This window comes from Diadema antillarum, unplaced genomic scaffold (assembly GCF_040938485.1).
Source record: "Diadema antillarum isolate AM-2024a unplaced genomic scaffold, OU_Dant_1.0 scf00000156, whole genome shotgun sequence".
Classification (NCBI taxonomy): domain Eukaryota; kingdom Metazoa; phylum Echinodermata; class Echinoidea; order Diadematoida; family Diadematidae; genus Diadema; species Diadema antillarum.
The window spans coordinates 721,027-782,073 of record NW_027271045.1 but is presented as its reverse complement, the minus strand read 5'-3'; the positions used below and the strand labels follow the sequence as shown (position 1 = coordinate 782,073).

The following is a 61,047-nucleotide window of genomic DNA, read 5'->3' as shown; positions in this document are numbered from 1 at the left end:
ATAAAATGAATGAATGAATGAATGAATGAATGAATGAATAAATGAATGAATACACTCTTTACATAAACAACAGAGAGTGCGAAGCGCCTTGCTGAGAATGTTGTAGGTACTTATACTCGGCAAGTTTCACCCTGTAGCCTTACAAGACACGAGGAGCAGGAGAATAACACGTCCAGCTTGTGGAACGCATTTCGGAAGAGTTGCTGTATTCAAATTTGACATGCATTCGGATCAGCATTGACGGCATCACAAACGAAAGAAAATAGAAAAGCACATAAAAAGAGAAAAACAAAACAACTACAACAATGACGACGACAACAATAGCATGAATAGCAACATATTCTGCAGCTCAAGAAACTCGAATTACCAGAATATAACATAACTTTGTATTTTTGCCAGTGTGCATTCTTACGTTTATCTGTATCATTTTATCCTTTGCAAAGTTTGAATGTATGTTTATGATATAACTCCTGATCTATTCTTTGTTATGTTTTGTTGGAAAAAGAAGAATGAAAATAAATGAATTGATTTGAATTGAATTGAATTGAAATAATTGTAAAGTACAGAATGTATAACAACAATTTCAATTGGAAGTCTCCTCTGTGCTCCAGAAGGGGGCTTACTTTGTTTTGAATATGGGAAAAATACTACATATATTATTGTTATTGTTGGTAAAAGAGGTGTTTCGATTTTTGTAAACATGTTTTTTTTTATAGAATCAAATACATCTGTAAAGTTAGATCTGTACGTCATAATGCTTATCATTTTTTACTCCAGACGAAGATCTAATTCCGAAATATATATATTTTTAATGAATTTCAACGAACAATGCTGAAGACACATTTCCAATGTACAAGAGATGGTATAACATTATGAGTCATGACTCCCCAGCATGAATCACTCTTTCGATGTACGTGCTCAAGAACAAAGGCGTGCACTTACATTTTGAACAGGAACAGTGACAAAACCAACAACACATTTCGACACATGCTCCATAGTAAATTACCAGTAAGCACCTGTTTCCTGTGATTCTTACTGATTCTCACTGGCTTTTGATCGCAACAGGTTCATGTTTTTAACCAGCACATTGAAGATTCTGTCTGTTACGAGGTAATCCTCCGGTGCATTCCCTATGATACGTTGAGATTCAGTGTTGCTCACATAATTTCTTATTAAAGAAGTTCAATAAGCCGATGGACATTTTGCTTCCAAATCACCTCCATTGCTTATACCTTCATCGAGCCACTCTAAATTGCTTAGTAATGAAAGAGGAACAATTCCTTTTGACCAAATCGGAAAAAATATGCTTGCCTGTTATTGTAAATGAACAGAACACGAGGTTTAGCTTGTAAAGTCATGACCGCTGTAAATGTTGCAAGGAAATCATTGATTGTGTAATTGACTACGCTTTCAAATCAAGGAGACTACTTTTTAAAGTTAAAGGGGCTGTAAAGTTCTGGTCGAGGTGAGGATTTAGCTTTTAACGTTTTGCGAGATATTCAGAAACCACTCTATGAGATGTCAAAGAGCATGTAATTCTAAGGGGTATCAAAAGTTTATTTGATGAAAATCGGTTTTGAAATGCCTGAGATATCCAAAAACAAGGTGAAACAAAGAGATCCTAATAAAAGGCGTGGCCTGTCTCCTTTTATTATAATCACTTTTTTGGATATCTCAGGCATTTGAAAACCAATTTTCATCAAATAAACGTTGAATCCTTCTAAAAATTGCATGCTCTTTCATATTTCATAAGAGGTTTCTCATTATCTCATTTAGGAATGTTATAAACCTGAATCCTCACCTCAACCAGTACTGTACAGCCCCTTTAAAGAACAAATGAACGGTAGATAGTTAAGATCATTCGTTCTATACTCAGTCTGGCCTACATCCAGTTTCCAACCAATTAGATAATAGATTTTTACAGCTGATGCGGTCTGCACTTCATCACGTGGATGGATAGTGCAAACGCAAGGTAGAGCGTGTAAGATCAAAGTCGAAAGTGAAGACTGATGAAGAGCGAAAGAAAGAAAACAAAATTGAATCAGGTATTGATCCTGGCGATAATGAATACTGATGAAGGGTTGGAACGCGTGACATTTTGGACGCAGAGAGGGATTAGCGTTTATCTCAAGTTTGCTCAATTTAGGTAAAAACTTCCGCTATCCTCGCTCTCTGTTACTAATTTTAGGCCATGATATGACATCCACCTATAGAAATCCCGATGGTCACTTGCCGGACCAAACAAACTCGCCACGCATGTCCATCTTTCCTGTACTAATTATCCAGAGAAGGTGCCATAAGCCCTGCTGATTGAGGCAACCTTTAATAGCTAGTTCTCCGTAGTCTCCTTTTAAGCAGACGTAGCGTCGCACCCAGCGGAAACCTCGCATGCCCTGGATAAGGAAACTTTGAAGTTAAGTGGAAATATCTTTGACCGTCTGAGAAAGCAGATAACGGTTGTTACAACGACATTGCAAGTTCTCATTAAGGGCGTACCATACCATTCTCACGTACTCGTGCTCCCTGACTTTTACCTTGTGCGGTAGTATGTTCTTCAGTGTCTGTCGTTATTGTTTAATACTTAAACGACCAAGGTAACAACAAAAACAACAACGACAACAACAACAACAACAACAGCAACAAAAGACAAATGAGAAATGAATAAGATGGATTCTTTGTTTGTTTGTTTGTTTATTTTTTAGTCACCTAATATAGTTTTCTTATCAAAATCGCTATCGAAGTGTTATGGCTACTGAGTGAAATTTAAGTGATTCGGGTTTTTTTTATTTACTCCTTTTTTCTTGTAGCAGGGTAGCCGTTTCAAGTCACTCGGAACTGCGCTGCGAATAGCGGCATTGCATGACATGGAAAATTAAATTTGAGTTTAAAACACATAACTTGTATACATGGTATTACAATACAAATGCAAATTCTTTGGTTACCCTGGTCGTTCTTGATGTCGTAGTACTTCAACGGTTTGCAGTGGGTGTGCTAGAGACTACGTATGCTAACAGATAGACAATTAACAACCAGTGGCGAAAAAGAATGAAGCGTTGTTTTAAAGTTAGTTGTCTGCCTTTCCCTCCATACAAGCAAACTTTCACACATTCACTATGCAAACAATACTAGGTGTGTCAATGCTAAAGACTGTACTGCTACATAAAATCAAAAGGAAATGATAAAAAGCCAGCATTTATTACATCAAAACAAATTTCAACAACGAAAAGACAATACGGTTTGTTTGTTTGAGTGAGTGTTTGTTTTGCCTTTTAATTTCGTTAAAACACTTTTTTTTCAATATCAAATGGGATAAATCATTATAAAGGTTTATTATAAAAGTTGAAAAAAACCCTTTGAATATTATAGCTTTCGTGACAACATTTTGATGATTGATGTTATCGTCCATCTACTATCAAGGGGTCATATGTTAATATCTTAAGTCCAATGTGTCACAATTTGTTTGTTTTTTATGAAATAATACAATAATATTTTACAATTGTTTACAGCGATAGCCTACATTTTCCTTGAATACAACATAACTTTAAAGGGAAATTATCGTCCATAGTATGCATATCAATGCTTTGTGATCGACATCTGGCAGCTGTTTGGCTCACTGTGGAATAAAAAGCGCTGTAATTCACTATTACTGTCCACAATGGTTTGATACCGGAAATGTATTTTTAGATAATTCAGCACAGTGATTGGAAAAAGATAATCTTCAAAGTGATTAAAGGATGTATCAAACGTCTCGCTTGTGCTCATGAGATAATACACTTAAAATGCAATTGAATTAAAAACTGCAGCTTGTAGTGATTCATAAGGTTTAAATTTAAAACGATGATAATTGTGGTACTATTTCTGTCATGTGCAGTAGGACCTATGCCGATTAAAACAGGTGTTTATCAGCATTCGTGTGGTTTCACGCCAAAAGAATCTGCCCAGAATAGGCATGTGTGAAAAAAAAATGGTATGCTGGTTTGCTTTGTTGAATATATTTGTTTTTAAAGGATTGAATTTTAATTCTGTTTCGTGTGAACCCTCCCGACTCTAATTATACTTTAAAACGGGGAAAAGATAGCCGTCATTATGACTGTACAATGAAAGCTGTTTCTCGAATTTGATTTTATAATTGTTCATCTTGCATGCTAATTTTGTTAGTACTTAAAGGGTTAAACTAAAATTTTGCTCCTCTCGTTTGAGAAGCTCACTTGAATCCTTGCTCCGATGTCCTTTGCACCGCTTGCTTGCCTTGCGACCCAATGAAAACATTTTCATTTGCAGCTACAAACTCAGAATGAGAGAGCAGAGTCAGTATACTTTTGTATAGAACTTGTCTCAGTCACGGTCAATGTGCAGCTGAAACCTTAAAACAGAACATTACATCCATCTATCGACATAGTTGATACTCATTGCAGCATTTTATGCCTGCTGTCAAATATATATATATATATATATATATATATATATATATATATATATCATATATTATAATTCACTTGATTTTTCCCCCATTTCATTAATCAAGCTTCCACACATTTGTAACATACATTTAGAGATCAATGAAGAGTAACACATATCTGAAAATTGAGTGTGTACAGACTTAAAGTAATATTTCAGGATACAATATGGATTCAAATTAGTCTACAGTACGTAACATTCATATTGACTGATTAAGATTATTAATTGTGCGGGGAACCTACAGAAAAGGAGATGCTTGTGGGGGTATTTGCAGAAAAGAAGTCAAGCACAATCACTTACACACATCGCATACATACGTACACTGCACGCACGCAAGTGAATTTATGTGTAGTATACCATGTAGTATGTCATCTAATACTTGCTATTTAGCAGTGTAGTTTGCACAAGCACATTAAATGAGGTCGAATGTGGGAAGGTTAATCAGATTATTGTTTTTTGCTGCTGTTAGAAGTAATGATTTAATGGTATGATATCAACAGATTCTTATGACCTCTGCTGAAAGTGGATGCAAGCGTCAACTTCATCATTGAAACATTTCTCAATTCAAATCATGAAAGGTGCTCTCCCTTCTCTGGTCCCTTCTTAAACTTCTCACCCTTCGAATCCCCTTCCATCCCGTCCCCCAGTTCTTGGCAACTTGTGCCAACCTCAAATCTTTGAACGTATATAAGATTCGAAATCCGTCTCCCGTCCGTCCGTGGTTCCTGCAGCCTTCCATGAATAGGAGAACGGGTCTCGGGGAGCTATACGGTCACGAATAAACGAGTGAGTCAGTATCCGGGTAATCTATTAATACAGCACCGTGTTGTCCCGGAATCCAGGCATTGGATACGGCTCGTCGGAGCTGAAGCAAGGGGATGTATGTTCAAGTCTCCTGGGGCAGCCCTGGAAAGCATGCAGGAAGAACCCTGGTGCATAATATCATACCCTTTCACAAAGAATCTCCAAATTTTACTCAAGTTTCCCCAGCTCATAGGACTCCATCTTTGAAAATGAAAATAGAATGCCATGATCAAAAAACGAGGAAAAAATGACGATTGCTATAAATGACATACTTAATCAAAATCGCGTTTACTGATGACTCTTTTTTTTGTCTTGAATCTTTCCTTAGAGTTGCATAAATATTCAATCTTTTCTTCTCTCGATATGTCACACACATATACATATAACACAAAAACGCACTCATTCATTAACGTGCACATTGCTATCTTTTAATGTGCACTTTATTTCCAAAAATAATTTCGTCATGGAGATTAAATAAACAGTTCGTTGACACGGAGATTGTGAAACGTTAATAATCTTTCTGTCCTTCAGGGAAACGAGAAAGAAATGTGTTCAGAGACTGACATTTTTGTGAAGTGGAAATCTTGAATCTGTCAGGTATTTTCGAACCAAAATTTCAATTCTGAACCTTTTATATTAAGGTCTGTTGATCGCACCTTAAACCGCAACATCTGCTAGGTGACTTCTTTGCACTCATTTGCAACAGGAGCCCTCCATTTTTGTCTGACTCTCGGCGAAGGTTGAGGCCTAAGTCACTTTCCCCTGCTAGCCATCTCTGCTCCACCCGTCCGTCCACGATAAGTGATTAATCCTACATAAGAGCTCTGCTGTTAGCGGAAGGCTCATACCGTTCAAACGGTGTCGGGGAGGAGGGGGTCCATTTGGCGAACGCACCAGAACGCGCAATGTGTCATGCCCCTGTAGGTCGACGATTTTGAACCGAGAGCAGGTGTAGGGTTATAAGTGGACTGCTCCCCACAAGAGATCGTGTCTTCGTCATTTGCTGTGTTGCAATGCTATGATCATCTTCGCTATCACCTTGAAAGGCCCGAGAACACTGACTCTTAAGCATGCGACATTACACTCCGCATCTTTAACGATTGATACATGTATTGAGAGCCACAAGTTGAATGCGTTGCTGCCTGATCTGAACGACCGAATTTCTCTGCAAATCATCTTGGTCTGAAAGGTGTAATCAGTTGTTTCAGATTTCCCAGAGTTCTTTTTTTTTCTGTAGACGGAAAATCCACAGACCTCTTTGTGTTAAAAGTGTGGAAAGAACACGACCACTATTTTGTGTTCTTGTGATCAACGAAAACTTAAAAAGAGATATAAACACTTTCACTTATTGCCCATCGACAAGGATATCTCCAACAAGTCGTCTACAATCAAAATTTATTTGCGATTATGGAATCACTCTTCAAGGTTTTTGCTGCCAAGAAGTTCCCCGTCAAGAAATCGTGGTTCGGCCTTAAGCACGAGTTTCCGAAGGTCTTCTACACTCCTCAGGTAACCATGGCAACCGTCATCTGTGTGTACATATCTGATTTCTTTTCAAATTCATTGCACATTTTTCTATAGCGTGGTGTTTGTAAATTTGTTATCACAAATATTCTTTTACTCTTTAACATTTTTTCCAAATTGCATTTTAACCATCCAAAGCAGAAAAGTTGTCCACTCAGCTGATAGTTGTTAGAAAGATGACAAGTATTGTTCTGTAAATCGTTACTCCTTTCTCACTGTTGTACATCCATTATGCCATTGTGCCTGACGTACATTGTAAAGTATCTTATCTCTATGTTATGTGGTACTCACGGGAATTTCCACAGGTACATGATTGCAGATGGTGTTTTAAATGTTTTACTCCACTGACGTTATTATCAGGTAGGAGTAATGTGGTGTAGTGGATAAGACTCTTGATTTTTAAACAGAAGGTCAGAGTTCCAGTCCTACCTATGTGCATTCATTTCTGGGCTAGATGTTTTGCCCACGATTTACGACGATGTTACCCTTAACCCATGCGTTTTGATGGGTTCCTGGAAATGACTTCGTAAAATAATCACCGCACCTTCTGGAAAGCAGTTTTAACACTCGAGACAATTATGCACACATTTCGTTGATCTTCAAGTTTCTAATGACAGCATATATCATTTGATTAACGTGGTCTTCAACCAAATTGGTAACTGATGAAGATGAGCGAGAGATTTATCTAATTGTTTTGATAGTTAAAAAACGAAATATATTCGTTTTCCTTTCGTTGTCATTCGCTCGAAATCAATCGTCGCACTTTACATGTGAAACCGGATCAATCTGCTCTGGATTCTCCACCAGTAAGACATCATGTAGGAGCATTTTTAAAGACAGGGCTTAGATTGGTGGGCAGAGAGCAAAACTACCTAATACCCTTTAATGTCAAGCGTGTGACAGCCGTTTCAAGCTTGCGTAAGAAGACTGTGGTCAAGTTGTGGTTGGAAAGGTGCATGGAAAGAACATAAAAGAAAAACATCGTCCGTCACTCTCTGAAGTACTCAAGACAAACCGTTACCTCATCAGTGTGATTGTAACTCTCGAATCTTTACTCTTTCGAATAAAAATTCAAAGCTCTTTCACATCATTGAACTGTTGGTATACGTATACGTCAAAATACCGTATACGGTATTTTGACATACGACATGTGGAAATAAGCATGATAGGTGATGACCAGAATTCGTCATTTCTTATGTATCATCATCTGATCCTAGATTATATGACAGTCTTCTCTTGTATCTCGTGTAAACCACAAAGGTCAAACCTCGCATGATTAACAATGTTCTTTGAAATGAATGCCCTTAGAAAAAAAATGAAACAGCTCATTATAATTTATGAAGTCCATAAGGGCTTTAATGTCAGCTTACTGAGATAGTGAGAAGAAATGGAATCCTGTCATTATTTCCTTATCGTGAAGGTAAGACAGTTACAAAGCGTCAAGCCTATGATTTATTAGGTTTATACCTCAAGTTCTAACATTTACTGATAATACTATCAGGTTTATCGCCTTCTTGTCTAAGCTCTCCTGATTTCGAAAGTTTGCCACGTTTTATAGAAACCTTTCTCATTTATGATTCTCACTTTTAGTAAAGATATGAGGAATTCAATCAATCCATCTATATCTAAATTATTTTTTAAACAATATTCAAAACATTTAGTATCATATCAATTTTAAGGTAGCAGTACAACATACAGGTAATCCTGCATCGTGTGGATTTTTTTTTTTCAAAAATCAGCCCACCTTCACAACCGAGGCTGGCTTAGTCATACACACTCACGGGTCGGTTAGTCAGAAGAAACCAAAGGTTCTTCTATTGTGAAATCTGACTTTTTGCTACAAGATGGTAAAGATGAGAGGGAACGTATCAACCTTTAACAAGGCCGAGTGTCTAGTGGTTAGAAACCAACAGGTGCCGGCTTTTTCTCTCTTTTTTCTCTTTGCAATCAAATCTTTAGGTAATTTTGATCAAAATGGCAACTTTGAATTTCGACCGTGGTTCTTTAAAGGAGTAAGAAATGTAAACATGCAGATAATCATGCACGAAAAAGAAAATCACAAATTTGCCAATTTGGGACAAAAACATTGACTCTTTTAAGACGTGTCGGTACCCTGCACACGGTCATCCAAATACTCAAGATAATATCTCTGCATGCTTTGTCTGTCGAGAATGAATGTTTCCTTTTGTAAATGTATCAGATATTATAGAATAATAAAAGGAAAATCCGTCACTTCATGGGAAGGGGGAATCTAAGAATATTTCTATCTTAACCTTTTCTTAACCTTTACTCTCAGTGGGAAAGACGTTGGACGTGCGAGGATATTGGCAAATCTCCGCAGATTCAAAGAGCACTTAATACAGCTACCTGCCTACGGCATGGCTGGTCGTATTCAGACTTCAAGGAATTAAGTAGGCCCTACAGTGTCACAAGAAGTCATGCCACCGAATAGAAAGGGGAAAGTTACCCCTATATAGTAGGGGAATCACCAAGTTATACAGAAAGAGAGAAGAGTTGAACGTACCTGACAATTTGGATCCCATTTTGCTTTTAAATATCAGCTTTTAAAAAAAAAAGTCTGTTAACAGGGTCTCACTCACTGATTAATACGTCGCTAAGCCAGTGTGTGCATGTGAAAATGTTTAACATACTCTACCTGGTATGACTCTTATTGATTTTCGTGAACCGTGAAATTATTAATGTTTATTTGATCATGGTAGTCGACATTTGTGATTTATATTGTATTGCAGGTTATACCTAGGTGAAAGAAAAGTTATTATACGAGAGAAAGAACACTGAGATATTGTTCATCAGAAAATCCCCCATCGTCACGATGACCGACTTTTTGGACAATCATCGATAAGGTTTCGTGAAAAGCTCTCAGCAGCTAAATATAGATGTAATGAGTCCACAATCTTAACCTTGCGACCTCGTTACGAAATCATAAGTTTATTCAAGAAATGCCAATTACGGCAAAAAATAACCCAATCAATCAGGCCCATGCCCTTTTACTTAAAGCACGTGGTGGATTTTAATCTGCCTTTAGAATCTCTTTCTTTTCAATGACGTCAAAGTCGAAACGTCCTTTAAAGAAGGCTTGCCCTCCTTATGTCCCATGCGTGCGTTGCTTCTTTGTTGAAGAGATATACCTTTGTCTCTTGAAACCATATGTTGTCTCCAGCATAATTCTTGAGAGCTTAAGTCACCAATTCAATATCTGGTTAATGCTGGTTAATTTGTTATATATTGTAATATTTAGAACTGCTTTTGTTTTTTATTTTTATCATTTGCCGCAAAATACGAGTGATGAATGACAAGTGGATACTATCTATGTATAATTTTCTTTTGATGCTTTGGAGGAGAAATAGAAAAAACAATATGCTATAATCATTTCGCGGAAAATACGTTTTAGGGAATGTAAACAAATACCACATGACCAAAATTATTATATTATTTCACAGTAACCATGATTCCATAATCATCTGAAAAATGGAAAAAAAAACAAGTAAACTTGCAACTTCTTCACTGGGAGTTTAATGCGAATATTGCAATCATTCACGACTAAAGATTCTAATCATAAATAATTCAATAACGTATGTTATATGTTTGAAATTGATTAATACTTAAAGAAACTATATGAGTGCATTCAAACTTTTTGTGCTTGTTTACATTTTGTAAATGTCAAAAGAACAAACACCATTTGAAATTTTCTCCTTTTTTTTGCACACATCTGTGTGGTTGAGCTACATTTCTCTTGTAAGAACACGTTTTGATATGTGGGCACTCGTCGTACATTATTCTCAGCAGAGAAGTTCTGTATTGTTTGCATATAGGCCTACCTATACAGTTATTTAAAAAAAAATCATCACACACACACGCACTAATATTTAGGATGTTATCATAGGTTTTCATTCCATTTCATCATTTCATTTCATTTCATTTCATTTCATTTCATTTCATTTCATTTCATTTCATTTCATTTCATTTCATTCATTTCATTTCATTTCAAGCATGGCACATGCAACGTACTTCAGCCCGGATACTGTTCTTCCGCAGGTCCGTCGTGGATAAAATACCACATAAATGTATCGGAAATGAAAACAAAACTCATACATATAAATGTATTATCATTGAGAGCATGACCGTGTGACTATTGCAGTTTTTAGATTTTGTTTGTGTCTAGATGTCCATTTTGATTGAAAACGTATCTCGCTGGTTTCGAATAAAAAGGCAAACATCTTTGGCTTCAAATGCTAAAGGAAGTGACCTATGCAAGCCTCAATAATGTAACGCACACGCAAACGCACAAAGCACACAAAACACATAAAAAAGCACAAGTACACTCCTTCCGAATGGTATATCTCTCTACGTAGAATGACATATACAATGTATATTATAGGCCATTGTCGTTAAAGTCCTGACACCAGTGTGGTGCCAAGTAGCCTTGAACTGCAAACGAGACGGGAAAACGAGGAATCTTTGTCCTAGATCCTGTAGAAAACTGCCCGGGGAATGGGCAAATCATCCTACTTTTCTCAGGTCGTGATACTCATCATGAACTGCAGAAGCCTGCCAAGTTTGGACTCGTATAACAAACTTCTCTTTCTCTTCATTCTACATTCGTCTCCTGTTTACTCCGATACTCCCCTCTTTTCCAGTATATCTGCATACCGTATGTTGTATTACAGCATGAAAGTACAAGTGGGTATCCATAGTGTGTCCCCTGGCAGATTCGTGGATATTCTCCCTCGTGTCGATATAGGAAGGAAAAAGACAGTGTTATTATGATACCATGGCGTTACTTCGATGTTATCTTCCCACGTTTGGTAAACTGACGACTTCGGTTTCACTAAGTTGTGACATGTTGCTGTATATTTCAACGCGAAAATAGCAAATCAGATGAATATCGGGATTCCGCATACACATTTTCCGTTTCTATCGCACTAGCAGAATATTCATCTTTGGCAGATATATTGTTGCCAGAAGAGCCATCTTCATTTAGAGTGATGAAATAACCTCTGACATATTGTAGCATGGCAGCCATCCAAGATGAAACATTGGAAATATTTGCAGCCATGTATTGCTTTGCAAACGTACGTGCAGACACACACACACACACACACACACACACACGCGCGCGCGCGCGCACACACACACACACACACACATACACTTCCTCCTGACTCCAAGTGGCAAACTCTTCCTCTAAGTTTGTTTTCTTTATAGTTTATTCATAAAAATCTATTTCAGGGTTATCAACTTCCCCCCCCCCCCCAAAAAAAAAAGTTGTGTGTCACGTTCTTGAACGGCAGGGCGCAGTGTGCACGTAGTTCTCTTTATTTGGTGATAACATCGTTGTTGCTTGGGTACCCTTATCGTTCGAGGTTTCAAAACTAGTGACTCCCAGTCAGATTTCTGTGCCTTTAAGGACCATTTTGAGACTTCGACATTATTTGGTTTCCATGAAAACGAGAAGCAGGAGCATTAATTTTGATTGCAGGTGACTTCGGCACCTGGACGAATTCCCATGGTGGCTTTTGGTAAGTATACTTTCGCTTTGTGTGCGTGTTCATGGCTGATATCAAGTATAGTACAGACCAGAACAAACAAAAGTTGTAACGAAGAATTACTTCCAAAGGCAGTTTGAATGAAATGTGATAATTGTCCTCTTGTATGTTGTTGTCACAACATACGTATTGGTTACATAAACTGCTGGACACTGAATTAAACATGATGCAGATCTGTATCGTCGAACCTCGACGGGTTTTAACTCGTGCAAACTGAGTCTGATATTTTTGCTATATTACCATCTCGATGTTCAACACATCGCAAAACTGTCCCTCTTTATGATACACAACGAAGGATCGTTACCGTTTAATGTGTGTCCTTGGAAAAAGTAAGCTAGGTATATCATCTTCATCTCTCTCCACTTTCAGCTTTCCCTCTCGATCTTTCCTCGCCAGAAATCGAATTTCCGATGCTTCCAAAAACCTTGCCAACATCCGTGTGCTAAAGATAGAGCGAACTGTCAGTCCAATGCTGATCTTGGTCCCTCGGAGTATAACAGCTAGGGTGGGCGTGACATGCAGTGAGACTACATCAACATGGTTTTTCTTGATAACATTAATGAAATTTGGCCCTTAAGACGCACATATTACAATGTGTACATGATCGGCACATTTCTATAGAGCGATCCCGAAATTCTTCTTTGTTGGATTATAGTCAGAATCAGCAGAGGCGTTTAAAAATATTGTGCATCCCAAGAAATAATGAAAAAAAAAGTAGCAAGACATAAGTGGGTAAGAGTGCCCATTGTAAAAATCTGAAGCTTCTAAACCTTCTTCTGTCTCTACTGTCACATTGCTGCTACCTTTAGTTATTGTGATCTTCATGGTCATATATCATTGAAAGATATTGTTTTAATGTTACACAATATGCAACATGAAGAAAAGAAGAGCTCGTTGTCTCAGGAATTTTTCCTTTTTAGTTTATCTAATGAAAGATGTTCATGCTTAATCTTGTAACGTCATTGTGAAAGAAAGCAGCGTGCAAGGTAAGTGTTTTTATTTTATGATATATAGGTTCGCCCCTTCCTACTTAATTATCAGTGATAGTGAGGAAAAGCAGACAGGTGGTTGTGAGAGTGTTAGGTACGGAAGGAAAGCAGCGTCTTCACGAGGCGCAGGTGAGAAGAAACTTTTCTCGTTTGCAGCTTGATTGGATCAGGAAGGTGGAAGAGATCCACATCCCTGACTGGATCACACCTCTTAACGACTTGTAAACAATGTAAACTATCGACACGCAAGCATTAGAGGAATTTACAGTTCGAGATTTAGGAGTGGGAAATCTTGAGCCCTCTACTTAATTACCGGGAACAAGCTGTGAAACTAATGCCTATACCTCGGGAAATGAGTGAAATAGATGTAATCTTATATCTGTTGGTGTCTCTGGAATTTATTGGCGTGCGTGCGCGATTATTTATATCTTCCTTTCTCTATCATTTATCATAATATTATCATACATACATAAATACTCTTGCCCTTTCAGATACTTCATTTTTAAAAATTCATGAGGACTGATAATTTTTTTAACACGAACAATCGTATTGACATCCGTTATATATCTGTACAAAGAGATGTGAAGATGGTTATCACCTTATATTGTACTTCAATATTTTACATATCACTCCTGTTTTAGCGAACTGTAATGAGCTTGAATTCAGAAGTTGTCATCGAGGAGTGGTATGTTCCACACGGATGACTAAGTACAGAGTGCTAACGAGACGGAAGGAAGTCTGGCTTTTCACGAGAGTCAATACCGGCAATAAATCGTTGAGTGATGGTGAGCCGCGTCGAGTAAGTGGCCGAGAGATTGAAGCTCGAGGAGAAGGGACCATATACATCCCCGGCGATAATCTCTCTTTCAGGATATGGGAGAGGAAATTTCTCGTCAAGACCCATCAAAGAAGCAATGATAACGCTGTCAAGGCTAATTCAATTGGGTATACTCTGATTGCAGGCCTAACGCGTGTACTTCGTCGGATCCGTGTCCGTGAAATGACGTTGTGGAAAAAAAATGAAAATATTGCCCTGTTTTGATCAATTTTTTTTTCTGCCTCTTCTTCTTACAATTTTCTGTTAAAAACGCTCTTGACATGCTTGAAGTGTGCTTGCAAAATCTGTGTTCTTTACATTCTTAGGTTGCCAATGAGTGTCTCTGATAATCTAAAGACGGTGAAAGAGTGATTAACTTTACAAACGAATGCCGTCGAAAGTCAGATTTGCATCATGCCTTCGTGAAATGAAGTGCTAAAGTTGGCGTAAAGCCCTCAGAAATGTCACTTGAAGGGCATTTTTTTTTCTTGTTTCATTAACATTACAGGAAGCCACCGGCACATTAACCTCATGTCCAGTCTGCAACTACACCACTGTCAGGTGCCACGCACACAGATACACACACACGCACTAAAAACGGTGTCTTAAGATCTGCTTTTTAAGTTTGAGTTCGAAATAGGGGAAATAAAGTCAAATGTAACAATAGTATCTTTACAGAAAACAAAAAAAAATATATAGAGAGAGATTATACATAAAACATTGCATGTTTATTACTTCGATGCTCCTCTACTACCACTTTCCTTCTAGTGGCGTCTACCAGTCTGGCTCTTCGTCACATACCGTGTCCTCTCCACTTGTTGCGTCTTTGCCTCCTTCATCTACGCCCTCGTGCGCGGGGTCGCCAAGGATGGCAGTCGCCACTTCATCTACCTGTCGACGTGGGAAAACTTCGCCTTTGATTGCTACTTTGCCGTGGCCACCGCCAACCTCATCGTGAGTCTTCGCAAGGACCACCTCGAGCGGTTGAAGCAGGAGAGGGAGCGACAGCGGCAGGGCGGGCTCCGCAAGCTCCTCAAGAAGTTCAAGAAGCAGCCGAAGGAGGAACCAGCAGTCAAGCAGGAGGACGAAGACGGTATGTTTTTGTATGGCTGTCTTTGCGTGTGTGTATGCCTGTGTATAATGTGTGCACATTGTGGGTGTACGTATAATGTGTGTGGGTGCCACCGGTGGTGTGTCTCTATGTGTGATGAACAGATTTGGAGGATACTACTAGTAACTAAGAGCATAGTGCTCACCAAATTCAAGTGAAAGGTATGGAGAAAATTTTCAACTATCCTTCAGTGAAGGGAGGCTATGTACGTGTTTTCAAAACTATGACAATTAAAACGGAAGCATTGTCTGCAGGAATCGTATCCTGATCAGAGCCATGAAGAAGATGTATGAAGTTATTTATGAAAATGTAACGTAAATGATCCTTTGTTAGTTATTTGCGGCTGGTTTTTGTTTTGAATATGTGCGCGTTCTATTTTCGCAAAGACCTAAAGTAATACCGGATGGCGTCATGTGGAATAGAAAGAACCAAGATATCGTGTAAGATTGGTCAAATGAAATTGTAAAATACCCAACCAGGGGTCCAATTTATAACAGCACACGTTTACCGTACAAACTGAGAGTGAATTTCCTTCAGTTTGATTCTTAACATGTCTGTTTATTCCACGACAGAGACCCCACTGAGTTACAAGATCCAGTGGTTCCTCTTCAACACCACGGTACCCATGTCGATCCTGGTCACCATCATCTACTGGACCACGCTCTACACCTCTCCCCAGAGTACGGACCTCTCCGAGCTCAATGTCCACATCCTCACCATGATCCTCAGCTTCGTCGAGCTCTTCATCACCGCAACGCCCGTGCGCTTCTGGCACTTCATCTACCCAATCGCCTTCGACCTCCTCTTCGACTTCTTTACCGTCATATACTGGGCGTGCGGCGGGACCAATTCCGAGGGCAAGCCGTATATCTGGCCCTTCTTAGACTACGGCAACGAACCGGGTACAGCCGGAGGAGTATCCCTTGGGATGATCCTCTCGCTCCTGGTGCTGCAAGCCATGATGTACGGGTTCTACAAACTGAGGATCTGGCTCGCAGGCAAATGCGGGATGCATCCCGACCTGAAGACGGGAGGCGACGAGAAGGAAGGCATGGTACAGGGACTGATGGCTGATTCACCATGTTGATATAGCACGCTATGGTCCAACGGATGAAACCTATGCGCGTGTGTATGCGTTTGTGTGACAGATACGAAGTACTCCTTCTTACATGATTTTTACGTCACATCTGCGATGTTCACTGGGCAGTGACGCGAGGATATGGTTACGTCAAACAAGCATCCATTTTGGGAACGCAAACGAGTGAACAACACAATCGACAGCCAAGTGCAGTATTACCATGGCTTTATATCTACAGAATATCAGCGGTGTTGTCATAAGTTGTCACTTTGGTTGTTCGTTCAGATCAAGTGATCAAAGAGATTCTCATTGCAGTCACGGAAGTAACGTATGGGTCACGTAGTTTCTTCTACAGCGGACACCGCTCTAAATGTCACTGAAATATCAGAGAGACTGGATGAAATCGCTGCACATTGATTGTGACGGGTCATTCTGAGAACAAAACTGCCTGAGGAAAGACATCGGTGGTTTATATACGAGACGTGTTTCGCAGGTCATGCGACAGGCAATGTGGCATTACTGGAAAAGCAAATGTGTGTGTGTGTGTGTGTGTGTGTGTGTGTGTGTGTGTTTGGTTCATCAAGTCGCAGCCTCTTTTCTTGTTACCACGTAAGTTGCAATGTAGCATTGTGAGAAATGTGTAGCCCGCCGTCGCTTATGGTCTGTTGCATGTCAGCTGTGCTGCATTGAGGCTTTATCGATTAATGTATAGTTTAAATGCTTACGCGGAATGAGTGAAAAATGAAGGCATTGATTAATCAACGTGCCAATTTGCAGAAAGGCAATCAACTCGTTTTAATTCTTGCATTAGACTATGAAAACTTTTTTTAAAAGGATTGCACTGTATATACAAAAACGGGGAAATAGGAAAAAAATGAAGAAATATATTTTAAAAAAAGAGAGAAAGCTGATGAAAAGTCGACAAGGATGAACAACTTCTTTCCAGAAATGTGGACCATTGCAACGTGCTCATTATTTTAATAGGTCGATTGCAGTTTCTACGTAGTTGTTAAGAAGACTGACGAGTTAATCTATCAACCCTAAAAGTTTATCAACTTTTTCGAGTTAAGCCTTCAACACTTTTTCCTAAAATGTGTCGATTGCAGAATTGCATATGCTTACTTTTTGAAGTATAAGATACGCCAAAATTATGGCATAATGGATTCAGTGCCGAAATGATGCAGAAGACTCAAATATCGAGTACCCGGTATCCAAAAAGGAAAACAATTAAAAACCTAGAGATGATAATACTGCATGATTTTTGACAAATGTTTATATTATTGACCTGAAATAAAGCGCAAGAATGTCGACAATTTTCGAAGTTGGTGTCTATTTTTGGAGAAAGACAATCATACGCAAAATGCATATGTATGTATTTACATTTAGACTAGATGTACACATAATGCATTTCGTTTTTGACGAGGTTTATTATGGTTTAGCAAATTGGTATCTTCTGGACGTAAAGTTACAGTAATGAAACGTTAACAAAAATATTATGCGCCAGTGCACCATAACGCCATGCAGGCCTCACACACACACATTTCACATACACTTGCTCGCGTTCGTATACGAAGAAGTTCGAAAATTAAACAACAGTGTATACAGCAACATAACTGACGCCATTTTTAGCAGTGTAGCACATATACGCATAATTTGTGTGCAATAAGGAAAATGGTGTTCATATAATGCATAAATGACGTGATTTATTATTTTTTTCTCAAAGGCAATAATAATGTGTTCAGTGGAAATATATCTAGTGAATAAACATACAAGTACTCCTTACGAGCAAATTTACAAATCAAGTGTTTAAATTACTGATATCATGGACAAAAAATAAAAACACAAATTTGAAAGACACCTTTCCGCACAGAATAACCATTCAGTATACAAAACCGAGTTGTGGAAACCTCAAATCAAGACAAATAATAAAAAACAGAAATTCGTCTTTACTAGTTAAAACAACCTTTGAATGATTTCAATTTTCTCTGGTCATATTATGGGAATGTGCACTATAAATCGAGACATCACTGAAATCAGAACTGCATTTGAAAAAGATGGCTCAGAAATTATTTCGTTATGATCATATCAATTGCGTTAAAAAAACACGAACTTTTGCAGCATGTTGTACGTATAACTGACAATAGTAAATTGACGGCGGCTCACTTTTACTCTCCGACATTACACAAATCGACTTATTTACCTAAACTTCACTAGGATTTCCTTTTTCGAAAGTTATCGACTGTACAACTAAAATCTTCAACTGAAATAAGAATTCATCAGCCTGTATCCATTAAAAATGCAGTTTCAGTCAGGTAGCAGTGGTTTAAAGGCGAGGTGATGAACTGGGCAGGAATAAGAATGACAAGCTAATGATGGCCGCGTTCAAACCATTTACCTTGACATTTTTTTTTTTCAAAATATTGTATCTCTACAGGACGAGTTTTAACTTCTACGGCATATTTTTTTTTTCCGGTGTGCAACAATTTTCAGCCTGCCACACCTCTTCCTATCTCTTAATCTAAACATTGATGCAAGTTTTGTATGTAACTACGCTCCTAGGTTCCACCTAGCTTACTTTTGTCGTATTTCATTTCGTACCACATAAGTCTGTTACTATTTCTTTTATATTGCTCGTAATCATCAGTGTTTTTAGTTTCAGATAGCAACCTGTTCTTCTTTTAGATTGATATCGTTCACTTTTTAAATCATGATGGCACATTAAACAAATAATAAGACTGTCCACAATGAGCCTATACCTTTTATGACCTTTATACTTGACCTCTTTCAAACAGTACATAATTACCTCTTTAACCCTTCCAGTCACACAGAACACATTTTTGTGGGTTGGTGCTATGCATTTCAATTTACTTTACTATCCATTGTTTGTCTTGTTTAAAGGCAGAGTACAAGGTTCTCTTTTGTGTCAACTATTTGTTATCATACTTGACTCTTATATCCCAGCATAGTTTTAGAAAACCCGAGTTCATATTTCCCTGTGAAAAATGACATTTCGACATTTTTCAGTGTTTGCATAGGCCCTATTTGACGAATTCAATTTGATAAGTTTTATGTACTGTTGGGTACAGAATGATGCCTTGTTCTAGAAAGACGGCAGTGATGTCGGTGAAGTAGGATTTGGACTTGACCGCAAAGGAGCGCAGGATTTCTTTTATGTGATGCTAAGTTCTATGAATTTGACCAGATTCTTTCTAAAGAGATGCCGACGATTTGTTGCAGAAAACAAAAATGATACAAGTCCAATGATACTGAACCTTCAACCTTGCGATAGCAACTTGGGGATCACAGACCGTTTGCAAGGAATCATCATTTGAGTTGTCACCTTTACGGCAGTCGGCCATCATAAGGGTTCCTAGTACTGTATTCGTACGCCACAAACTTTACATCTATACTCTTTCTCCAGTCAGCGACAGTTTCATGAGAATAAGATGATTATTTCTGCAGCAAATATTACCCTCATAAGTTGATGGGTTAAAGGATGTGCTGAAAACACTGTTTATCACTGACTCGATTGTCCTCAAACACTAAGTTCAAGAGTTCCAGCTCTATAGAAGGCAGTACTCCCGCCACTCATGGGAAATCAGTAAAAGTTTTGGTTGTATTTCCCTTTGCAGAGATCATATGCGATTTTTCACGTGAAATACTTTTCTTAAGGAGTATCTTGTTTTACAAGGCCTCATGAACTTGGTGTTTATCCCATAGGCATGTGACACGGAGATCCTTTGTTTGTTAGTCTGAAGCAAAGTTTAATGCGAGCAGAAACAGGTCTACTATGTCATGATCCCATGATTGTTGGCCACGCACTCTCAGGCTTACTCCTCACTCAGAGAATAGTCTCGTTCAAAGATGACAGACAGGCGGCGTTATCATCGTATAATAAGTTCCTAGAGAACGAATCCATCTTTACCGCATGCTGATGGGATCATCATTAATCTGAGAATCTCACTTCAAGGTTCTGCCATATCTGTCATTATTCTGTTGGAACATAGAAATTAAAATGAACTATAAATTTTGCATAAAATGCACGGCATCTTATTCTCTCCAATTGTCAGCTTACGATAAAAGGGGTATCCTAGTGCAGCTCTAAATTATCCTGCAATGGAGAACACAAATCTTTAGCACAACAATGACAATTGAATTGAATGTGAAAAAAGGGTACTAGTAGTTTTGTCATTTTGAAGTTTATCTAATTTTTCAGGAAATAGTTCTTGAACAGTCAATATGAATACGCAAATAGTAAAGAGATGATATCATCCCCTCACAACTTGCCATATGAATACATAAAATGTTAAAATGTTTATTTTTTCATTCACATGCAATTGCGCCCAGGGCTAAAATCCTTACACTGTATATATCTATAAACTAATTATCATTCTAAAGTTATTCAACAAGGAATAACATCATTTGTTACGTCGACGTAGGGCAATTTGTCAATTAGTTACAATAACATCATTGTATTACACTTTAACGACAGAAACAATAATTTCTCTTTTGATTTTTTCGTGTGATCAATGGAAAATTATCTTATTTCATTTATTGTTTTTGCATGGTACAAAAATCCATCAGCAAACCACTTTCAAAAACATTCACATTGAATCATCATAGATCATTAATCATTGTGAGGTGACGACATCAACAGCATATTTATGTCGACTGTACAAAAACTGTTCTATTTTTCTAACAATATTATGTTACATATAATGGGGCCTACTTTGCTCGCGATATAACGAAAAAAAAAACTGCCGGTAACAAAGATTTCGTTGTAAACAGAGTCGACTATATCACAACGCAGTTGCGACTGAGCTTGGGACTGAGATTGATTTTTATTTAAACGATGATAAATCAACAACGTGCGCACACGCACGCCCAGGGCCCCGTTTCATATTGTTATCAGTGACAACTGCTACATTTCTATGACAAATTTGCTTTCAGCCAATCAGATGCAAGGATTTCAGTAGCTTGTAACAACTATGACAAAACAATTGTCACTGATAACAAGTTTTATGAAATAGGGCCCTGCCCATACTTACCAAGGGGAAGATATTTGTTGGCTATCACCAGCTGGCCGACCGATATGAGAACTGCTCGTAACCTGTCCTTCTGCTCTTCCGGCTTAACATTTGCCCTCCAACTGAACAACATGTCTTTGGTGCCCTTGATCGTTACTCGAGCTCCCTGTAGGTTGCTCTCTGCGTACCTATTGGTTTCCGCATTGGTGAACCCTAAGGCTAGGCCAAGGCGCTCCACTTCTTGCAAGGGAATTTCGTTGGCAATGCTTGGAAGGACGCCCTCTAGGTTAACTTGAGATGAAACACGTCCTCTCTGTGTTGCAGTACTGACGAAGCAACCAGTAAAAAATAATAATAATAATAATAAACGAAACAGAAATCACTAAAGCAAAAACGTTCATGCCATATTTTTGTTTTGTTGCATTGATTTTGACTCATAAAACAAATCAGAAACGCCCTACACCATGCAGTGTAGAAAAAGTTTAGCTAATTATAATGACTTTAATGAACTTTATTTTCTCCACAGCAAACTTAGATTGAAGTGACAGCTCATTATTTTCAAAACATTCAAATGTATAGAGAGTGGATAAGACTCCTGACTTCCAATCGGAGGATCCGAGTTCGATTCCGCTCAGTGCTTACGTCCTTGGACAAAATGTTTTTAGCCACCATGTCCCTCTCGACCCAGGTGTATAAATGGGTATACCTGGCAACACTAGGGCCCTCTGGTAGAGCAGTGGCAACACTGAAGTGACTACCCTGGGTAAAGAAGACCTCATTATTATCATTATCAAAATTAATAATTCTATCAGCAAATCAAACATTGAGTTACCTGTGATATCCGTACCATTTATCTTCATCGTGAAAGCATCACTGCGTCTGATTATAGTAAATATATTTGGAGCATAGGCCGAGAAAATAATATCTTCTGAATGTGTCTATACCCATTTGCTCCTATGTAGTGCGATTTTTACATTCTGTGAAAAATAGAGAAACAAACAAACAACTGCTATTACCATAAAGCCAATGATAACATACAGGTCTATGATGTAAAATTTGCCTTTGTTATCCACGCATTAAAGGTAGGAAAATTTGACGTAATATCACCTTTAGACTCTTTTGTTTTTTTCTCAACCATTATCACAAAGACAGAAATAAGGTCTATTCAAACATTTCGTAAGTGATGTATACTCTTTCCACTCACGCATCATTACTCTCTGATTGAGGTAAAACTGCTTCATCTTCTCTGGCTGTTTGTATGACGTACTTTCCTAGACCGGAAGAAAAGTAAAGCAAAATCATTGACAATTATAACTCACTTTATACTTCAAAGGCACTGTGATACACTGAACAAATTAAATCAAAAGAAATTTATTTTTGTAGAACACGTGCACACACACACACACACACACACACACACTTATTCAACCAAATTATCAATACAACTGTATTTATACGCTCGTATGAATGATCACACAGGCACACACACACACACACACACACATATATATATATATATATATACACACACAGATACACACATAATTATTAGCACAATACAGCTGTATTATAGTTCATAAATCCGACATGTTCTGACAATCAGCAAATCTTTATTGGAACATTAACTTCTTCTATGCTTATAAATCATATCTTATAATCAACCCTATCCAGAATAATTAACAAATGGAAAGTTCAGCGGCAAGCAATATTTATGGCAAACGTTGTTACCCTCACTAACGTCTGCAAAACTTCATGCATACACTCACCATCTTCAACTCGTTTGGCAAGTCTCACAAGCTTGCTATCCCGCAGATGACCGCACAGCTGTTCTCTCGTACCGCCCTTTGAGAACCATTTGGTGAGCATATCCGCGGTCCCTTGGAAACCGCTTGGTCTGGTCATGTTTGCGTGTTCAAATCTTCGTATCGCTGCATCATTGTAGCCCAAACGAAAACCGACACGTCGTATGCTATCGATTTCAATGTCCTCTGCGATATTATACAGTTCTTCCTCTGTTAAAGATGGTATGCTCATTCTTAGTGAGTATAATGCAAATCAGCTGAATTGTAACGACACTCACTCTAGCCTATTGAAGTGTAATGAACTGGCGACAGTTAACGCTCTACTGCAGTAATAACGTCCTATTTAACCAGTAGCTGCATATTTAATACGCGGAAGTGAGTGTGTGAAACTCGCAACTCGCAAGCGGAAGGAGCGCGGATTCAAAATCTATGGCAAGCCATCCATGCACATAATGCAAATATGACAACATGAGAGCAGAGCATCTACTTCCATCCCATACACCTTGCAGAAGTCTTGACAACTATCAGAAGTTTTTGAGAGTATTATTTGAACACTTTTATGATTACAAACTGCTAAGTTTATATAGACTGAGGATCATGAAAATGGAATTTGGTGAGGTTCATGTGATAATAGGAGCAACTATTCCGAATACCAGTTAAGCGTACCATACATGAACTGCTGCTGGTAGAATTGCGGGGATTCCCCACACTTCCACGGAGCCACTCACATGGCAGTCTCTGCTTGCCACATTAATTTCCTGTTCGTAGGTTTGTGAGTGAAATATGTGTACATTTTAATCATTTGCACAGAGAGGGTTAAAGACCCCCTGTCGAGCATTTCCGGTCCTTGATGGCTTCTGCTGATGTGAACGATGTGTCTCCGCATGTCAAGTTCAGGGGTTGTGTGATTGTAGAATATTATGCATTGGATGTTTTGTAGCCTAATCGTTGACCCCCCCCCCCCCCCCCCCCCCTATAATTATTCTGACCCACCGTAAAGCTCCACCCATTAGAAATTTGCCTTGTCCTTTATGATGACGCTACCAATATGGTAAAATCAAGTAAACAAATAAGCATATCAATGCCTTATTATAAAGTTGATAATACCTGGCAATAACCAGGTGTACCAGCTCATAATAGCGAGCCAGCTTTTGTAATATACCGTACTCTCAGTCCTATATAAAAAAAAAAATCTTATCTTATCACTCGACCATCTTAATAGCTTACTATTGTGAGCTTGTGCGTTTGAGCTTGGGCATTGTGGTGCTTATTCTGACTGAACTTATTTTTCCATGACATCATGAAAGGCAAAATAATCTTTATGTTCCATGGATGCAGGAAAAAGATATGTTAAATGTTAAGATATGTTATGTGAATGATTAAAATTCCATGATTTATATTGTTATAGAAAAATACAGTGTTTGTGACTGGTACGTCTATTCCCATCAGTGCAATTCGACAAGTGACGGAACTGAATGAGGACAGGGGACTTTGAAGGCTACTAACTATATCACATGGTTAAGCGGCAGGGAATGCAAGGAGATTCGTATTCTTACTCTTTGTTTCTTTATTTTCTCTTTGAATAGCTCATTTTAGCTATATGTTCTATACAACTAGAGTATAATACCTTCACAAACATAGTTTTCATGGAAACATAAAGTTGATGGTTATTTGTTCTCCTATAGTTCTTGTTTGTTGCTCACTTTGTACATTTCTTCCAGTTCCTTCTAAGGAGTTATACTGGTAGTGATAATGATGATGATAGTTATCAATTACGATTATCATCAATATCGACGTTATCATTGTCATTCTTATTATTTTGGTTGTTATCGTCATCAGCATTTATCAATATTATTTGCTCATTGATAGAAACAAAGAGAATCTTAAAAGTTTAAATACATTTTTTCTGACATGGCGAAAGAATCCTTGACATTATATCTCCTTAAGAAGGTAGCGGAGTATTAAACTGCCCTCACATGAGTGCTGTGTCAGTAATGTCAACAACTTATAAAGGCACGTAGAAATTCTGTTTCCTGAAAATGTTGTAGACTTATTCAATCTTAATGACACGTAAAGCAATAAGAAAAAAAAAGAGAGGAAAAAAAAAGAAATCTGCATTGAGTAAATCCATTCTTATATTTTGGGGCAAGTATACACATCCCTTTAAATGACCCCAATTCTGGTCACGTGACTCTGACTCGACCTCTCTCGCGTTCCTGTCAGTCCCTGGCATTTTTCTTAAGCGAATTGCCATGCAGTGGTTGCAAATATTCTCCGAAGAACTCATTTCCTCGTGATTCGACTGATGACCTCATCTAGAGCAAAACAGTTTTCTCACCTCATGGAAGAGAGATGAACTCAATTTCCCAACACATATTCAGGAATTCAGGTTTTGTTTGTCCGTTTTGCTCGTCGTAAACAAAGGTATCCAGGAAAATTACACAGGAAACGTTGTAGTCACAGAACCATGTCACTAGTTCAACGTTTCCTTGTGGTGTTTGATATTAACACAGTACCCATATCAAGTTTGTTGCCGTTTTCTTTTTCCTCCCTATCTCCCTCTCCTACTGTCTGTCTCTTTCTCTGTCTGTCTATCTGTCTCTCTCTTTCTGATCATCATATTTGTGTTTATGTATGTGTGTGTGTGTCTGTGTGTGTGCCTGTGTCTGTGTGCCTGTGTGAATGTGTGTGGCAACACCTTCAATTAAAACAATTATGGCCGTTTGGGAGGAAAATTTTCTCCTCGGGTTTTTTATTCCATTTTCAGGGCACTTATTATACAATGCACGGAACAATTTCTTTCAGCATTAAGCTATGTTAAGCTTCTGACTTGTATGTCCTTCATTTTCTTGATGGTACGGGATCTACAATTGTACGATGGAGCAAATTCTCAACGGTGGCGTTACTAGATATTTTTGACTGGACATCGGCCATGTAGGGCCCTATTTCATAAAAGATGTTAAGGATAGCAACTTTTGCTGGAATGGCTAATTACTTCCCACAGCAACAGGAAGCTGGATGACAATCGCCATTCCAGCAAGAGTTGCTATCATATCAACTTTTTATGAAATGGGGTCCTGTTGTGACGTATATTCCTTCGTCACATTCTGTCCTCAATCGTTGTAATATACAAACTCCAACAACGAGACAAACACACACACACGAGCGCACATACAAAGATCTCCATTTTTTCACGTTTATTTTAGTTAACAGGAGTGACAATCTTGGCAATGCAGCATAGTTTTGAAATCTTGCCATATTGTTTGCACAGACTGCATTTGTGTATCATCTCAATCAATAACGCACAATTACCAGGGGCGGATCCAGGAATTCTGTAAGGGGGGGGGGGGCGCAACTAATATTTCTGATGCCCCTTCCGGGTTTCATTTCATTTTTTTCTTTTTATTTCTGTTGTTTTTATCGGAAAATAAAGGGGGATACGCCGGTTGTGCCCCCCTCTGGATCCACCACTGATTACTCTTACATCACACTTGTACATGAGTTTACAATTACAAGTGATTAGACAAACAACAAATTGAAAACAAAGAAACAAATGTAGAATTAGATAGACTATGCTGAACATACTTATATAGACGCACACGCATACACATGCGCACACATTCATTTTATAACGTTCACTTGTATGTCCATTATCAGTTATTCTCATTTAAGTGTATGTAAAGCTTGTAAAATGACAGAATATATTAAATGGATGAATTGACTATCCAATGAGATTATACATATTTTCTTTTAACATTTTCGACAATCAACCGTTGTCAGGACGTACTTCCGTGACTTGCAGTAAACTAACATATTAAATGCCCTTTTTTTTTGTTGCTGTAGTTTTATTTTGTCTTAGCATATTCCTGGTGCTGTTCCCGCGAGCAGTCACAGCTATTTTGTCTGCATTAGCTAATCCTTTTCCTCCAAATATTTCGCAGCTCGTGAGAGCAGGATTCAACCAAGGTAACTAAAAGTGTTGCCATCGATATCAGTCAATAATTCATATTGGCGGCAGAGCCGAAAAATTCATGTGTATACCAGGCCATCGTAAATGAAACACATACTGAAGTGCTATTCACCATCTACGTGACATACAGTTGTTCTTATAGGCTTATACTTCTTTCTAATGAGGTATACTTATTGTCATAGTCATCTTGATTACGATGGTGATAGCTCGGCTCCTGCAAGATTGATCTACTAATCAAATGGAGAGCATCTCTTAAGCATTGTTGGAGGAGTTGCTGGCAGCCATCTCTTGTCCGACGTCTGAATCTGCGCTAACATTTGGCGAGCACGATGGACACAGTTTAGAGACCAAAAGTAGCTTGAGCTTGTGGAATCCCCAGACCACCAATACGTGAATCAAAATTACCGCGAAGCAGGCTCCGACAGCTGCTCCTGAGGCCAGTGCTGCCCTGTCCGAGTAATCGAGTATCGGGTAGATGTATCGATTGCCCTCTTCATCCGTTCCCATCGCCGCCCAGTAGATACCCGAGAATGCGACGAAGGCGACGCCGAGACAGAATGGGTAGATGAAATGCAGCACACGCACAACCGTTGCCGTCAAAAAGATTTCGACCAACGCCACAAGTCCGTTCAAGAGGTGGAAGTTGATGTCGTAGTACAGACCGACAGCCCCGGGAACGTGGATGGCGCCCCAGTACAAGACAGAAATAAGGATGCTCGACGTAGCGTAAATGTTGAAGAGAAACCACTGTCCACGTTGGAAGAAATACCATGGGATATCTGCGAGAAGTTTCAAACATGATGTTCATTTCTTTTGTGCATCACGTTAGAAACAATTTTGTAAGAGTTGCTTGAGTTGGCAATCGCCATTGCCTTTAGGGTCTCCCATAAGCCTGCACACAATATTTACCAAGTTTCCTTCAGTGAAACATGATTTTAAAAAAATCCTTTAAATTTCTCGTATTCGAGTATTCTACATTAATTTGCAATATACCAGCAATGTTTACTTCTGAGTTGTTACTCTAATCGACTATAATCGTGATGACTACAGTTTATTCGTTTTGCATCATTAACCATATCAGACAGCTGAGCTTAGTATTTGTTTTTTTTTTTTCTTACATTTATTCTTTTTGCCGCACTTTGGCAAGCAAACAAAATTGCGGGCAGAAAATGTTATATTGCCTGCTGACGAAAGTCGGTGGGATTTTGCGTGTAATTTAGTGGGCAATAAATTGGAATTCTAGTACTTTGTCTCGTCCGTTGCACAGAACGCATGCTATGCTTGCTGCGCGAAACAGGGCAGGCAGGAAACGCGGGTATAAGTATAGTCTATTTTGTCTGTCCCCCCCCCCCTTTGAAATTCAATTTAAGATGTGATTACATTGACTCTCAATATTTACAAGTTTGTTCTGTATAGATGTCTGATTTTTAAATTCGAAATTATATAATGTGAACATTTTTTTTTGAGGATATGGCATTAATTGTCCTCGCTAGAATCGTATAGTACAATGATGATCCATTCTCCAGAAAAGAAAAGTAACTACAATAAAAGCGATTAATGTATACGAAGCAACCGCGTACAAACTGCAGGCATTAAACTGCAGTATAGCCTCACCTTCATCGATATTTCTGTCGTTTCTCTGGCACACCATAAAAACGATGAGATTCCAAAGGGCGCAGAAAAGGTATGCAAGCAAAATGATGAACCCCCAGTTGGTCAGGTAGATAAAATAGTAGCCTCCAAACGGCCCTCCGGGTCGCACCGACAGAATGAAGTTATAGAGGAAATAGCCGAACAGGTACAACGTCACCACCAGTCGGTAGACCAGGAATACGGCAGAGGGCATGGGACACTGCAGAGATAATGTCAAAAGAGAATTTTTAATTTTGAGGACAGAATAACGAAGTATAATAATTATAACGATAATGATAATAATAATAAGAAGAATAATAACAATGACTGCCCTTTTGATTACTCTTCAAAGAAATGATTATTTTATTCGGAACTGTACAGGCTCAGTTAAATTTACAAATATTACTAGAATAAGTTAAAAATTGAGAGACTGCAGATGTGTCACACGTCGGGTGCATAATGATATGAATATAAGTCAATATTGCTATCATATATATGTATGTATGTATATATATATATATATATATATATATGTTTATATATCTGACAAATGAAATATATTATTATTATTATTATCATTATCATTATTAATATCATGATCCATTATCAAGTACACATAACTAACTACTTGATAATCATTGAGATAAACAAACCGTGTATAGTATAAGCAAATGATATACAGCTGTAAATGTATAATGTTAATTGAGACATTGCTGCGAAGACGAACTCATTGATAGTGACAATTACCAGTAGACAAGGAGGTACCCCTTGTTTCGTCTCGCCAGTCCTCCCCGGTAGACTGTCTAACCAGGGAGGGGAGACGAAATTTGCTGTATAACCAAAGGGTACCGACAGTGTTCTTAAACCTAAACCCATAAGGCCAAGCAGTCACCTAGATGGAGGATATAAAATTCGATTTACATTGTAAGTCTGTTGTTGTTGTTTTCCTCGCTAATCAAAAGTTCAATTTGAGGATAGAGGGCGCTAGCAGATACGTCAAGACGTTTTTTTGCGTCCTCTCCGTTTGGGATTTAATATCTTGAAATATCGCCAACAAGGAAATCCATCCTATTGTCATCTTTGGACCATATAAGTGATTTGGAAAAGTGCTATAAACTATCCTGTTTTTGAGGACTAACAGACTGTGCTTCTTGACATCTTCTGTGGGAAGTTAACTGGCGAAGGTGCATGCAATATGTATGTCCAGAAAGCGACGCCACGCCCAGACATACATACGACAGGGCCCAAGCCGGTTTTCCTACGCACAGACGACATCAGGAACAATGACAAGAAACATTGTACAGGTGAGGAAATATATGTCGCCTTGGAAAGAACTGTCAGCACGGACAGCATCCTGGGAATCCAGCAAATTCGCCGTCTATGGCGGATCTATCTGAACTCCCATGAGGACCGCGTGAAACTGATATCCAATGGGCTTGTCATTCGGGGAGCAAACGCCGCTGTATACGACGTGAACCCATTCACGAGGTCAAAGGATGAGAACCTGACCAGAGTGACCATCAAAGACATCCCGTTGTCTGTCAGCGACGAAGTCATCCGTAGCAAGATAGAAAACCAAAAATGCCAGATCCAAGGGGACATCAATCGCCAAAAACTGAGAGTAAACGGTCAACTGACCAACTGTCTGAATGGTGATCGGGTACTCTACATCACCCCACCCTCACAGCCACTACCACGGAAATTGTTATTTGGAAACAACTTCATGGGACGTGTATACCATCCAGGACAACCCGAGCAATCTAGTGCAGCTGGTCCGGTAACATGCTCCAGATGCCTTGAATCGGGACACCATGTATCCAGCTGCCATAACGAGGTGAAATGCCAGCTTTGCAGAATCACCGGCCACAAAAGGAACGAGTGTCCACAGAACCCGGCACTACACAATCACATAGCAACGCCCGACGCCTCACCACCGCGACAACCTACGGCACGTGAGAACTCCGAAAGTACCGGTCCAACACACCCCATCGAGACTGCGAGTCAAAGCACCAAGACGCGACAAACTCGTCTCGCTGATTTCATCACGAAGCTTGTGCAACAACCATTGCAGACCAACGATCCCGAAAGATCTGAGGCCATCGATCTTCGATCACCGTCGAGAACGCGATCAGCCTCATGTAGTGCAGGAGCATCTGGTACGGCATGTGAAGCATCATATCGCACGCGATCACAGGCAAAGATCAGTGAAAGCACGCCGCGTGATGACGAGAAGAGAGAACAGCAAACGGATGGAGAATGTGATGATGAAACATGCAGTATCTACACGAACAGCGACAATGATGATTCCACGTTATCCCCGGAGACTCCTCCTCCGAAGGCTGCTGGGAAGACAAAGGAATCTAAAAAAAGGAAAATGAAACCAACGAAGAAGCAGAAGTGAGTAGATTATTTGATCGTGATTAATTAGAAAACAGGTAATCTCATTAAGAGCGATGGAGTGTTTCCATTTTGTCTCTTTAAATGTAAGAGGAATATGTGATACATTCAAACGGAAGAAAATATTCTTATGGTTGAAACGTCAAAAATGTGATATAGCTTTCTTACAAGAAACATTTTTATCAGGAGAATTAGAAAAAGTAATTTCAAATGAATGGAAAGGTTTCCGAATATACGATCATGGAACAAAACACTCAAAAGGTGTAGCTGTTTTAATCAGAAACGACCTTCCAATTGACGTCATAGAGACACATTCCAAAGGTGACGGTAGAGCCATTGCGTTGAGATTTGTAAGCTATGATTCTGTTTATTTCTGCCTAAATGTATACGCTCCGGCGAAAAACGCAGAAAAAGAGCCGTTTTACGCATCATTACATAACTGGGTGAAAAAGATCAAGAAACCAAGTGAAATTATGATTGCAGGAGGAGACTGGAACTGTGTACAAAATAAAAAGTTAGACACAAACGGAATGTCTTACATATATTTACCAAAAAAATATTTTGTTAAATTTCAGCAGTGTTACAATTTAATAGATGTGTGGAGAAAAAAATTCCCGGAGAGGAGGCAATTTACGTGGAGACACCTGTCACCCAGTATATGCTCACGCCTTGATTATTGGCTAGTCTCCAGGGCATACGCTCCGTATGTACATTCCTTAGATATCAAACCAGTGTTAAAATGTGATCACAATGCGGTGACAATGAAGCTTCGGGTGACAACAAAAAAGAGAGGAAGGGGTTTTTGGAAATTGAATAATTCATTACTTAAAGATGAAAAATATAAACAAGGTATAAAGAATATTGTTCAGAAGGTTAAAATGGAGTGTGATAAAATTGATGCTCAGTTAAGATGGGAAATATGTAAGATAAAAATAAAAGAATACAGTATTAGATATGCATCTGAGTTGTCACAAAAGAAGAAGAAATATATCAGGAGCATCGAAGAAGAATATAAAAGATTGAGTATGAGTGTTAATGAAGACCAAAATATTTATGATTTAGACAAGATTAATTGTTTAAAACATGAGATAGATAGATGGTATGAATATCAATGTAAAGGTGCATATGTTAGATCAAGGGCAAGGTGGCTTGAGTCAGGAGAGAAGTCATCTCGATATTTTTTTCAGCTTGAAAAAGCAAAGGGTAAAAAAAAAGAAATAAATAGTATTGAAATAGATGGTAAGATTTTCAGAGAAGATGAAGAGATTTTGAAAAAAATACATGATTTTTATAGCAGTCTTTACGGAAAAGATGATTCCAAGTCTGATATCAAAGACTACACTCGTAATTTAGACTTTAATGTATTAAGTGAGGAAGATGCAAACATCTGCGAGGGGAAGCTCACAGAAAATGAATGCTGGTTTGCACTCAAATCTATGCATTTGAATAAGTCACCTGGCAGTGACGGTCTTAGTGTAGAATTTTATAGATGTTTCTGGGAAGACCTGAAACAGATGGTAATAGACAGCTTGAATCAGGGACATGATAAAAAAGAATTGTCTGTTTCTCAAAGTCAAGCCATTTTAACACTCTTGTATAAGAAAGGTAATAAGAACATATTAGATAATTGGCGACCAATTTCGTTGCTTAATATAGATTATAAGTTGGCGGCTCGTGTTCTGACAATCCGATTGAAAAAAATAATTCATTGTATTATATCCGAGGACCAATATGGTTTTATGAAAAATCGTTCTGCATCAGAGTGTATACGGACAGTTCAGGATGTAATTGATTACTGTCAATGTACTGAAACACCCGCTATTATTATGTCATTGGATTTCAAGAAAGGTTTTGATACTATTAATCATGATTTTTTGTTTGGTTTGTTGAAGGAACTAAGATTCAAAGAATCTTTCATTAGATGGATCAAAACGTTGTATAGTAATGCTAATGGTAGAGTAATGAATTATGGTTGGATATCTGAAGAATTTTTTATTAAAAGAGGTGTGCGGCAAGGATGTCCGTTATCAGCTCTTTTGTTTATCATTGTTGCAGAAATTTTAGCAGCAAAGATAAAGCAGAATGTTCAAATAAAAGGTATTTTAGTACCTAATATTGAATCGGAAAATGAGTATAACGATATTCGAATTATTCAATTTGCTGACGATACCACAATTTTAGTTGATTGTGTTGATTCCTTCACAGAAGTAATGAAAGAAATAGAATTTTTTGGTGAAAATGCTGGCCCAAAAATTAATTGGTCAAAATCTCAGTTTATGATGAGACTGAACTTAGATATTGAAACTATTGGAGAATTAAATCTCACAGAAGACGCCATAAAATGTCTCGGTATATATGTTGGGAAATGCTATAAAGAAGTTGAAGACCTTAACTGGGAAGGCAAAATAGGGAAAATAAAAAATACACTAGATTTATGGAGAATGAGAAATTTGACATTGTATGGAAAGGTGACCATTATCAAACAATTAGTTACATCTCAGTTAGTATACACAGCTACAGCAGTACCTGTGCCCTTAAAGATCATTAGGTCAGTAAATAGATTACTGTATTCTTTTTTATGGAATTCCAAACGGGAAAAGGTAAAACGCACCGTATGCTGCAACCCAGAAACAGGAGGAGGACTTAAAATGGTCGATTTGCTTTCAAAATGTTTATCTCTCCGTTTATCATGGTTTAAGAAGTATTTTTCTGAGGAACAAATGTCATGGAAGATTTTATTTCAATATTGGACCCAGAAAATTGGCGGAATGCCTTTGTGTTGGAAATTTACACTGCAAAAACAGTGGTGTTAGATTTAACACCACTGGTGTTGAATCTAACACCGGCCGAACTTCAATAAAGGACCACACCATCTGGTGTTGAAGTAACACCGTCTCTGGTGTTAAAATATCCAACACCCATGGGTGTTAAAGGGTGTAAAAATATACCAACACCAGCCTCGGTGTTTTTTCAACACTTAAGAGAGTGTTAAGAAGTTGACACCATAATGGTGTTCATTTGACATCCCAACACCAGTTATGGTGTAAGTTCAACACCCGTGGTGTTAAAATATACCAACACCAGCTTTGGTGTTGCTTAGATTATTGATAAGTTGACACCACTTTGGTGTTCTTTTGACACCCTTTAACACCAATGACGGTGTAACTTCAACACTATCTGTTGTTAGAATCTATACCCCAACACCTGTCATGGTGTTATTCTAACACTTCAAAGTGTTATAAGTTTGCATTATTTGGTGTTTATTTGACACCACAGAAGTGTTGATTCAACGCTTCAGGGTGAGAAATAAATTCCAAGTGATGCCAACTTATTAACAATTTGAAGTGTCGATACCTCGACATCATTTCACACTCTCCACATTCAATCGCACAAAATAACACAGTAATGTAAGTAGGTGAAAGACAGTCACGTGCAACTAGGTTGATCAAAATATTTAATAAATTCTGTCTGTCACAACAAAACACAATAATTCTATTACATGTAATGAAAGCCTCATCTCTACAATATAAGTATCAAAATGGAATACCTTTGACCCTGTCAGTTGGTTCTTTGACTATCTATACAAATGAGATACATTATGGCTATTGTAGGCTAAAATATCAAATTTAAATACTCACTCTGAATACCTTTGGCCTTCTTGGCACTATCAAGTTGAATTTTCAAATGAAATTGATACTAGTATTATATCTTCTTGGCTCTATCATTCAAATGTTCAAATTGAATTGCCTACTCAGCTGTGTAATTCAAATATTCAACATAGATCATCCAGTCTGGTTGTAAAATGTTAACATAAAAAAAAAGATTATACTCTTTCTTTTGATCAATGCTATTGCAAGTGATGATACAAGCATGTGAAATTCGGATCATTTGAATATTCAAATGACACACATAAGGCCTTCTTGGGCCAATATTTTCAACTCGAACTGGATGTAATTGATACCCCCACCTAAAACTTAGAGAGTTAGCTCAATTCATGATATTCTTGTATGCCTTTTGTTGAAAAAAAAAGTACAATGTAACAAAAGTTGTTACCAAAGCAAGATTACTCAACAGTGAGATCAGTGTGCGACTCATTTTAAGATTACACTGGTTACATGAGCGAAACCTCAAGTCAAATGCTAGAAAACTGAGGGAGCTCACCCAATTCACAGTATTTTTTGTTTGATTTTCATTTTAAAAGATGGTTGCCATTACATTAGCACTCTGTTCAATATTTCAGGCCAGATGCTCAGAAACTGAGGGAGATTGCATAATCAACTGTTGTGTAAGTTTTTAATTTAAAAATGTCACTGCCATGATAACACTTTCTTTGACCGATACAAAAGATGACATTTGCACATTCAGCGCACTACAGTGGTCACGTGCCAAATTTCAAGTCAAATGCCTAAAACATGAGGGAGTTATGAGTCAATCACAATATCTTCGATTGCTTTGTATTAAAAAAAAAAATAAGTTAGCATGGCAAAACATTGACGAGAAAAGTGTTTTGCACATCTAGAATTTATCTTGTCACAATATATAGGTGTCATATCTCAAGGTTATTGCTAAAAATTGAGAGAGTAAGCTCAATCCACTTGTAGTTTATACGATTCTCATTACAAAATACCATTAACTTGACAACATACTATTTGACAATGACGAAAAATAAAATTTGCACAGGTACATAATACAGTGGTCACATGTGCCAAATTTAAAGTCAAATGCTCAAAATCTGAGGAAGTTAGCTGAATCCACATCGTACTTGTGGATGATTTGTATGAAGATGCTGTTGCCATGGAAACGGATTTATGACCCCCACAAAAAGTGTCTTGCACGATAACATATTATCATAGTGACCATATGTATCAAATTCAAATTTAAATGCTAAAAAAAAAGAAACTAAGAGAGCAGCGTGATCCACACAATTTTGTATGATTTGTTTAAAAACTGCAATTGCCATGGCAACAGATTTCTGGACAATCGAATTTCAACAGAATTGATTTAAAATTGAGTAGCTTGATCCACATTCTGTATTTGTAATCTTCATGAAAATTTGATGTTACCATGGTAATGCATTACTCCATACTGACACATGTAAACTAGGACATGTAAAAATTACAAGGTCGTTGTTCAATGTCCTCTTGACTAAAGGTAATCACCTCCTCATCAAAAACTGTCATCGACTAATGGAGAGTACTGCTTCATCAACTGTATACAATTTGTATCATCAGTCTCTATCTCGGTTCCTCCATAGAACTGGACTTGGAGTATCTTCACAGTTTCATTGTCACAATGATGATTCTTCAAGTATCTTCTAAAACCACTGAACGAATCAAATTATGTCCGTACACAGGCCCCCTGGGCGAAATTTATTGTTTGTCCATCACTCAGTCCATGTTCGTATGGCAAACAGTGAAAAAAAGCAGTTTCAGTGGGAACTCCTAAAGAATACATCACTTCATTATCTATTTGAAAGTTTAGATCTCGGTTCACGGACTCGGGGTAATTCCAAATGTCCAAAGGTTGATGAGAGGTTTTGCATACCGTAGACAAAACACATATTTAATGTGCTTTGAACAATGTGTCGAAGGCACTCTGAATGATATCACCAGGGCAGGGTAGTACCAAGTGGTCAACAATGAAGTAATATTGGTACACATGTATGTTATTCTTCTGACGTCCTCTGTCAAGCAAGCTGCATCTTCTGATCTTCAAGCAAGCAAGCTGCATCAAGAGCTGCATCTTCTTCTGCTTTCCCTCTTCAAGTGGTGATCAAAACTAGCATCAGGCTGAAAATGTAAGGAAACAATGAAAAACAGACAGACATTGTATGAATCTATTACAAAGAAAAACTAGACAAATTTGACTGTGACCTTTATTTCGATTCCATAATGCAATTTGATAGACTCAGTCATACATAGGCTTAACACATTTTATTCACATTTATGATTATTTTAACAGATTTCAAGCTATCACACACACGGAGGGATGGACTACTCAAAACCATAACAATTCAGGCACCACTTCTTGGCAGAGGATAATAAATGGATCTTATTCCATTTTACTTAAAGATCACTATAATTTCACAATTAAAACTCACTTATACCTAATTTTTTCTTAAAGAAGCTTTGAAATTTATCACTTTTCTCTTATTCGTGACTGATCAAAAAGCAACTTCAAAATTTCAGCCTACATATGGGGAAGACAATCTTTAAAGTTCAAGGATCGACTTTGAAGCATTCATGAGTAAAGTTCTCGTCGACATCAGGACATAACCCTGACAAAGGCAAGTGCGCAAAAATATTCACAACATCCAAAAAAAAAGTTAACCTGTGAAACATGGAAAAGCAAGTGATCTTAATAAATTACATAGTCCAACAACACAAAAAAAAAAACAGAAAATTTCCCTTGACCTCTAATTTCTTTTCTAATACAAAAACAGATCATAGAAAGTAGAAAATGCAAAATCAATTAAACTCGTAAAAATCAATTTCATTTTCAGAATACCAAAGTACTGTGAGTTCTAATTGCCTGTCCAAAATGACTCATAAAGGCTTGTTCAGATATGATGAGTCAAACTCCGGCAACATTTTAGTGCACAAATGAATGCGATATGAGATGGTAAAAAACAAATAAACAGATCAAAATGCAACAAAACAAAACAAAAACACTGAGGCAAGAGGAATATATTTTGCCACACAGTGGCAAGAAGTTATGGTGCAATCAAGCTCAAAAGTAAGTGAAGATACAATGTCATGAGTTTATCTTTATCTTATTTTTTTTTTTGAGTCGTGTGCATTCATAAACATAATGAAAGTGGCGTGGTTCGGCGCACCATATCTGAACACTAAAAATGTCAGGGGGTTTGTCGCATCATATTTGAACAAACCTTATAGTCATGTAGACTTACCTTTTGAAATCGGATAAGGTAGTCTATAGCCAAAGCCACAGCAATCTTGCACAATCCTTGCGCCCTGGTTCACAGGTGGAAGCAGATAGAGTACAAGAAGGATTTGCAGGTTACTTACATTCTATGCTGTGTTGTAAGACATGCATGTTATATACAATATATTCTACGACTCATTAACAAAGTATCCAGGTATCAACAGAAATTATCAGTGAATTGCACTGCATAATCAGGGAGCATTAAGTAAAACATATGATCCTTCATGTAGGATGAACCCATGGGTTGTTGTGTGACTTCTTTAAAAAAAAACAAGAAAAAAAAAACTCTTCTTTATTTCATCAGCATCTCCAAAATAACAAAATTACATTACATATTGATTTGTGACTGTGAACTTTTATATTACAATTGAGTTTGGTGAAATCCATTCATCTGCCTTTGAAAAATCAAAGTCACAAAATATTTCCTGAATTTTTTTTTTCATAATGAAGGGCTCCTGACCCTTGATTATTGACCTCATGACCCTTATCGACTCCAGGGAAACGTTTGATAAAATGTATTGTCAGATGCAAAGATTTCAGCTACTTATAACAGTTGTCACCAATGACAAGTTTTGTGGAACGCCCCCTGGATTTACATAGCCTTACCAAGTTTCATTCACAGATGATTGTTTTCAACTTGCGGCATGATACACAAGAAACGATATTGGATGGATAGACATCTAGAACATAAAAAAGGGGCTTTCAAAACCTATAGTATTGTGCATACCCTGACTGCTACCAGGTCTGGTGGTACACTATTTGATGATTGCTCCAAGTCTCATGAATCCACATCAGTTTTCCGCATGTGTTCTCCCAGCAACCTCAACAGCTTGACTGTGGTTTCTGAAGGCTTTCCTCTTGCTAGCTTGACAAGACCTTCCACCAAAAACTGGCCACTGCTCAAAAAAGCTTGGCATCGTTGCCTGGGAGAAGGAGTGAGAAGTACTGTTCAACCTGCAAGTGTAAGGACCATGAACATACATAATTATCAAGTGGCTACAAGTCCACAAACTGTCAAACTGGTGCGCAAGGTGTGATGCACTGGCTTAGGACTCAAAGTACTGAACATCCACATAACTGCACTAGTGTATTTACTGTATACAAGTGCATGAAACAGATTTATCTTGTGTGCATGAAAGATTTGATCAGAACTGCAGAAAACAAAGGGTTTTGTTCAGGTGGCTTCAGATTAATTCAGTCGGTGATTCTATTATATATTGTATACCTACTTGAGATATGCTCATAATTTCAAGTTCGTTTTAATTAGCCACCAGGGGGGGGGGGGGGGGCAATAATATCCTGCTTCCAGGTATTCATCATCTTTATGCAGTGTACATTTATGCAAATATTATTTGAGGAGAAATGGAAAAATCAAATGCCATTTTGCAATTGATCTACTCTCATTTTCAAGGTTTTTTAGATAGATAATAAAAGGTCTTTTTGCAATTCTGTCATTTGCAAGATTCTCAAGTGCACTATTGCCAATATCATTAAGTGTGGCAATAACATAAGTATGGGGAAGAGGCATATTCCAGAAGGGATTTTTTTTTTTCAAGAGATTATTTCAACAAATACTACCATCAAAGTAGACGTATATTCCCTCACCTGAATCATGAAAAAAGCGATGATACATGTATTCCATTTTGACTCATTTGTGAAATTTAGGATCAGTTCTCAGACAGAGAACTGCCAGAGATGGGCTGTGATTCTGTTTCTCGCTACCCTTGAACTCGCACCTTACAATTAGATCTAGAGTCTAGAGTCTTAACATGGACTCGGTGGAAATACCGGTTTTACATGCATGTGACGTCATCAACTTTATAAGAGCATATTCTTATATAATGTAAATTTGTAAGCGGTTAGCAAACTCATAAATAGTAGTACTCATATTAGAAACTAGTTAGTAAATTCTAACGTAAGATCCACACGCAAACACTAGCATCATATATAGGCCCCTACGTTCCTACGTGTACACTGTAGCTACTGAAAACATCACGTAACCTGTTGTGATAAACAAAAATCGGGTCGGGAGAACCCCCCACCCAGCCCCTTTAATCGGGTATTTACGCTCTTTTTAGAGCGATATTTGCTACTAGTACCTAGTACTAATTCACACCTAACAGTTTGGACCTAGAACAGTTACAGTAGGCCCTACAAAAAATATAGTAGGCCTATAGGGGCCTACCAGCCTACCAGTATACCTACGAACATGTACACACAAACATTGTTCGAACTTCGTCTTCGTGCACGTCAGTAGCGGGTAATGATTTGCGCGCTAACAAAGATCCGCACCAGAGCCTCAGAGGTAAGAAAACTACATCAATAACAATACAAAATGCCACGGAACCTTTTATATTTAAAATTTGATGATATTTTTAAAATGCAATTATTGGACAAAGGAACCCTCAGCGAAATTCGGACTCAATGCACCGCTGTGCACAGCGCGTTGGTGTTATGGCCTATTATGTATGGCAAACACTATAGGCTACATGTACTTAGTATGCTGCGCTACATAGTATACTATAGTATTACGTGCGTGCAAAGACAAAGTTGTCTATAATATGCGATGAAATCCGTGAAAATCATGCACATCGTTTATGATAGAAAATAACTGGTACAGGAAATAATTACCTTAAAAGATACTTATCCCCGTTGACAGACTTAGCAAAGTCACCATCATAGATTTAATGTCATTTTTAGCCCCAGGCGACATCGAAAACCTGACTATCGCGATGACAGACGTTGACGACTCCGCGCCACAGCAACAAATTTCAGGCATTGGCATGTGTAACCAATGAGATCATCGGACTGCGAACACGTGACTTTCTCTGGTGGACAACTAACACCGATACGGTGTTATTAGTGAAAACCCCCTTTTCATGACAAAACTATAACACCACTTGGGTGTCATTTTAACACCGAGAATCTAACACCCAATGAATGAGAGAATGTTGGTGTTAAATTAACACCGAAGGGTGTCAAATTGTGTCCATTTAACACCAAATTTAACACCCACAGTTTGACACCCGGTTGGTGTTACACTTTTAACACCGCATTTTTTGCAGTGTAATTGCAAGAAAAATGATATATTAAGAATATGCAGAAGGAGAAAAATACCTGAGTTTTACATTGACCTTTTCTGTTCATGGTCTGAGTTAAAGTACATAGACATGTTTAATGTTAATGATATAAAGAAAGAAGTTGTTTGGAATAACAGTCATATTAGATATGACAACGAAATGTTATGTTTCCAGAGCTGGATAAAGGAAAATGTTATCACAGTGAAACAGATTATAGAAGATGGGGAGTGGAAAGACGTTACATCCATAAATGAAACCTTCCGAGACAGGCAGCTGCTCGCCTCATTTGAATTGTCTAAGTTAAAAAAAGCATTCCCCAGGTTTTGGTTAGACAAGTTACGTAATAATATACAGACTCCTGTAGTGCTGCACACAGAAGAATTTGATGCTATTGAGTTGTCAACAGGTGATAAAATTAGTGTACAGAAAACGTCAGCTAAACATTATTATAGATTATTTTTGCATAAGAAAAAACAAGAACCTTCATGTTTATACCTCTGGCAAGGTTATTTGAATTTACCCTGTGATTTTGATTGGAAAAAGGTATTGCAATATAAGTTTCATCAGATTAATGATAACAGAATAAAGCAATTTAATTTTAAGCTTTTTCATCGAATACTGCCCAGTAAAGACAATTTGTTTAAATGGGAAATTTTGAATGATAATTTGTGTACTGTATGTAATTGTAAAGAAACCACTTGTCATTTTTTGCTGAAATGCAAAAAAATCAAAATGTATTGGAGAGTGGTTTCGGTTTTAATTCGAAATATTTTCGATCTTGTGATAGATATCAATGAAAAAGTCATTATTCTCGGATATGATATAGGTAACAAAAAGATGAAATTAGTAAACCTTTTTTTGAATTATGCCCAATTCATTGTCTACAGGAATTATGTCAGAGAACGCAATGAAAGAAACAAATGTTTGTTCAATGTACATCATTTAATAGAAGATTTGAAAGCGGAATTAAGATTTTATATCAGTTTGAAGTGCAACCAAACGAGATTCGATGATATTGGATTAAGAAGAATACGCAATTACTTTGGTTGGTACCATTGATGTACCCTTCAATTATTTTTTTCCTGTCATAATGATTATGTTGAATGCCTTTTGGATACTTGCAGATAATGTGATTGTAAATATGCGAAGATATGTGGAAAAATAAAGTACCTCAGATGAGGAAAATAGAAAAAAAAAATTTGACAGAGATACAGCCTATTCTGTATGCCTTTGCTACATGTATGTATACAGGTTGGTGTATCTCCATCCATGAAAGACATATTATGCTGTAAAAATGTGCGTGCTACGAGGTTTCTGTACTAAAGGCCGTGTCACACCTTTCCGGGCAAGCCTTGCGTGCGACTTGCGAAGAACAATTTTTACTACCCGGAGGTCCCCGTAGATGACCCGCACATGGCAGTATCTAGCACGTATCTCACCCGTAGTCGCCCGGAGGTGCGCTCGCAAATCTTTTTATCCGCAACCATGTTTAGGCCCAGTCACACCTTTCCGGCCAAGCAACGGGGGCTTGTTGCGTGTAGGGATTTTCCAGCATACCGGACAATTTCTGAGGGCGGACAAGAATCTGGGCGAGTCAGTGCATGTGTGTTACTATGCTGGACGCGTTCTACTTAAATTCTACTTGCGGGTATACTTTATGATCTGTGTGCCAGGCGCGTGGGGGCTGACAACTCAGTGAAGCAATTATTCCTCTGAAGGAATGACAGGAGTCCCATAGAATGCCATTATCTTGGCTGCATACGGGGACTGCGAAGTACCTGCGTGGGAGTTACCTGCGAGATGCTGCCGCTAAGGGCCTCCTACTGGCGTTCTGCGTGGACCTCTCCGGGCATCCCCGCGACTCACCCGGAAAAAAAATTTTGGTCACGCTCAAAACTTGGCTGCGGTTAAATCGGACTTGCGTGCGCTCCTCCGGGCAACTACAGGCGAGATACGGGGTAGGTACTGTCAGGTGCGGACCAACTACGGAGAGCTCCGGGTAGCAAATTTGTTTACCCGCAAGTCAAGCCGCAAAACTTCTCCAGATACGGTATGACAAGGCCTTTGGCATGTTCAAAATTTGTTCCGAGTGAGTCGTGGGGGTTCGCTCGCAGAGGTACACACAGAACACCAGCAGGAGACACTTACCGCCAGCACCTCGCTGGCAACTCCAGCGCAGGTACTTCTCAGTACCCGTAAGTCGCTCTTAACAGAAAACGGATCGGTTTCAAAGCTCTCACGAAGGTCAAACGGAATGCACGCAAGTAGAAGGTAAGTAGCACGCGTCTAGTAGGTAAGAAACAAGTGCGAAACTCGCAAATATTCTTCTCCGCCCGCGGAAAATTCTCCTGCGTGCTGGAAATTCTCTCCTCGCAACAAAGCCCACGTAGCTTGCCCGGAAAGGTGTGACACGGCCTTAAGCTGCGGACCACATGGCGTGTAGCAGACTGTATACCGGATCGGAAGGGCACATTTCAGCACTCCTATATACCCAACGCCTACAACCAACTACACTGTGCTGTCGGCCTGGTTTTCAACCCACCCTCCAAAACAAACTCGCCGGGAGGAAGGTATTGTATGAGTCACGACTGACAGAGTTTCTATACGATCCATAACTGGAATTGAAAGGGAAATATGCAGGGGGAAAAATTATGACTAAACACGCATAACCATGTAGCTACGTATGGCACACGGAACTGAACTGCAGCCTATGCGTTGCAGAGGGAACTGAAAACATTGTTAGAAAGCCTACTGGATTTTCCTCAGGCGTAAACGAAGACCCATGAAGTCAATATGGTTGGTGAAGCTTCTCTAATTCTTCTTACCGCAGCACTATTGTAAACGTTAACGAGCAAACGGTATTAACATGTATTGCTTAATACAGATGTTAGCTCAGGCTCTTGTGTCAAATAGAAGCTAACATAGTTTATTACGAGAACACATTAAATGATTCGTCTGTGATAGTTTCAAATTTCAATACAGCAAGAAAATCTAATCCATTTAGTACTTCTTTTCTTTTAAAGGAATTTCTTATAAAGTAGGCTGGTTAAAGTACCCTCCACCGTACCAAAAGGTAAAAAATGAATAGATAAAATACATACATGTACGTAATATAGGCCTTCTCAACGCAAGTAATAATGTGTAGGCCTATGTCGTTTTTATTCGTCAGTGTTGATTGGGGTCAAGGTCTATCATTCTATTGTAGTGGTTGGTGAATTTTGATTGTGCTACCTGTATAAAGCTGAGACAAATTTCAAGCGAGTGTATCCATGAAACTCTATCCGTTGTCAAGATGAGTAACTACAAGATGTGGGCGTGATATAGAGGGGGCCTACTTCCGGTTTGCTATACACCATGTATAATGTAACCTATACTTGTTTGCAGCTATAATATAGTGTGTACAGAGTGAAATGTTTTGAAAATACACGTCAAAGCATGTTGATTTTGCTGCAAGTCGGTCATGAATGGCAACAGATCACATAATGTTCGTAAAAAGCTAGAAACCTACTACTTTCAAGAAAGCTGCTGTGGCCTACCGCCATTGCTTTCTCATGCACTATGTTTTTGTTGTCCACGTCAGCTGCCATATCTGACCTTTTGGTTGCGTTCACTAATCGTGAGTGTGCGTTAAGAAGAACCTCTGTTAATGCTATGATGAGAGGTTAATGGTATACGTTAAAAGCACTGGTTTCAGATGATTAAGGACTTCAGGGGTTTATACGTACGGAATCACTAGCTTACCTGGGCCTTCACGAAGACGGACGCGGGCACGCCCCCGAGACCGAAATCGGAACATTTGGGTCGAGAACATTGGCATGATCCTTTCCTCGAAGACATTTTTTTTTCTTCTCTCAAGCAAGTCCTTGGGTTGCTTTATTTGAATGGCCAGTTTCAGTCAACTTGCAGGTTTGCAGAGAGAAAGCTACCTCAAACTATTATGCTCCAAGATCTTCAGACAGAAGAACGGTCGCAATCACACAAATGTCGTACAAGCATGTGCTTTATCACCAAACACTCTTTGAGTCTATAAAGAAGAAGCCGCATGTCTACATGTATACATGCAGCCTACGTAGCGAAAAGCGACTTTGCCAACCAGTGATCTAACGTGATCAAATGCGAAGGAGAAGCAAAACTTCAAAGAAATAACTGTGATGAGATATAACAGACAGGTCTGGGCAGCCTTCTTCCCGTGCGTCACTCTAGTAAATCTTGTGTCTCATAAATCCCTGTGTTCTGGATCACTATATCCTTCCCTTATACCACTTATGGCAGTGATACGCGTATAACGTGTGGAAAACCAGGAGTGCTTTGCAGCCAACCCAACTTACAAAAGTTTCCTCTCCAGTGAATGCAGATAATAGATCTTTGACCTAGTTTAGCCAAGCAGGCCCTCGCGGTATGAATGCGTGGTCGCTCGACCACAACAATTATTATTGTCCCGTTCCAGTATGACGTCAAAAAATATCAGCAGCAGTTACACCTACATGTAATCCGCATGAGTATATCGAAGCATCATATCCATGTCGGAAACAGCGCTCGCTGTAACACTGAAGAATGCATGACGTATTCGTGTATTTCCTTGATGTCATAATTATTTTCTCATATTAAGGGGCCTTACAGGGATAATAGTTTTGTTTAAGACTGATCATTGCTTCAGGTGTCTGCTTTTTTTTTTAAATGAGATAAGGAGATACCTCTAATGAAATATGAAAGATCATGTAATTTCAAGAGGAAACCAACGTTTATTTGATGAAAATTGGTTTTGAAATGGCCAAAATATCCAAACAAAGCGCTCTGAATAAAAGATGGGACCTACCTTTTATTAAGATCACTTTGTTTTACTTTGCTTTTGGATATCTCAGCCATTTCCAAACAGATTTTCATTAAATGAACTTTGAATTCCTCTGGAATTGTATACTCTAACATTTCAAAAGTGGTTTCTTAGTATCTCGCAAAAAGTGAAAAGCTCACATCTCCACCAATACTATGCCATCCCTTAAGCGCCTATATAAAATATGTGTTGGAGGTATAGAACAATAAAGTTTACGGATTTCATTTTGGTTTGTTGTTTCGTGTTTTCAAGAGGCGGAAAAATGACAGAAACTATACCACCTTGAGTTTCCTCCTCACCATGCTTGTTGAAGATGTTGATTGATGACGTAGGCCCTATATTAAAGATTATTAACTTTAATCAATGTTAAAGATGATTGTTTGGTCGTGCCTGAAGCATTTAATCATTATGGAAAATGGAGCTTTAGAAATTTTATCATATTTAGTTTGCTGTGTTTGTGTATTTTTTTCTCCATTTTTATTACTTATTGCATTAGCATTTATTAGAAACCCAAGGAAGTCGCTCTAAGTGATAGTATTTTGGGGAAATGTCCAATAATATTACTATATTACTATATTACTATAGTATATGTATATATATATATATATTCATATATGTATATATATATATATGTATGTATATATATATATATATATTCAAGGATATATACATATATATATATATATATATATGAAGAGTTTGTTCGCAAAAACAAAGTCCATTTTTGAAGATTTGGAAGTACGGTCTCTGTCATAAAGTACAAAATAATACCTATTAAATGATATATTGGTCACTACATATAAAGGTACATTTTTAAAGTTATGGTCTTATTATTCTCTTTATTTTCTTGTCCTTTAATCGCAAATATCTCCATTTGGTTGTTTGGCAAATATGGACTTATCGGTTTTTGCGAACAAACTCTTCATATGTATTAATATACTGTATATACAAGTAAGTATGTCTTACTTTTTTATTCAACCTACTGTGTAATTGATTCACGCTTTGATTCACAAATCCAAATAACAAATATTTTGTATGTTTAGTTTTTTCTGATTATTATCATGTTTAATGATAGGCATTCCGTGTTGATCTGTTTATACGTGTTATATATGCGAGAACATCAGCGGCTGAAAGAGCAAGGTTTTGATTACTGGTGCTTGAAAACACGCTAAAGTGAAATAAAATCTATAGCATCAGAGTTGTCGGGGAAGAAACAAACAAACTGCACAGCAACCACTGAGTGAGAATTTAAAGGCATAATTTACCATTTGCAGATGAAACAAAAACCCAGCACTAAGCTTTAAAATAGTTCTAAAATGTGAGTTAGGGATAGAAACAACCAACGTAAAAATTCGAATAAGTATAATCGATATTAAATATTGTTAAATACACAAAATGTGAACAATAGTCATAAAATGTTTCCATACTAAACCGTCTACAGTTATGGTTTATTGAGAAAAACAAAGATATCTCCTTATATTTTAGGCTTTGTTGCGAAAATTGCATATGGTAGGATGTTTTGCGATAAAACTGACCTACACCTATGCATCAAATCGTCGGCGTTTTCACGAACCGACGCTATTTCGTTTTTGAGCGAAAATGCAGTTCTGAGAAAATCGCGTTTAAAGATCTCACAAGTTTTAGACGACGTTTTCAATGACTTTTCCTGTCTTGTGTGTGAAAATTTTGACAGGGTGATGAGAGTGGAAGTTGTTCTTCCTATCCATAGTGTAATTTTAGTGTGAATTCAAAAAATTTACGATATTTCTGTCTTCAAACTCACTGCGTCGGTTCGTAAATCCATCGTTTCTTGCGCGCACCATAGGTTATGTACTTAAGCGCGGGTCTCACGAACCGACGTAAGTTGTATTACGCCGGTTCGTGAGACCCGCGCTGTAGGGCCTGTACAATAGGTAACGTGCAATACGCGTGTATTTACGAACCGTCGCTATTTCATTTTCGTATGTGTTTACATACAAATACTATTAGGGCTATACCTGCTTATCAACAATAACCTTATTAATGTCATGTAATGATTTGTTGTGATGATTACAATACATTTAGTGATAATTAAGATGATAATACAAGCCAGTTTCTCTTAATTGTTCTAAAAAGAGCCTGTTGTCATTGTTTTCATCTTCATTTAGTACACGCATGTATTGTTATTATAGCTGTGGTTGATCGTTCCAAAGATTTCTTTGCCCCCCCTTTTTTTGTGGATATATTATTATTTAACACTTTTGCATTTGGACATCTATCATTTGGTAATACATGTATTCGGTATACTGTGTTTCATATTTTTTTACTTTTTACTGGTTTTTTTTTTACTTAATTAACTTACTTTTTCATTTTTTCACATTATTTTTAATTCAAATTCAGTTCACTTCTTTCATAATAATTATGAATGTTTGTTCTAAGATGAAGGATACCGCTAAATCTTGGGAAAAAGACGTGCCAGTCAGTAATAATTACTTGTATTTACTCATCTTTCATACTCATGCATGCACTCTGTTATTTCTTTCTCTGAAATAATATATTAATTTCTTTATTTCTTATTATTCCACATATTTGTGACATTTACTTTGTCACAATTTTTATCAGTGTCATTGTCATTTGGCTCGCATGCGAATTCACTCATAATTCCTCATTTTCCATCTTTCTCTTTCCTGCTCAACAGATTCTATGATAGCTGCACCTGATCATATAAAAACATAAACTCATCCTGTATGCACTCTTCGAAACTGATAAACTCCTAAAAATACATGAATATCAACACTATCAGAATTTGAAGCTTCATTTTAAATATATAATAATGGTCATGTTTTATTATGCCTTTTGCAGCAATATATTGAAGAGGTACATTATGTAATCGAAAAAACATAGGTCCTCAATAAAATATCAAATTTGAATTATTCAGAGATGAGTAATGACAATGGGAAGGATAACAATTGTGGAAGAGCTCCATAAATCAATACATATCTAATGGCAAATGGAGATGGAATCAAGATTCAAGAATATGTGTAATTCAAGTTCATTATTATATCAGTTCTTGTGTGTTCACAAAAAGAGGAACACAGTTCGAACATGCACACCAAATCTTACATCGTACATTTACATCTATAGAGTGCGGACGGAACATATACAAGAGAAAGAATAACATTCTCAAATTAATATATCAAGCATAACTACATGTATGTATATGACCACACAAAGATGTTGCTGCATATGCATGAAGCTTGAGAGTGCTGCAACACCCATATGCTCAGATAAAAACTTGATGTGTATCATACAAAAGAGAAGAGGTACTGCATGTACATGTAGTTACACTATTCACAGGACAGTAGAGAAAAAGCACGAGAGAGGGAAATGGGTGTCTAAAATAGGTCGATGTAAGGAGTGCCAAGCCAATTAAGTCTCTAATAGAAGTCATACATGTATAAGGAAATAAATTAATCACAACATAAATGATCATGCTCATGTTAACCTTAATTAGCATCTAAAAATGTGTGTAGAAAGCCCATAATATCAGCCTTTCGCCCCGAAGGCTTGTTACATATGAGAAAAGAGAAATTTTGGCCGACCCCTCCCCCCCTGTGAATCCTTAATCCGCCAGTACTATAAACACATTCTGAGAATGTGTTTTAGTACATGTACTAGCAAATTCACAAGAGGGGTGGGAAAATTCAGCCTTTAAAGGACTCTTAATTTTTTGTTTGTTAAAAACAAACGTCTCGAAGTAAAGAATTCCATATTGTAGGCGAAATGTAGACCGATACAGTGTATAAAGTGTACATCCCAAGCTATTAAAGAAAAAAAAACAGATTACGAATATCATTTAAAGTAAGAATTTCAGTGTGTTTAATCATCTTTAGTTGAGTTGCAAATGACATGTACATATTTGATAAGAGCAGTAAACTTCGAAGCGCCCCCAAGCCCTTCTATGCTTAATTATTCATGTGTAAAGGTAGCGCCAGGGCACTCCGGTGGTCTAGTGGTTATGACGCTGGTCTAGTAATCCAGAGGTCGTGGGTTCGAATCCTGCTTGGGCTGCCTGTGATTTTTTTTTTTTTTTTTTCACAGCAGCCTACAAACTGCACACTGCAGTTGCGTGCGTTACTACGGATGGAGACAAATGAATAATCTATTATTTTAATATACGATGTTTGACATCCTTATTGCAATCACTTTCTTTAATTGTAAATTTAGAGACATAATGAATTATTATTAAAAGAAATCAAATTTCTGTATTTTGTTGTGAGTTTGCATGGGAACATACACGTATCATAATTTACAATTTTAGTTAGATAAAGAACATCTTATAACAGAACTGTCTAGTGATGGTTGAATAATTATGTCAATTTGTTATAAGTCCTATCATTTACATGGAGTGCATGTTCCCATGTTTATAAGAATCATACGTGACACATTCAAAGTGGGTTGAAGACAACAAAATAATAAATAAAAGAATAAAGGAGAATAGAACTTAATCTGATTACAGCATCATCTAAATATTGCCAATGTGCACTTAGAAATCTATCAAGATTTATCACAAGGTTATGATTACCACACAAAACCTTCAAGATTTATTATCATGAAATACATACCAATGAACACTTAAAAAAATCTAACATTCCATATCCACATGAAGCTTTCCTTGATATAAATGTCTCTCTGTAGTGTTATTAAAGTGTAGCAAAATTGTAATTACGACATCACAGAATGGAATGCATTGTTTTCACCTTCAATCTTAGGATCTCCTTTCATGTTTCCACTTTACAATCACATTTCACTGTAGATATACCGTCCTTATGTTGTCGCCCTTCATCCCAATTTCTCCCTTCTATCCTATCTGTAGATTGTCTTCTTTCCTAGGCCATTGTATTCACATTCCTTGATGATCAGCACGATGCTGTACTTTTTTCTTCTTCTCTGAAACAGTCCAGCTCTTCGCTACTGCATGGCATCAGTCATCTGAAAGAAAAGACAGAAATTAAGAACTTTCGATTAAAATCAAACATCATGATACAAGATACAACTTTCATTTTGAGAAAAAGAAATCAGCCAACTAAACTGTAGTTGAAATTATTTTGCTCTATTTATATTAAACATAAAACAAAACGGTATACAGGATCAAAGAATGTCAAAAAAATACTGCTGTTTTTTATGCATATTCAAATTGTCTCGCTTTTTACATATTTTAATGATGCAAGATCTTATGTCTAGCACTTAGTAAGTCTCATGTAGAATTTAAATTATTATTCACATGAATAAATCTGCATGTCCTTGTAAACAAGGCATTGCTTTGAAAAAGCTGAATATTACTAATTGCATTTGGGAAAGAGTCTACGACAATCAAACTTGTTTATTATCAGAGACTTTAACATCTTAATTAGACCTAGACTCTACATTACCATTGTATTCACATCCGTTGGTGATGTACACGACCCTGTACTTTTCCTTTTCTTTTCTGAGACAGTCCAGTTCTTCGCTACTACATGGCACCAGTCATCTGAAAGAAAAGAAAGAAATTAAGAACTTTTGATTAAAATCAAACATCATGGCACAAGATACAACTTTAATTTTGAGAAGAAAAAAAAAATCAGCCAACAAAACTGAAGTTGAAATTATTTTGCTCTATTTATATTAAACATAAAACAAAATGGTAGGCCTATGCAGGATCAAAGAATGTCAAAAAATGCTGCTGTTCGTATTTGATGCATATTCAAATTGTCTCTTCATTTACACATTTTACTGATGCAAGATATTATGTTTAGCACTTGGTATGTCTCATGTAGATATTGAATTATCATTCACATGAATATAAATCTACATGTATTTGTAAACAAGGCATTGCATTGAAATAGCTGAATATTACTACATGTACCTGCATTTGGGAAACAGTCTATGACAATCAAACCTGTTTCTTATCAGATATTGTAACATCTTAATTAGACCTAGACTCTACATTATCATTCAGCTTTTAAAGGTATTAACCATTCACCTATAAAACACTGGCATTGTCATGTGCATCATATTTCTTTGATACTGCACATATTTTCATGAAGTCTGCACAAGAATGCAAATGAAACACGTCTGCTGTTTGGTATTTATGAAAAAAAAAATCACTAACCCGGAAGTCCTTGGCCTTAAGAATAACACGTGGCGAGTTAGTAGGAATTGACGTTAAAATAGAATAAGAATAGATCAACTAAATAGGCCTTTACCTCATGAATGTCTGGTCTAATTATAGACTAAGTGAAGTCTAGACCTTTCACTTTTAAGTTACCAGTGGTTCACAAAATTTATATTATAGATCTAGACTACATCTAGATCTAGACATCTAACAGGAAGGGCGCAGTGTTTTCAAAAGTGTGGGGGCCCACTTCCGGGTTTCATGAGCTAACAAAGTGATGACACCTTATGTATTCCTTTGTATGGTGCCGGCCCTGTCTAATACTATTAGATCTTGGCAACTTTTGTCTTTGTGACACGAAATTAACACGTCACGGATGATATTGCGGCGATATCCAACAGGATGACAGTACCACTATTACTGACTCAGTAAGTTGACATAGATAACTAACATCAACTTGTTAACGTACGTTAGAGATGGCACCATATACAATAACCGGTGACACTGACACTGACAGATCTAACGACTACGTTTAGACTAACGTTAAAGAGTTAGACTCGCCATCTCAGTAAGTCGGCCAAAGACAAAGTCAATACAGGGCTAAGTCAGTGTTACTGTTATGTTAGGCATAACAAATGTTAACGGTTACTCGGTTAGGTTAGGTTTACCAGGACTCAAGAGTCCTGGTTAAATCAGTCGAGGGACATTTCTTAGAAGTCCTTCGATTCCAAGAATAAAAAGGGTGAAAGAACAAAGGGAAAAAAGGAAAGAAGAAAGGACAAAAGATTATGTATGGATGCTGTGGAAATCGACAGCGCTACTGTATCACTATCAATCACGCGTGAATATGTAAACGCCATTTGGTTGGGCCGCATTCACAAGTTTTAGGGAAAAAAAGCCCCACCGCTGTGCTTCAAAGGTACTCCACTCGAACTAACGTTAGACATAATGTCACATATCTACACACAGTACAGTACTAGGGCTGAATTCACAAGTATACTATAACACTGCACTGTACAGGAAAGCCACCTAACCTGTAGAGTACTACTCGTAGTGTTTATGTAGTATCACTAGACCACATACTGTCATAGATGACATCTAAACCAACGCTGCACACTGGCACTGGTCCGACGGTCCCTGACCAGGAAAAATTACTGTTGGACACTGACCAGTAACTTTTTCAGGAATGGACCAGTAAAAATTGGGGGGAAAATGGGTGGACTCTACCTACTATTACCACTAGTCTAGATGTAGATCTAGAGCTAGACTATAGACTCTGTGTTAATTTGACTTGGTCTTAGACTTCAGCTGATCTTAGTTTTAGTAACTGGCATTACAAGTAAAGTCTTAACTTAGACTTAATAGTTAAACTTGAAAGTTAAAGTCTAACATGTCTAACTTTATTCTTTACTCTTCCTTTGAGTTTTACTTTTAGACTTTTTACTTGTTTTTTTAGTTTAGTAGGCCTACTTTGTCAATCTCATGATTTCATTTTCAACTCAAGTCAAGGCATAGCCATGAGTGTCTTCGAGACTTTGACATCTTGCATGTCTTGCACACAGACGTTACGACTACGTCTACAGTACTCAGTAGTCTCAGAAGTAACGACATAAGTTGAAAAGAAACTATAAATAATATGATTTGGGATCTAATTTGAAATTGGATGGTGTTTACAGACTAGGCTACATAAGCATCACGCGATTGAATACATGGGACTACACTCTACCGCAGTTAATGGTTATGGTAGTCCAACTGAAACTGTTATTTTGAGCATGATTTTGATAGGATTATAGCTTACCATTCACTTCACTCGTGGACAGTGGGCTGGCTTAGGTCGTCATTCATCTTTCAGATGGTTTGGTTCTCACTCTGAGATCTGGATTAGGGCCAAAACCTAATTCTAGGCCAGTAAGTTGAACAAAGCTCAAAATAATGCAACTGCGACGGTTCGTAAAACCCGCATTGCTCTTCACCCTAGCAACAGCAATTCGGGTTTCACGAACCGGCGTATCTTTACTGCGTCGGTTCGTGAAACCCCTTTTTCTCAATTTCTCGATATTTCGAGTACCGTCGTTTTTTTCTTTCTTTGATAAAATTAAGAATAATTAATTTTGTGATCTAAAATTTTGGGATTTGGTAGAGTTTTGAAAGCACTTTCATTTGGTACCAATATCTCGATTTTGAAAATTTTGACCAAAATCGAAATAGCGTCGGTTCGTGAAAACGCCGACGAAATGTGATAACTTAAACATTTTTAAAATCTCTGCTCCCAAAGATAAACAGAACCATTAACAATTATTGTGAGAGTAAAGCTTACCACCTCCGGACAGCGTATAGTGATAATGCTGTGAATTCAACCAGATTGTTTTTCGAAATGTATAGTTTTTGTCATGATCTCGTTGCTTCGAATGAACGGAAAACGTAGAGAGTATGTAATGATGAAAACCCAAAAGTATTTGGATATGAATGATTTTTGTAAGTTTCGACCCAGCTCAAGCTAAGCCAAATGAACAGCGAAAACACCATTCATTCTTGGCAAGTTTACCTTTTTTTTTTTTTTGGTTTTATTTCGCAGTTTATCAAGGAACATGAAGGATTATTTTCGTAAAGTACATGATGCAAACATGGTAACCTGAATAAATGATATACCAACGGACAGATAGCTTTGCATGAGAGAAGCATTCTCGACAAAAACATTACTCACATGTAATCAGTTGCAATAGTTTCTTTTCCCATGCGTCATCGTCGTTCCAATACACTATACATGCCTATATAGTTGTGAAGGATTTCACATACCAAGATAAGGACAAGAGATTGTTCTCGTGTAACATATTGATACAATTTGTTGCCATATATTCTCTGGGTTGCTTTTGGTATACTATTGTAGATATTTAATAGAAATTCTCCCGAAGGCGGCGCATACTCAATTAATAGCCAGAAGCAATGAAGGGTAATTTGGAAGTGTGTCGAAGAAATCTCCGCGTGGGAAAAAAAAGTAACAAATATCAAAGTAGCAGCTAAAAAAGTTTTGTCTAGTGAATCATGTTGATATCATAGAACTTACATCTGTTATTGATCCACCTAGGATAACTTCTAAGAAATTATTTGTTTTTCTGTTGATCAACTACTAAAGGGTTACTTTAAAGGGATCGTATAGTTTTGGTTGAGACATAATTTCAGGTTTCTAACATTTTTTGGTGAGATAATGAGAAACCTCATATGAAATATGAAAGAGCATGTAATTCTATGAGGAATTCAATGTTTATTTGATGAAAATTGGTTTTGAAATGGCTGAGATATCCAAAAAAAGAGCGATTCTAATAAAGTGTGGGACCCACACTTTATTACGATCGCTTTGTTTTACTTTGTTTTTGGATGTTTCAGTCATTCCAAACCCGATTTTCATCAAATAAACTTTGAATTCCTCTTAAAAAGGTATGCTTTGTACTATATCATAAGTGTTTTCTTGGTATCTCTCATAAAGTTAAAAGCCCAATTCTCATCTCCACCAATACTGTACCATCCCTTTAACCCTCGGAGTGCAACATTATCTCCTGTCCAGAGGCAAGTATGTGAAATTTGCGCACAACGGGCTCCTTGGCACAGAACGGATTAATTCTTGGCCATCATGGTATCGTGTCCTGGATGGGATACAGACCACTTTGTTGTCGACTGTCAATAATTTGCCATTATGATCTCTGCGAATACACTTTGCACTATAGATTATAGATTTTTCCCCCTTATTTGTTAGTTTTAAGAGAAATGGTTTAACTGACCATGGATCATGCTATTTTTCTTTTGCCATAATAAATTATCTCGATTTCATGATAACAATGGAGCCTACTCCCGCACGACGCAGGTGTAAGTGGTTTTCACATGATCATGATATTTTTTATGCATGCAAGGGTGGGGCATTTTGTCATTATTTTCACGTGAAGCTGTTGTCGTGTTCGTCTTTCTGAACGTCGCTCTCATCAACATTTTGTTTTCATTTATTGATGAATACATTGTATTGCTGTATCGTGAGTAGTAGGCCCCACATACACTTACATTTTTATGGCGCACCCAAGCGAGCACACGCATACTCACACACGTCATGCCACACGCACGCACACTCGCGCGCACACACACACTTACGCACAGACACGTTCCGGGAACTTTTTTTTTTCATTTGCTCAAAGAAAATGCCGTTTCTGTGACAAACGAGGTGAAAAAGCAAAAGTGTATCCTCTACACGTGCTGTAGATAGGAAAATGTATTATTGTGATCATGGATCTTAAACAGAAGCTTTTCATAGAGAGGGTGACGTGCGAAGATTGACGCATGATGGACAAAAGTAATAACGACAAATTGATGTAACAATGAAAAAAGCGAAAACTATCAGATGACACGAATTACCCATTATGAACTTTTATGCTGGATAATCAATTCAGCTGTATCTTGATTAATGATATGTGAAATCCATACGAAGGTGCTAACAGTGTATTTTCTGAACTGTGGACACTAAGCTACCATGGGTACTTGCACACCAAACAATGACTGTCTTTAATAGTCAAGCAGCAAGAATAATAGGCACCTATATTGCATTTGTACAGTGCGAAGGGATATAGGGCCTACTGTTCTCATCTCATGTTAAGATATAGTTATAAGATCTAAACAATAACTGAAGAAAAACAAGATGTCCCTTTGCTGCGTCTGTGATCTCCTGTTCGTGTGTTCGTGTTCGAAAGTGTTCGTTCGTGTAATCAACTACATTGCTAGACAATCTAGTGAGTTTCACTGGGCCTATCCGATTGTCCTGCTATAATTACATTCATGAGTGTCGATTAGCACAGAAAATCCTCATCACTATACTCATTGTCTGAAGTCCCTGCAGGCGTTCATTCAGACATGTACGTTACGCCTTTCGCAGTACTCGTGTAGCGAGCGAATTTATGCACATTGTTCTGCGAAAGGCTCTCCGGAAGTCACTGTTGAATCCGTACAGGAAAGGGTTCATCGCGGAGTTGATGTAGGCCAGCCAGTAGGACATGTCGTACACTTCGATGGGAACACAGCTGCAGTAAGAATTCAACGGAAAGAGCACGATGAACGGGATCCAGCAGATGAGGAACACGACAATGATGATTCCTAGTGTCTTCGACGTCCTCTGCTGCAGACGGAGTCTGGAAAGTCGCTCCCGAAGTTGCCGCGACGTCTGCAGCCCTGCTGCGTAGGTAGAAGTCCGCGGTGTCAAATCCGCTACGGTCGCTTTCGGCGGGAGAGATTGCTTTTGATCAGTATCGAGATCCACTGAAAGACAGTTATTGACTTGCGCAAAGTCGGTTGGGTTGCTTCTCCTTGCGAGAGAGTTCTTCGTTTGTGTGAGATCACTTGTACTAGAGTGGGCTCCCAGAGTTGTCACGGCGACTCCAATACTACCGATAGCAGTGGTCATTGATAAATCAATTCCTTGTGATATCGTAGTTATAGACGATTCGGATTTATCTATTGTTGCATCCTCACCGTCGAAGCCCTTGTCAATACAACAACAACACCTCAACTTTGTATTATCTGTAGGGTTCTCCTCAAGCCCTGGAGTAGACACATTCATTGTATGACCGGCTTGGAGCATTTTGTTCCTGACGGTGTAGTAAATTCGGCCATACAGCACAACAAGGGATACCATTGGAACACCGTACACGACGACAGTCGAAATCATCACATAAGTAAAGCTTGGAAGGTAGAGGCATTCAGAATCCTTGGCAAAACTTCCTTCTACAGCCTTCCATGTTGCCATAGCCGGTATCCAGCAAAGTGCAGAGATGACCCAAACGACCGCAATTGATGCGAGCGCCCTCCTTCTGCCCTGCCGACGAAGGTGTCGCAGAGGCTGTGTGATGGCCCAGTAGCGGTCGAGAGAAATCAGGCAGAGTCCTAACATGGACGCCGACACGCACGTGAAGTCAACAAAGATCCACAGCTCACAGACAATCTCTCCCAACGGCCACTCGCCCAGTATGGTGTACAGACTGAACATGGGTGCAACGAACACACCCACAACCAGGTCAGCCATTGCCAGGCTAACCACATAGTAGTTGTTGTAGCGGCGAAGTGCTTTATCAACACACACAAGTACGATGAGTATAATGTTGGCTAGGGTTGTTGTGAGACATAAGGCAAACGCAAGCATCGTGAAAGCTGCATTCCGCCACGTGAACTCAAATGGTATGTCTTCCGACTTGTTCATTCTTGAAGTGGATTTATCTTGCCCGCTGAAAGTTCAGTTACTTCTCAGTTTCTAGAAACTATGCAGTTTGCGATGTTAACTGTACAAATCAGTCAAAATGAATCCTCCACTATGAGGTCGTAAGCTGTTTCTATGGTGACAATAATTATAACTTACTGGATGGATTTGTCGGGCCTGCGTTCCCATGCATTTCAAATTATTGATTCACTGGCTCATGACATCAAAATACCATTGATCCCATCAATTAACGCATAGAACCAATCAAAGTTCGACCTTCTCTGTGTAAATCAATCAACTAATCGATTCAGCAAATATTCGGAAGGCCGCTTCCAGCATGAAAAGAAAGAGCTCCACAATTCAGTCCCGTATGTTTTCTAATCCTGTAAAATGGAACAAATATAAAAAAGTGCGGAGTATTACGATTAACCCACAGAACTGAAAATGCATCGAAAATCAACCCATCTGAGGACAAGGCATGAGGTCTATGTCATAATTATGTGGAACGTATTAGTCGGGCGGAGACATAGGTCTTTTCGAGTACTGCTGCCGATTAGTATTGTAGAAATGAAAGCAATGACAAACGGGAAACATTGCAAAGGAAACCCTTACATCATCTCTCCCGATTCAGGGGCGGATCCAGGAATTCCGTAAAAGGGGGGGGGGATGGGTGGGTAGTGTGCCTTTACAAAATTTAGGGGGCGGGGGCACGCCCCACACCCTCATTTTTCTTTTTATTTCTTTGTTTTAACAACATGCAATGCCCCCCCCCCCCCGCCTGGATTCGCCACTGCGATTCTAGAAAGAAAGTCGTGACATCAAGTAAATTTCAAAGGTACATGTATAAACCTACCGGTTTGAATCACTATCAGAAGAAAATATATGTACCAATATTCATGCTTTTTATTCAGGGAAATCAGGCCTTTTAATTTCAAATTTTACTGCTCCGAAAATGTTCCAAACAGGAAACATGCAACTCATACAACAAGCGTTAATATCAAAATGAGTTGTAAGGGCATCCCTTAGAATACCTGGTGTATTCTTTGTAACATGATATGTTGCATTATTTAAAGCGCCACCTTATTTGCTTGGTTTCTTTCAAGAATTGGAAGTGCAAAACGTTTTTCACACGAAAACATGATTTTGGATTAAATCGAAACTGTGCAATGGGATAGTAGTAATTTAGAAACAAATTGGCATTCCCATGGACAAGAATTTAGTACAGGGTGTTCTTATCTGTTACACGAAATAATTATGGTTTCATAAGATTTCAAGGATCGAAATGTAACATTTCAACAACTCCTCATCACATGCCACGAACAAGAATATGCAAAAAGATGGATATGTGCACATCAGGATTAATGATAAATGATGCTGAATTAGGCCTGTATTGCTAAGAGGCTTAATTTAGTATGCTGCTTTGCGTACAATTTTACACCATTTTGTTGCGTTGTATATCAATGGGGTATAAATCGTGAGGAAACGTAACACTGAAGCGAATGTTGGAGGAAATAAGTAGAATACAGTGTATCATTATCTTAGTAACTTAGTGGTGACAGGGAAAGCTTAGACCAGAAGAAATTCTAAGTCCTCAGGAAAGCCAGCTACATTTTTTACTAACCCGTGGGGCAGCAAAGAATTGATGAAGATACGTACACCGACCATTACCGCAAATCACATTTGAGAGTGGTTGAAATAATCGGTCGGAAAACGATATCTTTTACATCATGCAAGAAATTATACGTTCTAAATCATAAACTTAATTTTATTGCCAATAATTGTTATGGTCACATTACCTCTTTCGTATTTATTTCAATCCCCGTACTTCCTCTTGTTACTATACGTATGAAAAACAATAAACATATTCTTGCTTTGTATTTTCTTTTGAAAATAAATAGAACCACACAGACCAGTGCTGACACCAAGGTTAGGATTGCAATATTCTCCAATACGATAGGAATCGGATGATAACAATGGCACGGGTAATTATCATGAAGGAAACAATTCCTCAGTGCTCTCAAAGAGTGAAAAAAAAATCACCAGCTGAGACGTGAGAACAAGAAGGACTTTAATTATCACTGTTTTGGAGGGATATTGAGTTCTTGATATCACGTTCACTGCAAAAACATCGGTGTTACATTTAACACCACGGGTGTTAAATCTAACACCGGTAAAACTTCAATAAAGGACCACACCCACAGGTGTTGAAAATGCACTGTGATGGTGTTGAAATGTGTTCACCTGACACTTCGTGGTGTTAATTTGACACTGTACCTGGTGTTATTTTGACACTGACACCACATGGTGTTGATTTGATATTTGTTGGTGTTAATATCAATGGTTTAACACCCGTCCAGCTTCAATAAAAGACCACACCAGCTGGTGTTACTGTGGTGTAAATTTATTTTCAAATTTTTTCAAAAATCTAGTATTTTAATGTAAAATTCTTGATCGTCTTGTTTAAATTAAAAATCAACAAGAAGTGCAGTTACTAAGAAACTCTTCAAAAAACAGTTTATAATTTGGAAATGACACCAGGAGGTGTTAATTTAACACCATAAATGAGCACCGAAAATTTAACACCAGCTCGGTGTTCACTATTTAACACCGGACTTTTTGCAGTGTTGTAGAGCTTGATCTCCTCTACATCATTGTG

At 38.0% G+C, this 61,047-nt stretch overlaps 4 protein-coding genes across 4 annotated transcripts; 1 reads left to right on the top strand and 3 right to left on the bottom strand.

Moving 5' to 3' along the window:
• Positions 1-6,669: 6,669 nt before the first annotated feature.
• On the top strand, positions 6,670-16,357 carry LOC139722034 (uncharacterized). Its single transcript, XM_071633356.1, has 3 exons — positions 6,670-6,771; positions 14,928-15,252; positions 15,843-16,357. Exons 1-3 carry the CDS (start codon positions 6,670-6,672, stop codon positions 16,355-16,357), a joined length of 942 nt encoding a protein of 313 aa, XP_071489457.1.
• A 4,097-nt stretch (positions 16,358-20,454) lies between these two features.
• On the bottom strand, positions 20,455-23,511 carry LOC139722078 (uncharacterized). Its single transcript, XM_071633400.1, has 4 exons — positions 23,142-23,511; positions 22,580-22,646; positions 21,397-21,701; positions 20,455-20,459 (listed from the first exon to the last, which is right to left on the bottom strand). The coding sequence occupies exons 1-4, from the start codon at positions 23,407-23,409 to the stop codon at positions 20,455-20,457; spliced, it is 645 nt and encodes a 214-aa protein (XP_071489501.1). The 5' UTR covers positions 23,410-23,511.
• A 3,888-nt stretch (positions 23,512-27,399) lies between these two features.
• On the bottom strand, positions 27,400-45,038 carry LOC139722077 (protein rolling stone-like). Its single transcript, XM_071633399.1, has 3 exons — positions 44,943-45,038; positions 28,762-28,999; positions 27,400-27,926 (listed from the first exon to the last, which is right to left on the bottom strand). Exons 1-3 carry the CDS (start codon positions 45,036-45,038, stop codon positions 27,400-27,402), a joined length of 861 nt encoding a protein of 286 aa, XP_071489500.1.
• Positions 45,039-45,123: 85 nt separating this feature from the next.
• Positions 45,124-60,056, bottom strand: LOC139722076 (probable G-protein coupled receptor No18). Its single transcript, XM_071633398.1, has 4 exons — positions 60,013-60,056; positions 57,106-58,419; positions 48,235-48,286; positions 45,124-45,150 (listed from the first exon to the last, which is right to left on the bottom strand). Exons 1-4 carry the CDS (start codon positions 60,054-60,056, stop codon positions 45,124-45,126), a joined length of 1,437 nt encoding a protein of 478 aa, XP_071489499.1.
• Between the last annotated feature and the right edge of the window lie 991 nt (positions 60,057-61,047).

Coding starts and splice junctions, on each gene's coding strand:
- LOC139722077 (XM_071633399.1), bottom strand. CDS start 45,038: ATGTCTTCGAGGAAAGGATCATGCCAATGTTCTCGACCCAAATGTTCC. Junction 29,000..44,942: donor CCGTCTTCGTGAAGGCCCAG/GTAAGCTAGTGA, acceptor TTATCTCTGCAG/TGTCCCATGCCCTCTGCCGT. Junction 27,927..28,761: donor CGACAGAAATATCGATGAAG/GTGAGGCTATAC, acceptor AACTTCTCGCAG/ATATCCCATGGTATTTCTTC.
- LOC139722076 (XM_071633398.1), bottom strand. CDS start 60,056: ATGGTCGGTGTACGTATCTTCATCAATTCTTTGCTGCCCCACGG. Junction 48,287..57,105: donor AGAGCCTTTCGCAGAACAAT/GTGCATAAATTC, acceptor ACCAAATGATAG/ATGTCCAAATGCAAAAGTGT. Junction 45,151..48,234: donor TATCCACAAAAAAAGGGGGG/GCAAAGAAATCT, acceptor TTCTGTCTGAAG/ATCTTGGAGCATAATAGTTT.
- LOC139722078 (XM_071633400.1), bottom strand. CDS start 23,409: ATGAGCATACCATCTTTAACAGAGGAAGAACTGTATAATATCGCAGAG. Junction 22,647..23,141: donor TGCCAAACGAGTTGAAGATG/GTGAGTGTATGC, acceptor CTTCCGGTCTAG/GAAAGTACGTCATACAAACA. Junction 21,702..22,579: donor CAATCAGAGAGTAATGATGC/GTGAGTGGAAAG, acceptor TTGCTTCGTCAG/TACTGCAACACAGAGAGGAC.
- LOC139722034 (XM_071633356.1), top strand. CDS start 6,670: ATGGAATCACTCTTCAAGGTTTTTGCTGCCAAGAAGTTCCCCGTCAAG. Junction 6,772..14,927: donor AGGTCTTCTACACTCCTCAG/GTAACCATGGCA, acceptor CTTTCCTTCTAG/TGGCGTCTACCAGTCTGGCT. Junction 15,253..15,842: donor CAAGCAGGAGGACGAAGACG/GTATGTTTTTGT, acceptor ATTCCACGACAG/AGACCCCACTGAGTTACAAG.